A 60,948-nucleotide genomic window follows, 5' to 3' on the forward strand; every position below is an offset into this window, starting at 1 on the left:
GTAAGACAAGAAGATTCGCTGAATACAAAATCAACAGTTCACCACCGGTTGGGCCGCTATGGACGGCAAGACAAAACATAAACCGATCCTGCCAGTCCAATATTGGAAGCATAAGCCCGATGTCGAAACAAGGTTCCGGAAAAATAATTAATGTTCGAGACATGAATCAGTCCTGTGATCTTCGCTTCGGGCGCTTTTATTTCCATTTAGATCTTGCGAGATTTTTCTGGCACAAATCGAAGAATTCATGTAAAATTGCGAATATATATTCGGCAAACGTCCAACGCATTTCCCTCGCAAGCGCCCCGAAATACTCAAACTACATGCAAAAATTGGACTTATTTTGCACGCACAAAATTCAGGGCGGATCGGAATGTTGATGGGCTTTCCGTGCCTTTTTCGCTGTCAATGACCGAGACCTTGGAGCCGACGCCGGCCGGAATTCTGCGCAGCTCCAAGATCCCCATTTGCGAGACAATCTTTCCGGCGAGTGAAAATCAAAAACTCTGCCGCTGCAATTGGTGCATTTTATTCTTCGCCTGTTCCCGTTCGGATTCCAACAATCTGCATGCCATATCCTATACCGGCGCAAGAAATATACCTCCGCTATAGTGCTGATACCAATGAAGCATACCGAAATCCAAAACAGAACGGAGCACACGGCCCAACGGCTGGTTCCGACTTGGCGACGCGACTAAAATAAATTTAACACATCCGGATATCCTCGCTACCCTGCCCGTTGCATATATGCGTGACGTTCGGTGCCGTCTGGCGATGCGGTCGGAATAGCATTTGGCATTTTGCACAGAACTTTCCCGTCACCCAGGAACGGTGACGTCATTCCTCACGACCGGGGTTGGGAGGATTTTTGTGTCTGAAATGAACGGAAAACTCCAAAACCCATCGCACGCGGTGTCACTTGTTCCAGACATTAGTCGGCGGCGATGGCGGCGATGGCGGCACGTGCCAGCTGGCAGTTTCCAACAAGTGAAAGTACGCGATATCTGGCGAAGGAAACACCATGCCCGTTGACTTTGAAATTCAATTCACTAATAGCTGTGATGGGGTTTAAAGTGGATGGTAGAGAAATAAATATGGTGGTGTTGAAATATTTTTTAGGTGTTTTTTTTTGTTATTTTCAAGTTGAATTTAAGAGAAACTCCACGTGGAAGCGTCATGTAAAATTTTCAGAAATTTTAATCAACATTTATTTTTTTAAATATAAAAGATTTAAATTTTATTTGAGTATATACATATATTTATAAATGCTTATTTATAAAAATAAGTATACATACATGATAAAGTAATATTTATCTCTGTTCATATATAAATATACAAAAATAAATATATCATTACTTCTTCTTCCCTTCTTACTCTTTTTCTACCTTTCTCTCTCTCTCTCTCACACATGACGTAGAATAGGGGGGGGGGATTTTTTTGTGAGCACTTTAAATTTCGGCTATTTGCAACCTTATGAACGGAAGAAAACAAATTAGACATTGTTGCGTTCCCAAGCAGGGTATTCGCGAATAGAGAGCAGCACAGCTGTACCGTCTGCGGATGTTGTCGGTGATGCATTTTCCCCCAATGCCCTCTTGAACCGTTGGCGGAAGTTGTTTTTCCACCATCCACCATACGGCTGCAAAACGCCCCAACGCCAAAGGCAGGCGAGCTCGCACGGTTTGGTAGCAGAAAAATTGTTGAAATTCTCCCCTTAAACCTCCATTTCCGTTCAGACAGAAGACATTCCGCACGCGCGTTGTCTGTCGCGGTTGCCGAGCCGGCACTTTGTGCATAATGCGATCGAACCTAGTGTGGAAGAGTTGCGCGACGGTGTCTGTGGTGAGCGCGACGCAGCGCGACCAGCGCCGACAATTTAGCGCCATTCGCCGTGAATTAACATCAATTGCACGTCGGACCTGTCCTCGAGATCATCAAACCGCACGTTCGGGACTAGCGACGGACTTCCCGTCGTGAATGGACGTGTGCGATGCAGATGTTGGTTTTTTGGAATGAACAAATGGCACACGACACGAACGGTACACGCGTGTCTGTACGATTTAATTGTGCCGCCAATGGAAAAGCCGCGCGGGCTGTAGAGTTGCGAGTTGCGTTAATATCGTGAATTGTTCAAAAAGAGCCAGCTCGCTCGCTTCACAGTATCGGAGCATCATAAGCGTTGAACCAGATCCTTTGTGAGTGTATTTTAAGTTTCACTGCCGGTTCAATTAGCCTTACATGCAGTGCAATTATTTCCAATTGCAACAAAATCATGAATTCAACCAGCAAACATCAAGCTTTTATGCGATCTTCATTATGCTTTGACAAAGTGATACATTTTCTGCTTTAGTTTATGAATGATCAAATAAGTCATAACTATTCAATAACGTTTTCCAAAAGAAAGCGCAGCAGAAAAATTGGTCTCGATTAAGGACATTTTCGAAAGATCAAACTGTTGAGGATCAAGCGCTGTATAATATGCTTGTATACCTGAAATAAAGTGCAACCGACGAATACAGTGGAGAAAATATCCTAACGCGAAGCGAAAATCGACCAACATTCTATTCTCTGATGATAAATTATCCCCAGGATTGATGGTGTAGTAGTGCCGCTACAAGCCCGCCTGAATTTAAATCGAGCCAACACTTCTCCCCTCAAGTGACAGGTGATTTAGAACCAGATAAGACTAACATGAACCACACACTCACAAAAAACAGACGACTTTTTTTGGAGAAATATTTAGATTAATAACCAGTTTTTCCCATTGCCCGGTGACGGACCGATAAAATAGCCCCTAATGTTCTCAAGTGCTTTAATCTATCGAAGAATGTAAAATGAAAGTATACCACACACTGTGCGACGTCGACGTCGAGAAATATGTCACCGCAAGGAACGGGAGATGATAAATGACGAAATTGGTGGTAGAAAGAACTGCAACCCAATCGCGGCTCCGATCGATTCAACTCCAATCTGACTTATACTTCGTCGATCGTCGACTGCGTCGTAGGATATTGATGTCATCGTACTATTTCTGGTTAAGTGGTTGTCGCTGAATATCGGTACCGAAAAAGTTCCAGTTTCAGACAGTACCACCTTTGGAGGTCTTTCTCAGCGAATGTTGGACCTCCTATCGTGTCGTCGTCCGTGTCGCTTCTGTAGGTGGGGTGGAACTAGCCACCCTTATTCGGTCCCCACACTGCAACTCTTCAAATTTAAATATGGCAAGCAGCTGTTATATACTCTGTAGGCTAATCTGACACGGTTGAGCATTGAAGCGGAAACCATTTCTAAATTAAAAACACTTTGAGTTAAAGACACTAAAAAGAGCAAATTTCTTTATGCCTGTTTTTCTACAGGGAGAGGGTTTTCATGGCACATGCATGTTGTTCTATTAAATAAAGGAATAGTATTAATTTGATAAGCAGAATGGAACTCTGGGAAAAAGGACACATTTATTGTATCGTGTTATTCTACATCCGACATCCTTAAAGCTATATCAGTTTATGATCGAATTGCTTGCATGGTGTAGCTATTTTTACAATTTTTCCATCTATTAAGAAGAATTCCTCCTGCACGATTGAATAAGACACATGTGATCGTTAGATATGGACGCTAAAAAAACCGCACAAGATTGCGTCTACCGCAGAGTGCATTCCATGTTCCAAGCCCTCGATCTCTTACAATGCATTTACATTGTTTGCCTGCCGTATGCGCTCTGAGAGCATTACATGAAATGAGGAAAAATGTTCGTGCTTCAAATGTTTTTCTTACGTTCTGTTTGAGATGCACAGCTCACCACCCCGGGGAATACCAACAGTATGTCAACAAACTCTCATTTCAACACAGTGCTCACGCGCCCACCCATTTTGGTGGGTGGTGGACTTTTAGAAGAAAAAAAAACAGCGTCTCCCGGCTATCAAGCAACAACACGCGCGTAGACGAAGGAGCTGTAGCGCCAACGCCTGCGAATAGGTGCGCTGCAGTGAGCAAACAGTAGTCAAAACAACAAACTGCCCAGCAAGGTGTGAATAAACACATTTTTCAACTAATTAACACGTTGAAGTTATTCGACAGACAGTTTACACTTTGATTTTTTTTCTCTCCCTCCCCTGTATATGCCTTTGTTCCGATCGACGAATTCATGTTGTTCCTGTTGATCTCTGGGTGGCACTTTCACTAGTCAAAGCAGAGGAGTGCCATCGATATGCGCTGCGTGCTGGAGAGTGATGAGGAGTTGGTGCAGAACTGTGGTTTTGGAATGCACATGCAGCAAGCTGCATTTTTTATTGCTCTTTACGTACAGGTAGCTTTCAACACCCTTGAGCCAAACATATTTTACCGGCCAAATATTATGCTTACCGGTGTTGATCGTTTTTCACTCGACGTTAAATTAAACATTATGTGGTTCATTTAAGATTTGGACTACGACTTGAGATGGACAAAAAGCCGGAGCAACGAAAACAACGTATTATAATTAAGAAAATATATCGTTTAAAATTATGCACAAATTCATAATGAAATTATAAAAAAAGATTGAAATGTTTCAAATCACAGTTAAATAATACAATTTTGTAATCCAAATACATCATTAAATACGTGATAGGAAAAATCCTTGCTTTGGCATAACGTAGGAATGGTTCCATTCAAGAAAATTAGCGCATTTCTTGAAAACACGTGTTTATCTATGGGTAACGTGTTGCTTATTCAAAGGAAAAATGCCGACCCATTGATTTACGATCTTTAGAGCTGAGGAGTAAATTTTTCAAGGGTTTGGTGCGAAGCTGCTCTGCTTACTTCATCATGTTATATTGGCTTGTGGAGTGTTTCTGCTTCATTTCGTTTTATTATTTTTTTTTATTTATTATTCTCCGTAGAAATCAATTCAATTGTTAATGTAATTAACATATAACAAGCAATGACAATAATATGTGGTATATAAATATATTGCAATCATCCATTGGAAATGTATCAATTATAATGTTAAATATTTTATTATACTCTAAAAAGACAAATCTGATTGGCACACGAGATTATCAATTACTCTTCCTTCTAACTTTAAAAATTTTCACTTATTATATATATATATATATATATATATATATATACATATATATATATATATATATATATATATATATATATATATATATATATATATATATATATATATATATATATATATATATATATACATATATATATATATATATATATATATATATATATATATATATATATATATATATATATATATATATATATATATATATATATATATATATATATATATATATATATATATATATATATATATATATATATATATATATATGATGTTCACTATGGTGAGTTGATTATTTGTTGGACAAAAGTTTACTAGCGCATTGTAAATATAATTTTTTTTCCCCAAGTGCACTCCCCCAGAAACGCTCGTAACCATTGTACTGGCTAGTTATGAACCCTTTCACCGTACACAGGCGCGCACGAATCCTAGCACAATCCCATGTTACAACTTCTTCTTGCTCCCTTTGGAAAATCACACCCACTCACAAGGTTTCGACCACCTGAGCTGCTTTTCCAATTTCGGCAGACACCATAAGAATGCGGTGTAATAGAGCATCACAAATCAGTGGTATTTATCTTTACGCTTCGACGATCTTTCCCATAGCAATCGCTATCAGCTGCGGTCAGAAAAATTGTCGTGTTTATTTATTTATCTTCTTATTAGTGGCTCGATATTTATTTTTTAACTCCTCTCTCGAGTGCAGCGACGGCGACCACACCGGGGGTTGAACACGTCACCGTCCAGCATCATACACCGGGATCCAAGGGAAAGCATTGGAAAACAACGATAATTCTATCTGTTCGCAGCAAGTCCACACCTCCGGTGCGAAGAAGAGAACGGAATACACCGATAACATGTACGCAACCTCCAAATGGAGATGCGATCTTCTACCCGATGACTCACAGCGTTAAAAGGTCGATTCGCTGGCACCTACGTCGCGTGCGTGGTCGTAGTGTCTGGCGAAATGTCAAAAATGTGCTTCCACTTCTTTTGTCGCACTCGCCATCGACTCGATCGAGAACCTTAATTGGTAGCTCTACCAAATCGTGTAGTTTTGACCTTCGGCTTCCTTTGCCCGAAAGTCATCGAAACAGAATTAATTAAGCCATTTGGCAAACGTAATCTTGAACCGTCGCTAGTCACGGCGCAGTGCTGCAATGTGTTCTGTGTGTGTGTGTGTATGTGTGCTAAGCCAACGATATACATGATAGAAGAAAATGACCACCTAGCAGGACGTGCTAGTGTATTGTTCAACTAATCCTGAACCATCCGTCCGTCGGGTGTTTTTCCACTGTTTGCATGCTGTTTTGCCGCCCTCGATGCTCACACGTTAATGTGCCATTAGGAAGAAGCGCATATTGGATAAAGATTACCCAGGAACATCTTAATCGTGCATCAAGCCGCGTTTTTATGCAGCATCCCAACCACGGTCGCGGAGGGAGACCACCATCATTAATTTGTTTCTTCTGTGGCCATCAAACCTTCATGAGATCGAGATTTGTGTGCTTCCTTAAACCAACAGTTCGTCCACAATTTTCGAGAGCGCCGAGATGACAAGGCAACCAGAAGACGGCGACGATGGCAAGCGGCAGAAGTCGCGTTGCGGCATTCGTCTGGAAACAGATCCGAACCGCCCCAAAGCGAGTTTGTTTGTCTTTCATTGCTTCTTGGGAGTTCCCCGGTTGCCAGGAACGTTAAGCTGCAAGGAAAGAAGTGCTATCGTTCGAAACAAGCCGTCAAAATCATTGCTCGTTGCAGTGTATCCGCACCATCAGCCACCCGTTGTCACCTGGGGAGCGATCGTTAATGTTCGAGTACACCCACAGTCGTTCAAGAATTTCTTTACGACTTCACGGTTTAGGGTTTATGTTCTCACGCATACCGGGGTTGCTAAGACGTGAATTTATCACAAGATATCAAACGCTGCATCCTACACGGGCAATCAACTATCGCGTAAAGTAGATAAGCTCGCATATGTGTGAGAATTGGTGGATTGAAAAAGTATTTTTTTAAAGTATATTTTAGTGTTTTTTTTTTCATGTTTTTTTTTAAGATTTTTTTATCAAATAATAGCCAGCGGATTGAATTTTTAGTTACATTTTGTCCGCTTAGGATTCTAAAACTTTTATTCACAATATTTCGACATTAAGGATCCTACTTCTAGTTCAATTTTACAACAGTCAGTTCATTCAAATATCTAACAAATTTTTGCAAAACTACTCCAAAACATGTCCATGTGCTACAGCTTGACGATGATAAAGATACAAAAATACAAAAACAAGAGAATGTTAAAGGAGAGAAATAAAATGCTCAATATTATATGTTTCAAAACTAGCGCTACATTAAGCTACATTTGTATAACTTACTCCATCTTTATATGGCCTAATTTGTAACTGATGTTATTTTATATATTCTCTAGCTCCAATTTGTTATAGTAATTGAGCATAATATTTAATAACTAATATTGATTATTCAAAAAACCATGTGCAGCATGGGTGGGGAAAAAATCTCTTCGTAATTATTAGTTTTGTCAGATTAGGGAATTACCCAATGAAGCTTTCATTTTGAGTCATTTTGAGTAATACTCTTTATAGAGATCACTCACTTTTCACAATATTTTATAGCTATAATACACTGTTGGCATGGTTGGTTTATAGAAAAATAATTGAACTGGAATTCATACGTGAAAAATTTTATATTGGTACATTTTCAGTAGTTGTGAAGATTAGTTTGGGAAAACATCTCTCATAAATTGAGACAAATCGGATTTTACAATCCTCAATATCCGGTGTAGTTCTTTGCTACTTTTCAACTCTGGAATGATTATCCTTCGAATAACTGGCCACCGATGGAATGTGGTTGATTGATGAGAGAAAAATGAAATTGATTTTCAACTCACACTGACAATACGTTAACAGGAAGAGATTTTCTTTCCGAACAGTAGATGAGATTATATGATTTGGAATAATGACTTAGGCTTATTTAACTCCATCTGGTCGATTTGTTTTATTGTAGATTTTCAATTGCGACCTAGTTTACATCAGTTGTCTTCCTGCTCACAATCTTTGACAATAATCAGCTTAATCTCATCACGGTAACGGAACCACAACATGATTTTATGTCACAATAAATATCTGTCCGATTTCAGGCCGCATGCGGCTGGATTTAAAAGCTAATGTGCGTTGCTCCTAAATGGAGGCATTGGACCGATTTCGATCTGGAGCATTGAAAACGTTAATCGTCGCGTATTGTTGTTTCGGAAGATACAAACTAACTGCTTCACGAGCTTAAACCTAAACGCCGGCATCATTGAAAAACGTGTTTTCTAAGAGGAGACTGGCTAAATTTAATCAACAACACGTAAAATTGTGCTTTGGTAAAATTGGCCTCAACTCATATTTTATAGTTTACAAACTAAGTTAAGATATCCTATCAATTTATAAATAAAATAATTTCAATGCAACTTGTATTAATTGTTTACTATTTAAATTTGTATACATACGAATAGTGAAATATCGCTGGAAAATTTTCAAATATTTGTAGATCAGTTTCAATTCAATTAGAATTTCAAATCAATTTCAAATATATGTAATTACCTAATATTGAAATATTTCACTTATAATAAAAATTGCGACTGCCTTAAGGCATAATGCTTAAAACCTTGAATAAAATGATCGCTAGTCAGTAACTTTCTAACAGTTACTTAAAGTTAGTTAGTTAGTTAGCTAGTCTAACAGATAGTAACATTGGGATATGTTACTTTGATAGCCACTATCTATTTACGTTGAACATTATCAGTAAAACCCTTGTTATTTTTTTTTATATCTCACACACAGGTTTGTAACAAGCCTATGGGTGGCAATGAAATTCTGTAAAAAAAACTCTATAAATCGCGAAAACTAAGAGGGGAAAACGATCAAAAATCAGTCATCTTCAACGATACAACCAAAAATGGTGCAATCAGAGAGAGGCAATCGCGAAACGCGTGGCAAATTTTCGCGTGTGCCTTGTCCATTAAAATCGAATCAGCACGGCCTAACTTTTACGAAATCTGATGGGTTTCCACTAGTTGGGTTGAGCAAAATACAGCTGAACAGCAAGGCGCCAGTTTTAGCTCTTTAATTAATTACAACGCCGATTGCACCCGTAACAATGCATCGCGGACCGTAAACCACATCAAACGAATCATCACATAAGCGTGTTCGGAGATTGACCAATTTCGATTTCACCACAACCCCAAACGACCGTTGAAAGTGCGTTCGACGAGTTTGATTTTCGATTTCTCCTCCTTTCGCTCTCGGTGCGTTACTGATTCGGGTGCGATCAGCAATCGAATAATGCGTGAAATTGAAAATTAGACAAATTGGTAGCCAGTAGGAAGTAAGAGTTATCTCCCACAAACAAACCTGTTCTTGGATTAACATTCAAGCATTGGGACGAGACAACAGTACAAGTGATTAATCTTGAACAATACCATATTTGAGTGAACGACTCTCTTGCCGCCAGATATGTCTTCGTGTCACCGTAAAATGCCAACAAATTGATGCTTCAAGATCATTCTAACCATGTCGCCATACTGCTAAACTCAACATTCTGTTTCACCTAGCCACTCTCGAGTTAACCTTGACAAACCTTAATCAACGGGCGGTCAAATACCCCGTGGCCTTTGACTAACTGCTGTAAACAACTACAGCGAATGCAGATCGGGCAATCTGCCACTGTGCCACCGTGTTACCTGATCGAATAAGTAGTCTGATAAATCATTCCACGTTTATCCAAGACTGTAAGCACTAGTAGTAGAGAATTGAAATTTGAAGCGGTTCTCTAAAAGGGTATGAATCAAGATTTTCCCACGTTCTCGGAGGGTTCTGGAATTGGCAGAACAGCCTAACGGAATTTATTCGGAATTTGTTTTAGTTTGCTAAGGACATTATCATGATTAGCGTGGAATTTACAGTGGAAAAACAACGTGCGATAATGAGATGCTAAACTTGTTTAAATAAAGCAGTTCTTTTTTGAATAGGTAGACAGAGCCTCGATAAATGAGACAACACATATCAAGTATTGATAGAAGGGTCTAACCTGTCAGTATTATTGTACAAAACAATCGGAAATTGGTATTTTTATACTTTTTTTCAAACAAAATAAACACTATTTACTTGGCCAGAACTATAAAACACATACTCAACATATGATTAAAACGCATACAGAACGCAATATATGTTCAACAACTCAACGTCAAAACCAAATTTAAGGAAATGTGTTTTGGCAGTAAGACAATTTGTTGAACAATGTTCTACGAGCAATGTAAAGTACGAGCTTTAGAACTGTCCTAACTCTCCTCTGTAAACTATGCACCCCATGAATTTAGCGAAACAAAAACATAGCTGCTTCATGCCAATGCTATTATCAAATACTGCTCTGATTTAAAAACACAAGCACGTGTTTAAAACCCAACGGATACATGCTTTTCAATTTTTTCAATTCAATTTCTCTATTCTAACATATTTTATCATCGTCTTGTCAAGGGCTTTCTATGGCATGAAAGCTATTATATCATATTGAAAGTAATCTTGTACTAAATAATAACTCATTTATACTACCAACAGTTTATAAAAAAAACCGCAATATAAAAAATTAAAGGTATTGTAGTGGAAAATTTTTAATACGCTACTAATTCAATGCATGACTTTTTTTTCTTTCATAGCTCTCTACCAATTCACAAATAAAAAATACCGACACAAAAAAAAACATCTTTAACTTACCGTTAAAACATGAAACTGCATTCAACAGTTTCCAACGGTTCGATCGACACCGACTTGTTCTTTACAAAACACATCTTGTGATATATTACTGAACAGTGCGAGTTCCAACAAGCTTGAACGTGTCACGGCACCATATAGATCCGGAATCAACCCTTGGCTGTAACACAAAAAACAACAATAGAGTTCATTAAGCAGCCACGAGGACAAAAACGATTTGCAATTCAGTATCTAATCAAATCATGCAAACGATCTGTTTTCGCTTGATTGGCATTACGGTTTGTGCTATGTTTTATTCCTTGTTTTTCTTAATATTTTCATAGTAAAATAGAACATTTTTTCGGAAGGGAAGTGATGGCAAGACGATAGATTGCAGATCAATAGATCAATAAGTATTTTTGACCTTTATTTTCAATTGGAACACTTTCTTGCTAAACGCTTGTCGAGCGGAAATTCCATCACTCAATGAAAAGAAAAAAGAGAAACTTATGTGTTTAACTTCAATCAAACATGGAATCACTTTCACTATCTATCTTGAACAAATATTATATTTCGTTAGGCATGATTGTATTTAAGCAATTCAACCTTTTTTTTACCTTTTTGAGTGTTTGAAAATCCACAATTCAATTCAATAAGAACATTTTGTGAAAATGCCATGTGTTTTAGTAGAATTTCATTTTGTCGAACGGGACATGTTAAAAAGATATGTAGTAATATTAATATTGTTCAACGTTTTTATCTTGTGTACGTAATTTATCCATTATTCAAAAAAATTTCGTAGCAAAGAAACTTATCTATTACCAATGTTCACGCAATATTTTTTCCGTGACGGAATCAGATTGATGTGTACCTTTTACATCAGTCAACGATCGCATGTAAATCACACGTTTTTAAAATAACAATGGTCGTTTAAATAAAAGATTTTTAATAATATTTTACATAATTTATTGTAACCATGTCATTATCTGTACCAGCCCGCATTATCATTGTAGTAAGTTGTATTTCTCCTTTGAATTAGGCTTTTATTATATTTTCTTGCAGGTTGATTACTTCGAACTGCATCATATATGTTTTATTTTCGTGTTGTCGTCATGTCATCCATAATACACAACGACTTATTTTTCGCAATATTTTTTCTCATCTCAAATGCTCTACACTACACTAAAGCTAAGTTAATCATGATCACTAAGCTGGATGTAAATCACAGATTTTATTGTGTCTTGGCATTCTGATTTGATAACGTGTAACACTTTCAGAACTACAACTATATATAAAAATATATGCGCGTAACATATGCATTCATTTCTAACAAAATCTTAGACTTCACTCCTTTCTTTTTTTTCTAAAGTATAACATCAACTGTATTTTATAAAAAAATTACATATCACATATTATTTTATATCATATCAGACAAGTCCGGATGTTTTTGGTCAAGCTCCTCGGGAAAAATATCCATTGCAATTATGTTGACTCTCTCTCTCTCTCTCTCTCTCTCTCTCTCTCTCTCTCTCTCTTTCTCTCTCTATCACTCTCCCTTTCACTCTCTCTTTCTCCCTCTCTCTCTCTATCCCTCTCTCTTTCTCTCTCTCTATCCCTTTCTCTATCTCTCTCTCTCTCTCAATCCGTTTCCAGGAAGCTATGTTGACTATCCTGGAATTAATAATCGGAGTTCGAAAGTTCTAACAAACTTTCTTTTCATTGTACAAATGTTGAATTCATCACATTTCAAAACCTACACAGTACTAACTTTAGAACAAATAACGATTTTTCTTCGGTTGCGATGATGTTCAACACATTGAAAGCTATGCTTAGATTTGCCATTATCTGTAACGATAGTCAAAATAACAAAAATTAGATGTGCAGATAATATAATTGAATAAAAGCAGTAATAAAATTGATACTCCAAATTAATCACTAAAATCCAATTCCTTAACACTCATTCGCTGTATTATAAATGAAAAATTTGCTTCGTCGATTCTATTGTCTAGTTTTTTCCGATAATTTTTTAAAATATTTTGAATGCACTACTTGTCTGCAAAACAAGATGAAACGGCTAATCGTCCGTCGAAACTAGAGTTTCAATAAACTAAGAACTTTGGCCAGCTAACTCGTTTCCCACCAATGCCGTTTAAAGAACTTAATACAAAATCACAGCAGCGGGACCCTATCAAATCGATTTTTGCTAAAGAAACAAAATAAATAAGCCCACACCATGCAGCGAAATTGCATTGGCTTCCGAGAATTGCAACAAGCATAACATGCATTGTAATGTTTCACCTAATTCAACAAAAACGTGTACCCAGTACATTTACCTTTAGTAATTTAATTTTGTAAGAGCTCAATACGGTTGTTTTAGATACTAGTCGCTCAGCGTTTAAAACTGTTAGAATTACTGCTACACCTACCCTTCAAGAAGTTCAAATTCTCATAAATTGAGGATTGAATCATAAACTATTAACCACGTTCAGTATAGCAACGTGGTACAGTAAAAGAGCAGTGCAGTCTAAATATTATGCGAAGTTTTTTAAAGAAAACATTATTTGGATGAAACAAACTAAGTTTAAAATTAAAATTATCTTAAGAATTTTTTGCAGTCATTCAATTTCAGTCACCCATTTTGAGATATTATTTCAGTCTCATATGCCAATTAACTTTATTTGTAATTTTTGTAATAGCATATACATAGCGAAGATGATTAGAATGTACACGCACATTAGCGCATTAACCCCAAAAGCTAATTGAAGCAAGGATATCATTAATTTCATATCAATTAAATTGTCGGCGTGTCAAAACGCATTGCCAAAGTTTTATTAAATAACATGTTTGGATACAAACTAACAGAAAAGCGACCAGAACAAAATTGATGCCCATAGAATAAAGAAACGAAAGTTTCCAAATAAAATTCCTAGCTAAAAATATATTAGAGCAATGGTTCTCTTTGAGTAATTATTTTATATTTTTTCAATCGTTAATCAAGAATTGTTAATCAAGTAGTATGAATTACAATAATTTAATTAATGAATCATAAATTCGAATCGATGAATAAATTATGAACATTTAAAAGTTGTTCATTAGATTTAAGAAAGATAAAGTTCTTACTTTAATCTCCCAAAAAAAACTAAAATCTAAATGATCAAATAGAATTTAGAACGTGCGATGCCATAGACAACAGGTAAAAAAAAATTAACCACTACATAACTGTAGTGCCTCCGAGTGCCAGTATAATCTCGTGGGAAATGTGCTATAACGAGGACTGAAACAAATTATCGCTCAATTAATTATCGTCCATAGGCGAGTGTGTCTCGATGGGATACAAAATTCACGAAATAGACCCAAAATGTGTCGGTTAGGATTCACAACTTTTCCTTCAAACCAGGCAATCAGACATGCAACTAAGGCTAAAATCAAAAATTTTTGACGATACATAATAACCATGCCAATTCTCACGATATTTACAGATTATTTTATACATGTTCTCGTTTATCAATGCAAAAAATTTAAGAAACTTAATATCTTTAAGCTAATCAATACTTGCTACAACCTGTTAAAATTTTTTTTCATAGCTGCATCTTAATATAATGAGCAATTTTCATTAGCTATTCATCGTTTTCAACTCGCTGAAAAGAAAAGTGACCTTAGAAAGAAAAACTTTTTCCAGTTATATACACTCGACAACAGTCCTTGACCCAAGAACCCTCTCTAAAAATATGTAGGCTATTCTTAATTGATTTCTTGCACGATACTATCGCGCAAACTCATGAAGTATTCCATCAGTACGGTGTAATCTTTCAAGAGTGGTTTGGTGTACTCTATCCTGCCACGAGACCATTTCGGTGCTATGTTTGAGTATTTTGAATAATTTATGGGAAAAAGTACTGATAACAAAATCAAAGAAAAATATCTTTCCCCCATTCCTACACCACTGTGCACAGTTGTATAAAACTAAAATTCGAGCCTAATATTTATTCACACCATTCTTTGGTTACATTCATCCTGATCCTCTTTCCTCATAACACCTGGAGTACATTTATAGTATATTTTCATCATTCATTTTCCCTTAATAAGCAGTGAAAGAAGCAAAGAACAGCTCCAAAGGGCAGCTGGGTGGAAAATCAGGTTATTCTCTACACCGCCAATCCTTGTGTGGCTGCGTGCGCCAAACATAAACATTCCAACAGCTCCTTCGGCACGCTTATTGCCGCTTTCTTACATCATCATTACCTCCACCAACCATCATCATCATCAGCGTGATCGAAGCAGTCATAGTGTTTCTCGTTCTTTCAGTCACAAAACTGGTTCGTTTAAGAAGTGAGAATCACCTGGTGGGTTCGCGATTCACGGTCGCGTGCAGCACATGCAGATGCAACCCGATGGCATCTGGTAATAATTTTTGCTTCTCCGTTCGAAACGCACTTATTTCAATGATAGCATGGTACATTGCTTTAGTAACATGATGAAACCATATAATCTTGAAAAACATTGTAGGATGATGTTACATCGGTTGAAAATTGGCAGTAAAACAATTGCTCATAGTTATTAAAAAACTGGCAGATGGAAATTTAGCAGAAATGCCTAAGAAATTGAAGAGCTCAACGTCAAACGGGTTATACACAAATAGAGAAAATTTTAAGTGTTCGGAAAAATGAACTAGTGAACACAGGGATGCAATGTTATGAGAGACTTTCAACGTAACTACCAATAAATACACTTCATTTCCCGAAAAGTTACAACCATTTCTCGAATGCGATCAGAAGCTTCAACCCAAGCGCGAAAAGGACGCAAGCAAATGCAAAGTATTAGTCTCTTAATTATACGACTATCGTTCCGTCCCCACTACTACCGCAATCTTATTCGTTTGGGCTTATAATCATGAAATTTGCTGAAGGACTATCCAAAGCAGAAGTTCGCGATCTAAGTTCTACGGGAATTCACGCCAAATCTGCCCGCTATGTATAATAGGTCAAGGATGAGTTGGAACGCTTTAACTAAACTATAGTATAACATAACGATTTCTGTGATTAAAAAGAAAATATAGGTTGAGGTTATATGTCACCTAAAGTAGAGAGATCAAATGGTACAAACATTCCAGAAAATTCGATGACAGTGATTTTTATAATATGCCTAAATAGATTACGTATAGTTCTAAGATTTGATAAGTTGTAAAATGGAATGAAACAATTAGTAACACCCAGATCAAATTACTATCCAGCTCGTTATGAACAAAAACTGTACATACTTATATGAAGAAAATATTTCACACCCTAAAAACTGTCGAAACGTTTCTCACGGAGAGTTGACTAATCATTAAGGCACCAAAATTATACTCGGAATGCTTTTACCCTGTAAAAAACGTTATAGAACATCTTTTCCAAAACTTATCCCCCTTACAAATATAAATATTTATGATTGTTTGTTGTCTGTAACCATCAGCATTGCGATTTGTCTAATCGACTGCAAGGAAGTAGTAAACTTTAATTATTTACCATATTTACGACGTGCGATCTTCACAAATCTGTTCTGCGTTTATTGTCACACAACAACAAATTGAAGAAAGCTAATTTTCGTTAACGTGAAAGTATACAACATTTTCGACCTAAGTACAGTACTATAAATTCGTTTGGTGCTCATGATTGCAATACTCTTTACTGTAGATAGGTATATGAACAATACCAAGGTAATCTATACGACAAAATAGCCAAAATTCTGATCATGGGACACGATTACATAAACAATGTGTAGTTTCATGACTCATGTCCATCGCATAAAACGCATTCCGAAAATAAAGGACATACATAAAACGACTGCGGTCTCGCAGCATTTGCAGTGAACCGTACAACGAAACACCCCCGCGTACGCCTTTTTGCGAAATACGGCTGATTTCATGCCATTTCCGAAGACCAGATTCCCCTTCTCAAGGGCGGAAGTGGTATCCGAGCCTTCACAAAAACAAATGAAACTTTCCAGACAGACAGACATCTTTCCAGATAAACAGACGGAGCCATCCCTTCCCTCGAATAAAGAAAATACCCCCATTATTTATCCGCTTGCTTGCAGAAAGACTTTACTTACAGAACATTGTAACGGAATGGGAGCTGTCGCAGCGAAATATATCCCTTACGAGATAACTAATGGCGTTGGTCACCGGGCAGAACAACTTCCTTCCGTAGTCGATGTTGATGAGTTGCCAAGAGTTTATGGGCTGCGCTTCCTGTGACAAACATTCGCGTTGTTCTTCCGTTGTTCGTGTTGAAAAGCTTCGAAGTACTTTGGACTACCTACAAGTTATTATATTTGTTTCAAACAAGTGCTTCATACGAAATTGCATTTGCATATTCATTTGCCACAAACACCAGTACAGGTACTGAATGAAGAAAATAAGCAAATCCGAAATATTACCATAAGAAACACGCCAGCCCCCTTCCAAGAGTTTCATCTATTTTATTACATCACCATTCGCTCCCAGGAGCGCCCGGTTGAATGTCCTTCTTAAACGCACGCTATGGGAGTGCAATTACAGTAAACTGTGTTGAAGTTTTTGCCCTCTTGAAATTATTATTTAGAACGCAAGCAAGAAACGCACATTTCAGGGTAGAAAGTAATGCAATTGATTTCAATAACCGAATCATCTCGTAATTGAATTAATGTTAAAAGCAAATTTTGACCAATAATGCTAATACTAGAATCTCTTTGGCAACGGTACGATGCATGGATTCGACTACCACGTGTTTCCTTTCTCGATTTGTCGTATTTCCTCCCTAATGCTGGCACACACGAATTACTTTCTGCTGTCGCTATAGCTACCGGGGCAATTACTTTCCCACACACGCATACAACTGTGCATGCGTTTCTTCGCCCTAGCACAACACACTCTTTAGTCAAACGAAGAATTATCATTCCAGAGAAAAACACGGTAATGAAAAAACAATCGTTTCGCAGGACCTTGCGTCCACGTGCTTCTTTTCATCCGGCTCAGACGTACGGAACAACACACACTAGCAAACTTTCAAACGCCGCCAACGTTTCGCTTACCGCACGTAGAAACTCTGCGCTCGTCTGGAATGTCTGGTCTTTTGCACGGTGACCGACGGATCTTTGCCTAGCTTCACTTGATCGAAATCGAATTTCTTCGTAAAGCGCACACGCCACTCGTTGCCGGCAGGATCGCTTGGATGATTGGCAGACTGAGGAAGTACGTGCAAGCTGGCCGTGTTCGAGCTCAAGCATGCGATCGTCTCGACGCACCCGCTTCCGTCGATGTTTGGCGATGTCTGGAAAAAAACTGTCGAATTTGTTTGCACCAAGTCAGGAGCGAACTTCGAGCGTCAGACGGCAGGCATTTCGAGAGAGAGCGCGCAGTGAGCTGAGAGAGCTGAAAACCTGCACCAGCGAGAGAAGCTAGACTGAAGAGTTCATCCAAAGGGAGTTCATTCCGGTTGGCTCGTCCAGCTGGTTCCGAAGGGGAATCATTTTGGATGCTAACTGTGTGTTCACGCGTCATCTGGTTCCGCGGATGTTATGCTCCGGTATGAGCTGCCATGTGCCTTATGCGGAGAATCGCTCCGGACATCATAGGGCGCAACATAACTCCACCCACCGCAGATTGTCTTTGGCGGGAAAATCACGATCGAGTAATCGCTCTGATTTGAAAATCCTTGCAATTCCTATTTTCCACTGCCTGCATTTTGATTTTTTCTATGGTTTGTTTATTTGGTTTTATATTTTCTAAAAAAAACTCAAAAATTCTACAATCAAAATGCTTATGCTATAATCACAATTTGTTTAAAAATTCTATTTTTCTCAAAAAGTTTATTGTTTTATTTTATCTTACTATCTTCATAATTTTGTTTTTTATTTTACAGCAGTTTAAACTGATATTTTATTCTTCTGCAATTAAAAATAAAATCAAACACAAAAATTCAACAAAACAAAATCGATTGAAAACATGAAACAAAAATAAAATCGACTTAATAGTTGAATTATTATTATTATTATTATTTATCAATCGATTTTATTTTTGTTCTAAGTTTTCAATCTATTCTTTAGTTGTAGTAGAGATTGAAAATATTTTATCATACAATCTGATTGAAGTATGAATATATAAATAAAACTATAAAAGTTCGATAGAATATGTAACGAAGAGTTTTTGAATCTATGAAATCAAATCAGTTGTGTAAAATTTTCCGTGTTCTCTTGGATGTTGAAATGGTAAGACCAATCTATATAAAAAGGGGTTTTTTTACGTTGTTTTAGAGAATTTCACCAAATTGCTATCACTAGACGTTGTAGTTTTGCACGAAATTTAAATGTTGTTCCATTCTAATTTTCTGTTTCTCTATAAATTCTTCGCCTGCATTTTAACATAAACTTATTTTACCTTCAACGTATTTTATAAGAAAGACTTTATCATCATTTTTCTAACAACTATTAAGTTACAGTATGTGTTCGTACAACTTTCTATCGATTTTATGATTATACATGGAAATTTTGATATTTTCTCTGCCATCTGTTTCGATCAGAAGCTGTTTTCGATCTAATGCAGCTAAGTTGAAACATGTATGCGTTTCAGTTACTTTATAACGTTTAAACTCTACCGAAACTGATTGTAACTGATCCAAAATCAAACTAAATGTCTATTAAAACTATGTGACTCAAGACTAAGCAGTTGGCGGCAAAAACAGGTTCACTTCAAATACCAAATTGTACGGAATTATAGTATGAACACATCCAGTTTCTTCTTTTTTTCTTCATGTCCTAATCGCGCTCTAAACTGCGCACGCACCAAGTGTTTCAACCATTTGTCAAGTATAAACGGAAGCTTTAACTGCTTTATTCCAAAGTGCTGTTATTGGTACCACAAAAACATAACGACTCGACACAGCTGTAATGTGAGGAAGGCAGATTGAGAGTATCTTGTCTACACGTTTCTCAAGTGGCGAGGCTCTTTGACGTGGTCTATACTTACATCGTTCAGCCTCCATCGATGAGGTTAGAGGTAGCAACACGTTTAGTTATAGCAAAGGGTGTTGATAAAAGCCATGTGCAGTAAAAATACAATAGGAAGCATCGTTCCAGCATATCTGAATGAAGCCCCAAACTTAAGGCCGCAGTTGCAATTTAATTACCTTATGAAAACTTCTAACCTTATGAAAATAACCGGTTGAATAGTTGTGTCAAGTCATTGGAATGTTTACTACATTAAATTAAATTGTAAAATTGTAGAAAAAAAAATCGATTGTATCAGTCAATTTGGATTAGAAAAATCAAATAACGTTGTTACTTAGAACTTGGAAATACAAGTTTTTTTGTTTGAAAAAGCTGAGATAAGTTAGCTCATGATTCTAACTATTATTACAAGCCTTTTATTATATTATTTGAAGCGTGTATTTCAACGATAAAAACAATCATTCCTTTCTCAACAAATGATTGGATTGAAACGCACGCAACTTTTCAATTTAACAGATTTTATTTCTAATTTTATAAAAATAGAACTAGGCTAATGTAAAAATAAAGCTAAAGGATAAAGCTAATGAAATGATGTTTATGGATAATATTTAACTTTAAACGTATTTCTACATACTTGTTGATAATAATTTAAATACTCCAGTATTTTAAATCTCAAGAAAATTGTACAAGCCTAACCATATACATCATTTTTAACTCACATTGAAAGGCATGATTTCGAATCAAAGGGTTTGAAGGGTTTTCGTACCACAAGATTCAGCATCTATTGCCAGTTAATCGGTACGTCGAAAAGTATTGTGAATTGAATATTGTTACAGTACAAATAAAAAATTAAATTACAATACAAATGAAACAATAAAAATAAAGGCTGATTTCACTAAATTTGTCTCCAAAAACAGTTAAACTCGACCACTAGTTAGAGGTTCGTATGGAAGATATTTATAAATTCGAGATGCACACCGTTATTTGTTACAAGAGGGAAAATTATCTTAGTCAAATTCAGATCGCTTGATTGCACAAACCAGAAAAGTCTTGCATTTGCTTATTAAGCACAAGACCATTTGAAGATGTTTAAAAAAAATATTCTGATACGCTTCAGAAGAAAACGTTACATAGCACCTTTGGTGGTTTACATATCGTTGGCAATCATTTGAATGCGACACCGCTCTATTTGCTTTGTCATAACATTCTATTTGCCGATAATTTCTGTCCAAACGAAGAACATAAAAACAATGGCTCGTGTTGGACGCGAACTAATGTTGCATCTTCTGCATTTTTGGCGCATTCAACATTACCATGCGGTATTCTAAACCAACTGAAGGATAGTGTGGATCGATGCCAAACAATACCTTTTGGCACCACAGCGATACACCTACGATCCAAGGCTAGAATAGTGATTTGCAAACGTCTATCCATTTTTCATAAGAGTAGTATTTAAAAATAATATACATTTCTGACATATCAGCTAAATTGATACAAATCAAATTCAATTTAAATTGGTATAATTAATGTCTCGATTGCTCTTTGATATTACTTTCCGATAAATTATACCGACAGACTAAATAATTTAACCAAGTTTAAACATAACCAGCTATAACGAAAATATAATATATCAGTTCAATTTCCATGTATAATTATGGGTGTGTATGTTTTCTAAATAAACTAAGTAAACATTTTTTAATTGAAATAAATCCAACTTTTTATCACGAATGTTATCTTAATTGTAAAATAACAACAGTAACTTCCTCTAAGACATAGCTCATGTATTTTAGAATCAATACTTTATACTGAACATGTGCACATAATCGCAACTAAAAACTAAGTTGAAAAACATAAATAAGACACTGTTTTCAGATTTTTTTAATTTACCTTTTTGAGTCATCAAATTTATTTAGTTAATCACAAATAGTAAATACAGAATTAAAAACCAGCATTTATTTTATGTAACAGTTTGCTCTTAGAAATAGTTTATTGATATTATTGACTCTAAGTGTTTATCTACCGGTTTGCTCCGTGTCCTGAAGGGTATGCAGTCGTTCAGAATCTCCTATGACCAGCAAGGCCAGTTTAATGTTAGCTTTGGTTTCTATGCTTTTCTGACGTATGATATCTGCCTGGTTCGACAATATTTTAATCTTCAAGTCTACGAATCGCAGTGCTTCATCAATGGTGAACTCTACATAGACTTTCAACCCTACATCCACTAGTAGATTATTGGTCTTAATAGCGCGGGCTTTCATGAACATATTACCACCAATGTTGACCTGCGTTTTGAATTCTTTATCTTGACCTTCATTTTCATGTTGTAAAATCGTACTGATCATACTCTTCAACTGCATGTATTCCATGATTTCGGAATTCATCTTGTTAAGCTCCGATTCATATATCTGCAAATCGTGCATAAGATGTTCATTGACAAAATTTTCCACGTTATCCGTTGACATGCGATGTGTGACCATTTTGTATAGTCTATTTGCGCTAAAATCATAAAGAAACATGAGCTTAAAAATTAGGTTAAAAAAGTTATAGCAAGTGCAGCTTACCAAATTCACCAGATCAAATGGAATAAAGCGTCGTTTAAATTCCTGTCGTAAATTATAAAATAATATAAACTGATTAAAATGACTGCGATTGAAAATATCTATATTATAAATTCAAAAGTAAACCACTTTCTTGTGTTTGCATTAAACATACAAAAGTTGTTAACAAATAAACACAATATTTGAGATAACACTAAGCTTTGATTTGAATAGCTCGGTTTTTTCATTATTCGGATTTTATTGCTAGACTAAAGCTCTTGAAGCTTTGTTAGGTAATGTATTTGAAAAACTATTCATGAAGTAATCAATAAATAGAATTATTTGTTCCAAAACTAGGAAAATTTGAACCTTATGACACTTCGCTTAACTTTTTACGAAGCAAACCACAATTCTATTTGTTTTATTCGTGCTTTTCACAAATTTTCTTTTCGAGATGAATTTTCTTTGCTATATTGTAAACTTGTAAGTTTTGTTATGATCCGTAACAGCGTTAATTTAAAGAAAATACGTACTATAACTGACCAACTATACTTGCTATCACGCAAGTGAATGTAAATAAACAAAACACACGAGAAGCATCATGAATGACATTTGCCACAAGTATTTCAAACTGTGCAGTGCAAACGTCAAACTTGCGATCACCACGTTTATGAGAATTTTTTAGAATAGAAAGATAAAAATATGTCGAATAAGTGTTGATTTGATTTTTAAAGGCTTGATATATAATCAATTTTTCAGCATTTTACGTAAGCCCTGGTTACTGCTATGTGTTGACAAATTATTTCGTTATGAAAAGCTTGTGAATTATTTCCTTGTACATAACTAGAATACTCCCTTACGTCAAATTTAAATTTGAAATAATTCATTAAAATAGATCTAGCACTGGCTCTGAACATATTTAAACATTTGAAAATGTAAAAATAAATTGTAGTTAAAACTAACTGTGCGGAAAAGCATGAAAAGCCACGTTAACTTACAAAAATATTGTAAGGAATTTATTCACGTCTTATTTTCCCGAATTATTCGATAATTTTCTCAATCATGGTGAAATTATTTTGTTAAGCTGTTGAATCAAACGCTAGATGCATTTCTGATGCAGTTTCTGTACTCACATGCGTTTTGGCATAATATTTGTGGCAGAACAATCATTAATAATGGTTGAACCATTACTATGACGAGATACATAGGCCATACATTAATCTTATTGCTATTAAACAAATTAAGTTTCCCAGATTTTTGCATATTTTTTGCTTATGCTGGTTGAATCATTTAATGCATTGGACGACCCAATTTGTTCACCTATATCTGTTCATACAACTAATATGAACAGAAAAGGCGTAATGAGCCAGAATTCAGTTAAAAATAGACTAAATAACACTTTTAGAGATGACCTTTTTAACATACATTCTTTTACTTGCACTGTTAAAGAAGACCCTTTTAACATACATTCTTTTACATTTTATTAATTTTTCGTTGTTGTAATAATGAAGTAAGCACATACAGAAAAAAAAATTACCGCCAAACAACGCCAGCTAGTATAGGCTAAAAAACATTCCACTAATCCAACACAATTAGAAGTTTCAAACACATTAAAATTGTATGTTTAGGAATCCGCAAACTGACGCAGCGCATCTGTTAAAGGAATCAAATTTCGACATATCCATTTGCGGTTGACCATTAGTTGCTCCTCGATGTCCGATGCACTTGATGAGGCATAAGTAGAAACAGTAGACATCAATAGTTTCGCCTCCTCCGGATCAATGACAAATCGAGCCAAGTCAAGTAGAATTTTTCGAATAGCGGTGTCATGAATCGTGTTTCTAAAATATTAAATACAAAACAACGGTTATTCTCTATTCTTGCTCCGCAATAAGTAGTCTCATACCTGTGATGTACTGAAAGCTCCGATTCAAGCGTTGTTAAGACATCATTGAGTGACACCTTGGATGCTACAATCAAACGATGCAATGCCTTTTGGCGATCGAGATCATTAAGCTCAAATATATGCTTGGCATACGATCGCAAAAGTGTAGCATTCTTTCCCATGCAACCAAAGGATTTGGTTACATATTGCTTGATGAAAGGATCTGCGTTCGTGTTGTTGTTGATGAACACTTTTTCCACATACGCTTGTCGTAGATCGGCGTCACTCTGCTTCAGTCCGATGTACACCAAACCAGAGTTTATCATAGCGGGATGGGATCGTTTACTATAAAGAAAATTTCTTACGGAAAGTTGGGCAACCGTCAAACATGCTTTGTTGGCACTGCATGCCAATTCAATCGCAATAGTACGTAGTTCCTCAGCCAAAACAAACTCTCTCGATCGCTGCTGATATCCGTAATGCTTGAGCAAAGGGGAAGCTATTTTTACAACGAATGAATTCAATAGCTGTGTGGCATTTTCATCAGAACGAAGCATAGCTTGCAGGTAACGAATATGTGTATGTGCCACCATCCAGGGCTCGTAATCAACTTCTCGGCGCAAGTACGACATCAACTGGAACACCATTTTATAATCGCCTCCTTTGGAATGCGCTATAGCTAATGAATCATCGATCAGGCGAGCACGTGCAGCAGGTTCAATAGCAGTCGTATTTGTCTCCAGCTGCTTAACCAAACTTCGCATCATATTTTCCGGATATTCAATACGATAATAGCCAGCTGCGTGAGGATTAAACAATACAATTTCGTCTGCAGAGGCAGGGATTGTATAAGACGTGTTTGATGTATTTGGATGCATCCAAAACGCCGGTAATATCTCATACTTTGTGTTGTTTGTAGTAGCGAATGAAATCGGTATCCACCAGGAAGCGTGCGATGGTTCTTTCTGAAGCTCATGGAAGAAGCGCTGTTGAGTGAAAACGTATTCGTTGCCTTCACGATGTATGGTTACTAATGGAACTCCTGCTTGATGGGACCAGGATTCGAAAATTTCGTTCATCGACAAGCCTTTTGGCAGGACACCATCTTGCTTAGCAGCTTTTTCAAGGCTATCGTATAGATTCGATTCTTCCACAACGCCATTATCTTTGCTGTAATTTGGAACAAAATATTTACACAGTGATAACAACGTGACCAAGCTCTTCATATCACCCACTTTTCTTTGAGATAGTAATGTAGACCCTTCCGAAATGTACTTTCGCCCAGCACATATTGCATCATACGAATAACGCTGGCAGACTTTTTGTATGCAACATCATCAAATAATTTAGCAATGTCCTGTGGAGTTTCCGCGTAGTACGTCATAGGACGCACATTTGCTGAACCGTCCCCACTGATCGCTGCTTGCAGTACATTAGTAATCAGTTGTCGACGAAGAGGCATCTCGGAACTTTTCTGAAAAAGATAAAACGACTTAAAAATAAAATCACTCATCACGTTTCTACAAAAGCAATGCTGGACATGGTACATACGACATCCCCTAAATAGTACGAAAAAAAGGTTGCAAATCCTTCATTTAGCCAAAGATAGCTCCACCATTTTGGGGCCAGCATATTACCGAAGAACTGGTGTGTTAGCTCATGAGCGATAATATTGGCCACTCGCAATTGCTGTCGCTGGTTCTGTGTTTCCGAGTCGAACAAAAACGCACTTTCCCTGTACATAATCAACCCCCAGTTCTCCATTGCTCCGGCAGTGAAATCAGATGATTTGATAGCCACGCTGTCAATTTTTTGCATGCTATAACGCACTCCAAAATACTCTTCCATGACTCGAATCAATCGTTTGGAGTTATCGACAGAATACGATAACTGTTTAGCTGATGTAGGGGACGCCCACGAGCTAATTGTTAACTGTGGTTGAGTTAAAACATCTCGCTCCGAAACAAAATCTGACACAAGCCAGGCTACCAGATAAGATTGCATTCGCGGCGTTCTGGAGAATGTGAACAGCTTTCTCCCATCGCATAAAACCTTTACGCGACGAACTGGCGCATTAGAAAGAACATGATAGTCTGGATCACAGCTGATCAAAATATCGTACGTAGTTTTTATTCCCGGTTCGTCATAGCATGGAAACGAAGATCTTGCATCACATGCTTCAAAGTCTGTTAGACCAAGGTATCTTAAAGGAGAGAAGATTGATTTTAAAATAGAAAAAAAAAACAGTAAAGAAACTAACGAAATAGATTCCGATATGCCTTACCGTGTCACACCTTGATCGTTCTCGTAGGACGATTTATAAAATCCTGCACGATCGTCACGATCAATGTTGTTAGTGAAATCAATCTCAAGAGTATGTAATCCGCTGTTCGGTGTAAGCATTTTTACCACGGTTATCACTAAAAACTCTTTCTCGGCATCAAGCTTGTAATTTATAATTTTTTCCGCGATCCCTTCACAATTGCGAAGTTGAAGTCTCGATATCACATTACGGACACTGTGTAGCACTATCTGATTGGTCGGTTCGACTACGTTAATTGAAATCTGCACGTTTCCAGTGTACTCGAAGGTGTTTCGATGAAAATTAGTATCCAACCGCAAGGTGTAGTGCGTTGGAACGGTATGGTTTGGCAGGCGGAAGCTGGTAAATGTACTTTCGGAAACAACGCTGAATACAAACAGCAATAGCCCTGGCAAAATAGTGCACAAGTGCAGTGAATTCTTCATCATAAGATAGGCAGCAGCTAACTGGTAACGTTCAAGCTTTTCCAGTAGCGTATTTATTTTAAGTTTGCATGCTTTTGACGTTGCTTTATCAGCAAATACAGCGAAAAAGAATCACCTACACGGTACGTTGAAAGGTTAAGTATTCATTACCCTTACGCTGTAAATTATTTTTAGTTTGTTTCAAAATAAGTACTAAAATGTATGCATAAGACTATTCAAAAAGACAATAAACGAAACCAAAACTAAACTGTTATGCTTAGCATAAAATGCGTAATTTGTAAAAATATCAAACACGATAAAATGGGGCAAAGAAGCAAAGTATTATAATAATGTAGTAGCAACAATGAAGAAATGTAATAAAAAACATATAAAGTATTTTTCAAATAACAAAAGTTTTTTGCGTTTGAAATAATTAAAATTTAAAATGCCTTTAAAATTCAAAATGCCTTTAAAATCAAAAATGCCTTTAAAATCAAAAATACTGCGATCGAATGTTGGTAGCATTTTATTCAATCCCTTTAAAGTCTACGAATAAATATAAAAGAGTTTATTTTGTGATTTTCAAAAGAGTTTTTTTTTCTTTTTTCCAGTTTATTATTTTTCTAATATGAAGTTACTGCGTATAGTTGCTTAAATTACTCATAGATTGTTCATTGGAACTGCTGAAAAAGTTGTATTAGCTGAAACATAATCAAAAATAAAGAAAAGTAAGTTACAATTTATAAAGCAAAATAAAACAAAAGATATCAGTATCAGTACCAACCCAAGAGACGAACATTCGCTTCACTAGTATCTACTATATTGTGCTTGACTTTTAGCTTAACAATTCTATAATATTGCTCATCGATTGATCTTATGTTTGTACACAGTTAATTAAAGTTTCAAAAACATGTGAATTGAGTACTTATTTTTACTATATTAATTTGTAGCTATGCTAATGTTACTTATTGGTTAAAAACCGAAAGACCTTAAAATCTTTCAAAATACGAAAATATGACAAGCAACATAATCGTAAGGAGAATCGTTTAAAAAATAAATTAAAGTTCAATCTTGAATTATTAGGTTAATATACGAATTTAAAGAAGAAAATTTTACGCAGTGCTTAAATATAATTGTTTATACTCACTTCAAAATATTGATCAAGATCAGCCAATTTGTTATTGTAATTAGCCAGAATATTGAGAAAAGCTGGATCGGTGCCAATGCTGGAGGACAATCAATATAGATTTGTAAAGGTTAATTAAAAAAAATTTAACTTTGATTTTGTAAAATGTACCTTTGTAAAATTTGCTGCGTGTTACGCCCCAACCAATCACCGAATGCTTTGTATCCTATCGCAGATTTCTGATAAACCGCTGGTAGACCAATTCGCCACTCTCCTGGTAAGTAAACACTTTGGTTGCCGATAAGGGAAATCAAAAAGGTGTCCAAAAATTCGGCATCTTCTGAACAGGCTAGTGTTTCTATAATTGCTATCCGTTCGGAGGGATCACTGATTGTTACCAACCGAAGTGAAAGAGACTGCAACTGTTCAGAAGAAGCCGTGATGGCTCCAGCACAGTAAACGCTCTCCTTCAAGTAGGGCGGTAGTGGCGCCGTGCCAGTTAAGTCATTTAACATCCTTGTCAATGCTTCCGAGCGACAGGTGCTCACTCCCATTCGACAACTCCAATCAATGATGCTGCTGCGGAACCGTTGGTCTTCGTGAGCATCAGAGGGAGATGACTCAAAACCCAACTTGTTGAATACACTCATAATTTGCGATGCCACAAAACGCTGGAGGAAAATTGAATTACATATTAGTTAGCTTCACTATAGCTGCAAAACAAGTCGTTGAATAAGTTACCGAAAATGAATCAAATGCTGAAGGGTCTGCCACAAAAACGGCTCGTAATAAACCCAAATTATCATTGGCTAACGTAACACTCCACGGGATGAAATCTGTCTCCATGTTGGCATACTGCAGCAGGTTGATCAGAATACCGGAGTCAATCCGATCGCTCAGATACATTTTAAAGCAATCGTCGATCAACTGCCCACGAGAAGCGGCCGGAATAATCGTTGGCTCGGTCGATAACTGCGCAATTATTCGTTGCCAAAGCGTGGCATCATAATTGACTCGATAGTACCCGGTTTGATGTGGGTTAACTAATACGAAACCATCGTCTGATAGGGAATTCTGCACGATAGACGCCTGCGATGTGCCCTGTGGTAACCAAAACTGATTTGATTCGGTTAGACCCTCGGAATGGACCTGATATGTCACCGGAATCCACCAGGTCTTGTTGGAAGCGTTTTGCGTGACTGGATATAGAAAATGTTCTTGCATGAAGGTTAGTTCCTCGTCTACGAGCTTCACCGTAACCAACGGGTAGCCAGACTGATAGATCCAAGGCTTCATTACTGTCGCTACGTCAAGACTGAGTGGCAAAACTGCATCTTCCCTCGCCGCGTTCTGTAGGCTCATGAAGAGATCATCCGGTGTGACAGATCTGCCTTTACTGATGAGAATATAATGTTGTATCCGTTAGTGTTAGAATATGCATAGTAAAATGCATGCATTACTTGTTATTTATGTAGTACCGCACTCCTTTCAGAAACGTTTGCTCGCCAAGGGCGTAATGAAACATTCGCAATACACTACCACCCTTCTGATACGTTATGATATCAAACATCTGCTCGATATTAGCGCGGTTTTCCACATCGTATGAAATGGGTCTTGTGTTAATATCGCAGTCTACCAAGAGCGCTGCTTGAAGTGCTTCAACCGTAAAGCTTTCCTGAAATCGAATTTCTGGCGCGATCTAGAAAGCATAAATGAACCATTGTTACTGAATTGCTTGCAATACTAGAATATTGTTTTGTTGTTTTTGATCACAATACGCTACCACACTGCCTATGTAGTACTCGTAGAATGTAGCGAATCCTTCGCTTAACGACAAATCCGACCACCAATGGGGCGTTAGCGTATTTCCAAGGAACTGATGCACAAACTCGTGCACGATGGTTGCGATAACATTTTCTTTATCTCTATTCGTGTTCGTTGCCTCGTCATAGATCAGATACGGCTCGGCATAGATGACTAAGCCCCAGTTTTCCATCGCACTGAAGTAGGCCCGCGGAACTGCGAGCTGATCCAACTTGGGTAGCTGGTACGTTTGATTAAAGTGCTGCTCTACGGCTCGTATAACGTCGGCACCGAGTTGTAAGCCATAACTTTGTGCACTTTCCGAAACATTCGAGATAGTAATGAATTCCATGTTAATGTTGGACGGTGGCGCTCTTAATGAAATCCGTTTGCTAGCGAAGTCAGTAAGGATCACAAATGCTACCAGGTATGTCGGCATGCTTGGCGTTTGTTGGAAGCGAGTTCGCTTCAAATCATTGCTCCTAATGACGTAAGTAAGTAACAAAGGTAAGTATGGAGTTTGTTATTCACAGATGGTAGCTAAAACGTATTCACTTTTCTGGCAGTAGCACCATTCAGTGATCAACAAAGTACACATTTCAGTTATCAACTTACATGATGGTAGTTGATGCAATGGGCATGTTTGAGTAAACTTTAGTTCCGATCCCACTGTTTATGATAATAGTAAAAGTAGCCCTAAATCTTGGCTCGTCGTAGCACGGAAAAGCTGTACGTGCATCTACCGGCTGAAATTGCGACACAGCAGCATATCGCGATCCTTCATCCGTCTGGTAGGACATCCAATGAAAACCATTGACACCTTCTTGCAACACATTATCAAACAATATCGACAATTGATAGACACCTTGCTGCAACTCGCTTTCCATCCAGATTGTAAGTGTTTCATACTGCAGGTTTTCCTCGATGGAAGCAATCGGAATACTCAGCTGATTGGAATTTCTGACGCTTACTTGCGTTAGCGTGTTCCTAAGCGAATGAAGCACAATCGATCGTGTCACTTGCTGCACTCGGATCCTTAGTGTAACCGATCCACTATAACTTAGTTCCTGTGTGTGTATGTTTGTGGTTAGTTCGAGCTCGTAACTTTCTGGAATGGTGTCATTTGACAGACGATACAGTGACGTTTCCTTTGCAGCTCGTTCCTGACTCAATTCTTCATATTTTGCTAGGTGTAACTTATTACGATCTAACCGATCTGTATGCGGATAACGTCTATACGATGCCTTCGAGGTAGATTGCGCCCAGGACTCAACAGTACAACAACCCCACACCAATACTAAGAAAAACCAAATCTGCTGGAACGACAGCATCTTGGCGAGCGCACGTTAAACAGTTGCAGCGAACTAGGTAACTGAGTTGTCCGTGGCCGTACGAAGGTATTTTATGTGTTATTATCAGTACAAAAAATGGTTGAACGATCCTCGGACTAATCACACTCCACTCCACTGATGTAATGTTGCGTAAAATAAAATGATGGATTATGAAACTGACATATTTTATCTCTACGTAGCACTAAACAATACTTGATAATAAATGAGAGTGAATCGATAACATCAATCTATCCTTACATACAACAGAAGCATGTATGCGTAATCGGGTTTAATCTTAACCGCAAATATCCGTATTCATTTTGAAATGTGGTGGTACATCAAGAGCCATTTAATACAATTATTGTTTAGGATTTGTTTTCCATGACGAATAAAAAATCGTACACTTATGATCTGCATTACGGATCATGATATTTGATCGCCGATGAAGTAAGTCCTCATAGCTTTTCCGAACGGTGCGGCCGTAGATGTGTTGATTAGATGAACTACGTAAAGGCGTTCCATGAGGACAAAGCAATACGAATGTACAAAGGAAAGTCATCTTTTTCATCTTCTTCATTGACAGAGTCTAGTTAGTCGATTTAGTTCTTTATTCACGCTTTATTATTTGCTACTCCTAGTCTTTCAGACCTGGTGTATACACTCATCGCTACGGATTGTATGAAGCACTGGCAAAGCTATTGTCGAAGGTTAGAGATATTTTCTCTGTAAAATCCATTCATCAACAAATTGATAACTATTCCGTATCATCAGCCAAGTAGTTGTGCAGTAATAGCAACGACTACTACTGCTATCGATACAGTGATCGTTGCTGCACCACCATCGTCATCATCTTCTGTTGTTGGTTCGGGTTGTGCTGTCGTCACAGTAGTGGTTATAGTAGTTTCTTGTGGTGTGGTAGTAACCACGACAGTACTGGTAGTCGGTTCGTCCGTGGTAGTAGATGGAGTATCAGTGGTAGTAGTTGGCGCATCAGTACTCACGGTGGTGGCATCAGTTGTAGTGGGGCTAGCAGTAGACGTAGTAGTAGTAATGACAGGTGTAGTAGAGGTAGAAGCAACAGTGGTAGTGGTAGATGCTACAGTCGTAGTAGTAGATGCTACGGTCGTAGTAGTCGATGTTGACATTGTGACTGTCGATGTTGGCTCCGTTACGGTGGAAATTTCCTTCTCAAATTCGCCGAAAAAGTTCGACAAGATTATTCCCTCAAATCCATCCACCCAAATGAGGTTGGTTTGAGCTGAGTTTCGCAGATTCGTAGCAGTCTGCGCATTTACCCTGCTTCCAAGTGCAGTGATAAGCATGTTAAGCTGCAAGAAAAGAATTAAAAACGAATAATCAAATGAGTTGTATTTCTCGTTTGCGACACTTGAGAACTTTTCTTCGATGTTTTACCTGATTCAATTCAACCTCATTGTTCGTACGAGAAGCAATGGCTGACAAAGCTGAGTTGAGCGTGGACGTGGAAAGCATACTAACGAACTCGCTCACATACGACGGCTCCATCAGGAACTCAATCAATGCATCAACACCAGTACGACTTCCTGAGTACACAGCTTGAACCACGCGTCGTCGCTCGTCCGCTTTGTAATTGATTTCCACATTGCCGAGAGATGTCATCAAGAACGACTTCAGGAACTCCTTGTTCTGCGAACAGCCCAGGGAATCGATCAGCATCGTTCGTTCGGCAAGATTTTTCGAGTCCATCATTTTGCGGTACAGGTATTGGAACTCGACTTGGCTAGCCTGTCGCATACCATAGCAGTACGTCACAGAGGCAATATCTGGATGAACGGCGGGACCCGTGCCCGTAGCTTCTGCGGTCAGCAGAGCCTTTGTCTTCGTCAGACAATCTGTGTATCCAGTCATGCAGGCCCATGTAGAGATCGTCTGCTTGAGATACTTATGTAACAAAGTTTCGTCCGTAGCTACCGAGTCGATCACCAGTGTTCCATACACGTTCTCAATCAGTGCGTCCACGAATACTAAGAAGTCGTTGTATGCTGGCGTTCCACGGAGACGATTGTTGAAATAAGTCAGGGCCACGTTTGCCGCAGTCCATGGAGCGTACTCCAGCTCGTTACGCAGATATGTCATAAGACGCAACGCCACACGCATGTCAAGTCGACCAGACCGTGCCAACCAGTATGCATCATCGATCAATTGTGCTCGGTTAAGCCGATGTACACTAGCCCAGTTCTCGATCAGTGCATTAGTGATCAGCTCCCAGTTCTGATCGTCATAATTCACACGGTAGTATCCCACCTGCTTCTTGTTGAAAATGATCCACTGGTTAGCCGGCACGGTTGTTTCAATGCGAGATGCTTTGGTGGCCAACCATTCCACGTTATCAAAATCGTTGAAGTCGGCTCGGGCCTGATGGGCGTAGTTGTACGGGATCATCCAGATGTTGCTGTTAGGAACCTTGCGATCGGAATAGAATCGCTCCTGTGAAATGATCACATTACCGGTATCGTACGATCGTCGTACGGTCAACACCGGATAGCCGGCTTCTGTGGTCCAGGTGCGCATAATCTGTCCTACGGTTACTCCTGCGGGCAGAACACCCTTGCCTTCGATCGCGCTCTGCAGACCGGTATAGAGATCCTCATCAGTCGCTCCTTGCAAGGCGCGAGCATTCAGATATGTCCGCAAACCAGCCGTCCAATTTTCATTACCCAACACTTCCCGCATCATGTTCAACACACTGCCAGCTGAAAATCGATAAATCCATGATCAGTAACCAATGATCCATGATCAGTAACCAACGATCCATGATCAGTTACTAACGGAACCAAAACCGCAGAACTTGCTTACATTTTGGGTAGGCAACTCGATCAAACAGCGCAGAGATCTCGCCAGGTGTAGCTGCATTCCAATTCATCGGACGAGTGCTTGCCTGCCCATCCGGTACCATGGCAGATTGTATCACTTGGGTGTTGAACAACTCCCAGTATTCCTCTCCTGGATAAGCAAGGTCGGTAGCATAGTATTCGTACAGAGTGGCGAAACCTTCGTTCAGCCAGATGAATTCCCACCATTGGGGACTCACCAAATCTCCAAACCACTGGTGTCCATACTCATGGGAAATAGTGGTCGCTATGTTGGTTTTTGTGCGATAAGTACTGACGGCAGGATCAAACAATAGTAATTGTTCCCTGCAATAACAGAATAACTTTAAATGCAACAAAAATCTGAAGCTATTGTACGTTCATCTATAATCTACCCGTTCGGTTTAATCACATATAGTCTTAATCTCATATGATAAGGTTATCAGTATTGCTACAGTCACGATGATTCAATCCATCATTTGCAAAAAAAGCAACAAACCATTTATCATGACATAATCTAATGTCATGTACTGCTTACCTATACGTAACCAGACCCCAGTTTTCCATGGCGCCGGCTGCAAAATCAGGCACCGAGATTTGATCCATCTTTGGCATGTATGAACCGTATGCGATGCCAAGATGGGCGTCGAGAGCATCTAGGATTTTTCTACTCGCTTCCAAAGCGAATTCTGCTTCACTAATTGCATTCGGTCGGACATACACGCTATGCGTTCCAGATATGCGGAACAAAAAGTCCGACACAACGAAAGCCAACAGATAGGACGACATCATCGGCGTTTCTTGGAAAATAGTAGTGCGCATGTTATCCTCCGTATTTTCCTGTCTATCCACAGGCATATTCGAAATGGCGCTGTACGTAGGACTGTGCGTGATCGATACGGTGAACGTTGCCTTCAGCGCTGGTTCGTCATAGCAAGGGAATGCCATGCGAGCACTCGTCGACTCGAACTGTGTCGTTGCCAAGTACCTATATATGGAAGCAATTGAAGAAGATCATTTTTGGGGTCATTCTTGGAAAACTCAAAATAGTGATCATGATCGCACACAATTTCCACTGACCTTCGCTCCCCATTATCGGCCACATAAGAAGACACGTAAAATCCATCATCATTCGTTGCGAGACGTCCCTGGAACACTACCTCGAGTAGGTACCAACCAGGCTGCAGGACACTTGGGCTCGTGAACGTGATATGTTCATAGGTAGTATCCGTGCTGTACTGAGCGTCTCCGATCAGCACCGGAGCACCAGCAACACCATTCGGCAAAGAAGAGATTTGGGCCGATGAAATCAACAACCCACGGTTATGCAACACCAATCGATCCGTGGCTTCCAACACCTGCAACTGGATTCTGACCGAACCATCAAACGTACGCTCGTTCCGGTGAATCTCCGTGCGCAAATGAATGTCATAATGGAGCGGAATGGACGTTTGTGGAAGGCGATATCGTTCATCCACATCCTGAGCAGGAACCACTCCGATCACATCGCTAGCAACATTTTCACTATGCGTAGGCACCAAGGACTCTTCTTCGTAAATTCCACTGCTTTTGAATGGTGGTCGTTCAGCTTGGGCTAGTAGGTTTCCTCCACTGAGCAGACAACACAGTCCCAACAACACAACGATCAACGAACGCATCATGTTTGTTTCCGCGGCACGGATACCTTCTCCGGTGACCGTAATGGGGCACTGGATTGCCAATTTAATAGCCCAAATGCTTTAATACCAGTCGTGAAACCTTACGGTCCTTGCAATTCTCTTTATCTTGCTATCTAGATTTCTTGAAATCGTAAATTGCCATGGCAGAACCCAACCATTTCTATACTCAGATTTATTTTGCTATTTTGCTATGGGTTCGTGCACATCAATCGATTGATGCTTGTATGTTGGTAATAAAAACTCGAATCAATTGTGCTGATTGGAGTTGATAATAAATATCACTGAGGCTTTTATTTCCAGCTATAGGTGGATTATATAAACACAAAATAAAACAATATGCTATGATCTAATCCAAACCGATCAAGATTAGATGCGGTCTTTCATGATGGATTATAAATGAGATATAGTTTACAAACGCACAAGAACAAAACAATGCTTGTAGATTAAGAATCCTTATCGATGCTTTTAAAAATTTGCCAAAATTTGCGTGTATATGTTATGAATGGGAAGATCGTGCTTAGGGTAACGAACTTTAGATTTGTGCTGGATTTCGTAGCCTTAAAGTTTTTGAAATTCTTTTTTCCGCTATTTTAAGTTATGCTGTCTTACATCTGTTAGGTTTACTGTATGCGTGAAACTAACTATTCGTATGAAGAGAATTTCTTTTACAATGAACTTTAATGAGTCTCGATTTGACTACGTTGTTATACTAAACAGCTTAATTGACAAAAAAAGATCGGGTCTTCAAAGTAGATTACCGTTACACTCATTTGCATTTTCTCAGTATGTTCAATTTGAATATTGAAATTTGATCAGAGCCGGTTAACTTGAATATATTTTATTTCTGACGGATCCCAACTCTTAGCGCATCTGGCTTACATTATGCAATCGAGCTACAGACAAAAAAGTCAGGATCAAACGCCTGTTACTATTAATTAAACCTACTATTACTACAAATAGACGAAACCATCTTCGGAATTACTTCTTGCTCATTAAATTTAACCTTTTTAACCTTTAGAATAGTTGCTTACTACTTTATCCATTGTTATAAGTTTATTAGAAGCATGTGCAGTTAGTTTTAAAGCAATCACAAACCACAAAATCACCGTCGAACCATAAAAGCATATCAGTACGGCAAGGACCTATTTGTCTAGGCTCTTCTTAGACATCTTTCGCAGATGCATCAATTTTTGCAATATCTAACGACATTTAATTGCAAGAGCAAAATCTAATGTCCAACGTGAGGACCTAAACAAGGCAGCAGACAATAATCTTTTGGTCAAGAGAATGAGGATGCAGCAGACTTAATCAGATGATCTCAGGAGCTTTAGTTAGGGGGCTAAGAACCATCATAGAGACTTTTCTTTCACAACACATGCTTGTGACGTAGCAATCTTTTCTAAATTTTCTAAAATTCGTGATTAGAATGCAACAAATATAAACTTCAAACATAAACTTCATTCAAATATTTTTTGGGCGAAAATCCATTGAATGACATTGCATTCTTCGATGTCCTAGCATCGGTAAAAGAACGCAGCTAAATAATAGCATGATCCACGATCCATGTCTTTAAACTTGTTAACTGTTAACTTCAGACCATCAATATGTTCGGGGTAGCAAAACTACTCTACATGTTGGTATGGGGAATGTCAATTAGTATACATAAAGGATGTAGGAATGGTGTTTGAACTCTGTGGCTAACAATTAATCTTGAATGTTTGGGTGAACAGTTAGCTACAGGGTTTAAAAGCTTGACAAGGTATGTTCACAGGGCAGCAGTATCTCGGCTGTAATTTTATTTCAAATACTCGTATTCCCATATATGACGGCTCCATTCTCCGTAATGCCATAGACAAATTTAATTTGATTAGTAATCATGGATATGATATTCATTTATAGATTATTTACATTTTGAGCATACACCTTACTTGTTGGGATTCTATTTATTTACTGGAGGTAGTATACTAACAATGTTTTGCAGTTAATCATACATTGTATCCAGAAAGAATGTACAAAGCTCTTGGACTCGTTTTCAATGGAATGTGTCACCAGAATTAATATCCCAGTAGATGAGCAGCGATCGAGACCAAAAGCACAGCGAACGATGCAGTGATCGTTGATGCACCTCCATCGTCATCTTCGGTCGTTGTTTGAACCTGTGTCGTAGTAATGGAGCTAGTAGTTGTGGTACTTTGAGTGTTAGGGGCAACTGTTGTAGTAGGCATCGTAGTAGTTGTTGTCGTGATGGATTCAGTGGTCGTTTCCGCAGTGATATCTGTTACAAACTCATTTAAAATGTTGGACAGCATCAATCCCTCAAATCCATTCACCCAATCAAGGTTTGTTTGAGCCGAGCTTCGCAGATTCGTTGCAGTCTGCGCATTTACCCTGCTTCCTAGTGCAGTGATAAGCATGTTAAGCTGCAAGAAAAGAATTAAAAACGAATAATCCAATGAGTTGTATTTCTCGTTTGCGGCACTTGAGAACTTTTCTTCGATGTTTTACCTGATTCAATTCAACCTCATTGTTCGTACGAGAAGCAATGGCTGACAAAGCTGAGTTGAGCGTGGACGTCGAGAGCATACTAACGAACTCGCTCACATACGACGGCTCCATCAGGAACTCAATCAATGCATCAACACCAGTACGACTTCCTGAGTACACAGCTTGAACCACGCGTCGTCGCTCGTCCGCTTTGTAATTGATTTCCACATTGCCGAGAGATGTCATCAAGAACGACTTCAGGAACTCCTTGTTCTGCGAACAGCCCAGGGAATCGATCAGCATCGTTCGTTCGGCAAGATTTTTCGAGTCCATCATTTTGCGGTACAGGTATTGGAACTCGACTTGGCTAGCCTGTCGCATACCATAGCAGTACGTCACAGAGGCAATATCTGGATGAACGGCGGGACCCGTGCCCGTAGCTTCTGCGGTGAGCAGTGCCTTTGTCTTCGCCAGACAATCTGTGTATCCAGTCATGCAGGCCCATGTAGAGATCGTCTGCTTGAGATACTTATGTAACAAAGTTTCGTCCGTAGCCACCGAGTCGATCACCAGCGTTCCATACACGTTCTCAATCAGTGCGTCCACGAATACTAGGAAATCGCGGTATGCTGGCGTTCCACGGAGACGATTGTTGAAATAAGTCAGGGCCACGTTTGCGGCAGTCCATGGAGCGTACTCCAGCTCGTTACGCAGATATGTCATAAGACGCAACGCCACACGCATGTCAAGTCGACCAGATCGTGCCAACCAGTATGCATCATCGATCAATTGAGCTCGGTTAAGCCGATGTACACTAGCCCAGTTCTCGATCAGTGCATTAGTGATGAGCTCCCAGTTCTGATCGTCGTAATTCACACGGTAGTATCCCACCTGCTTCTTGTTGAAAATGATCCACTGGTTAGCCGGCACGGTTGTTTCAATGCGAGCTGCTTTGGTGGCCAACCATTGTACGTTATCGAAATCGTTGAAGTCGGCTCGGGCCTGATGGGCGTAGTTGTACGGGATCATCCAGATGTTGCTGTTGGGAACCTTGCGATCGGAATAGAATCGCTCCTGTGAAATGATCACGTTACCGGTATCGTACGATCGTCGTACGGTCAACACCGGATAGCCGGCTTCTGTGGTCCAGGTGCGCATGATCTGTCCTACGGTTACTCCTGCGGGAAGAACACCCTTGCCTTCGATCGCGCTCTGCAGACCGGTATAGAGATCCTCATCAGTCGCTCCTTGCAAGGCGCGAGCATTCAGATATGTCCGCAAACCAGCCGTCCAATTTTCATTACCCAACACTTCCCTCATCATGTTCAACACGCTGCCAGCTGAAAATCGATAAATCCATGATCAGTAACCAATGATCCATGATCAGTAAACCAACGATCCCTGATCAGTAGCTAACGGAACCAAAACCGCAGAACTTGCTTACATTTTGGGTAGGCAACTCGATCAAACAGCGCAGAGATCTCTCCAGGTGTAGCTGCATTCCAATTCATCGGACGAGTGCTTGCCTGCCCATCCGGTACCATGGCAGATTGTATCACTTGGGTGTTGAACAACTCCCAGTACTCCTCTCCTGGATAAGCAAGGTCGGTAGCATAGTATTCGTACAGAGTGGCGAAACCTTCGTTCAGCCAGATGAATTCCCACCATTGGGGACTCACCAAATCTCCAAACCACTGGTGAGCATACTCATGCGCAATAGTAGTTGCAACGTTGATTTTCGTGCGATAAGTACTAACAGCGGCATTGAATAACAAATATTGTTCTCTATAATAAAAAAGAGAATTGGAAAATGATAACGCTGTGCAGTTCTTGAACGTTGATATATAGACGTTTTGTTCACTTTAATCCCATATTGCCTTATCGACGATAACACTGTAACGAGGTTGTTAACGTCATGCTTCGGTTTATCGTCAACACAATCCATTTGTACAATGGAATTGATAAAGAGTAAGGACATAAATGTCATGTGCTGCCGATATCATGTGCTGCTTACCTATACGTAACCAGACCCCAGTTTTCCATGGCGCCGGCTGCAAAATCAGGCACCGCGATTTGATCCATCTTTGGCATGTATGAACCGTATGCGATGCCAAGATGGGCGTCGAGAGCATCTAGGATTTTTCTACTCGCTTCCAAAGCGAATTCTGCTTCACTAAATGCATTCGTTCGGACATACACACGATGCGTTCCAGATATGCGGAACAAAAAGTCCGACACAACGAAAGCCAACAGATAGGACGACATCATCGGCGTTTCTTGGAAAATAGTAGTGCGCATGTTATCCTCCGTATTTTCCTGTCTATCCACAGGCATATTCGAAATGGCGCTGTACGTAGGACTGTGCGTGATCGATACGGTGAACGTTGCCTTCAGCGCTGGTTCGTCATAGCAAGGGAATGCCATGCGAGCACTCGTCGACTCGAACTGTGTCGTTGCCAAGTACCTATATATGGAAGCAATTGAAGAAGATCATTTTTGGGGTCATTCTTGGAAAACTCTAAATCGCGATCACGATTGCACAAAATTTCCACTGACCTTCGCTCCCCATTATCGGCCACATAAGAAGACACGTAAAATCCATCATCATTCGTTGCGAGACGTCCCTGGAACACTACCTCGAGTAGATACCAACCAGGCTGCAGGACACTTGGGCTCGTGAACGTGATATGTTCATAGGTAGTATCCGTGCTGTACTGAGCGTCTCCGATTAGCACCGGAGTACCAGCAACACCATTCGGCAAAGAAGAGATTTGGGCCGATGAAATCAACAACCCACGGTTATGCAACACCAATCGATCCGTGGCTTCCAACACCTGCAACTGGATTCTGACCGAACCATCAAACGTACGCTCGTTCCGGTGAATCTCCGTGCGCAAATGAATGTCATAATGAAGCGGAATGGACGTTTGTGGAAGGCGATATCGTTCATCCACATCCTGAGCAGGAACCACTCCGATCACATCGCTAGCAACATTTTCACTATGCGTAGGCACCAAGGACTCTTCTTCGTAAATTCCACTGCTTTTGAATGGTGGTCGTTCAGCTTGGGCTAGTAGGTTTCCTCCACTGAGCAGACAATACAGTCCCAACAACACAACTATCAACGAACGCATCATGTTTGTTTCCGCGGCACGGATACCTTCTCCGGTGACCGTAATGGGGCACTGGATAGCCAATTTAATAGCCCAATTGCTTTAATACTAGTCTTTAAGCCTTGTAATCTACAACTTTGTTAACTTTTATCATCTGCTTTATCTCCTTTTATGACTTACGTGTATTACATACCACCCCTACTATAGTATGCTTTTTATTGTCGATAAGATAATCAGTTACAATTATATTTTATTGTCTGCAAAGAGTGGTGTATATCCGTCTTTAGCCAAAATCAACCATTCGAAAGTATTGTCAGTATGAGATAACTAGTGACCAAAGCTGGAACCTGGTTTTACTTATTTTCACACATGTATTTGGATTGTCTAGACACCAAAAATAGTTTTAAATTTATTTTTTAGTGATGAATTTGTCGAAATAATTCAATGTACTTAAATGGCTGTACTCATTTTGGTATTAATATCATTATCATTTATTTAAGGACGGCCAGGCCGTATTTAGGTAGACTCATTTTGGTAGTATAAAATAGAAAATTATTTCAATACTTATGGCAATTGAAAAGTAACATTTATTATCAATCGAAACATAACTTGTCGATTCAAGTTATTAAGTATATCCGGCAACCGATATTCCACGAATACGAATGTATAGATTACGAAGAATACGAATGTATAGATTATCTCGATTATTGTCGTTATTATCCAAACATCCCGTATCAGTTCAAACAATAGCTATTAACTAAAGCGGATCCTCGTGATATCAATGAAAAAACCTACGTTATTGTCTAACCAACGAATATATGTTCGTAAAACAACGCTTTTGCTAGTGATTAAATATATATCTATCACCAAACTGTCAAAGTATAAAGTACAATCAATGAAACATAATAATATCTCAATTTTACTTAATGTTCAAGCATACACTACTGGAATTTTATCTTGTGCACAATTCAACAGGTCGCCGTTTATTCTAGACGTACGATTCGCAAAGGTAGGAGTATGCAATATCTTCATCGAAGCAATCATTATTGTGCCATTCGCCAGACGAATGCAAACTGATGCAGCTATCATCATTTACGTTTAATGACGACGGTGCTGTTAGTACCGGCAGATCGCTAGTTATCCACGTAAGATTTGCATCAGCATTGCCCAAACTAGTAGCTGCGATCCAGTAATCTGAGTTATATGGTGCTGTAACAAAGTAAAGTATTTAAGGAATTATATAAATTATTTTTATAGATTGACTCTGGCAAATCTTCAATATTAAAAATTGAGAACGAAAGTCCATTAATTAATTCAGGATAAAGAAAAAATAGGAAAAAAAGATGGGAAAAAGTGAAATATGTTTTCAAGAAATTCAAAAATAATTTAATATTAAAATTTTTAAACTTATAGTATGAATTGCCCACTTAACCCTCCCAATAACACATTTTTAAGCATCAACACTAAAACTTTGTTAGTGCACTATGTAATCTTGACAAGCTTGAAAGTTGTATTACCGAATATAATTATCAACATCGATACTAAATGCAACACAGTACATTGATTACAGCCACTAATTACACTGATTGCAGAAATATTTGAAAATAAAAGAAAAAAGGAGTATTTGTCCACGCACTTATAAAATTATTCAAGTAAAATCCTATATTGGTAGGTCAGCCTTAAAAAATCAGACAGTAATGAACGAAGCTAACGGAAGCTAACTAAAATTAGTCAACAGGGATCATAACGAGGAAGACGATCGGTGTTAGATGGTATGATCTAGATCCGCAATGAAACAAAATCACTTACCTGTCAAAGCTTCCAGCTTTCTTTGATCTTCTTCGCTCTCGATCGTTGCCAAGGATTTTCCAGCATCAATGCACCTGCGCCAGGCATAAAAAAAGGAACCCACACCACCAGTACCGATAAAGTAACGTTTCTTCCTAACAGCAAAATATGCAGGCTCCAAGAAGCGCCCCTGCCGTGCATCAGCAGCTGACGAAATAGAGAATGAACAATTAACTACTATCATCACTAAACACCGGGCTCACATTTACCGAATTCTGCACTTATCTCCGCCAAGAAATTCTCTAGTTCTGGTTGGCTTTTTGCAGTCCTTTCCATCGACAGCGCGAATGACAAACCAATGCACGCTCCCAGCATAACAGCAACGAAGGGTTTCCCATGATGCATGTTGACTTAGAACGTGAGTGTGTTTCGATTACGGTTACACTGGAAAGGAGCTGCAGTGATGCACCTTCTTATATAAGCGCAAAGGGGCACAAAAATGAAAAGCGGCCAGAACTGGTTCTGATTTTTTTACAGCCTCTTACTTTCGGCTGACTATAGAGAATTTCAGTAAGAATTCCGTTCAGAAAGCATCAGACATTTTAAGGAATCAATTAGATTTTGAATTAAGTTGTTGGGAAAATTGGATTGCAACGTAAAATCGCATATGGTTTTTAGTGCCGCAGTCATGTTACACACATAATTGCTATGAACAGTTCATGAAAAACTGTTTTTAAGACGTTTAGATATTTTTTTAAAGTAACGAGGAATTTATTCTTTCAATATTAGTACTAATGAAGGATATATCTTGTCCACTCATTTCAAAGCTAGATGTAGAAATTAATCCTTCCTAAATATTAAAATTTGTTATTCGATTCGTTTGATCGGTCTACAAGATATTTTTATGCATTAGTTTTGAAGCTATTTATTTTTCCAATCATCAAATAATTCATCTATTCAATATTAAAGCTCGAAAAAAAAAAAAAAATATTGCTGAATAGCTCTTTCGTATTTTTTTGGTCGTTTTTTCGATAGCAATGACGCAATCTTTGAAGTTGCATTATTTTGGACTTTTCGTTCCTAATACACTTTTTTTTAGAAAACAGCATTTTGTGTGGTTTTCATTGTTCACCAGGCAAAAAATCGAAATTCAAAGCGCTTCCACGTGGATCTGCAAACGAATCAGCAAATTGAAACTCGTTTTTGGTGTCATTATTTGGCACAGCCTAACTGTTCTTTTGCAAAAAGAAAAGCAAACTTTAATGCAGGTCAATGTACGGTTTCGTTCTTGGTCGTTTTGAATTTGTGAAAACTGAAGTATTCCCACATTGATATCTTGCTCTCTGTGAGAGTACCGTAGTCGTAAAAGGGTTTGGCGAAGAACGTGGAAGAGATATCGAGACTATAAAGAAAAGTGCAGATGCCGGGTTTGCTTTCATTTCGGGTTTAATCGCGGAAGCTGACGATCGTTCGTTCCTTGTGTGCATCAATTGTGTGTAGATTTGATTTCTGTGCCATCCGTAGACGTTCTAGGGCTTTTTAGCAAAATGCTACAGCATCGATCACTGATTGCTTGTCTCGCGAAAACGATTTTGATTCTAACTTTTGTGGCAAGTTCTCCAACTAACATAAACAAAACGGACACCCGAATCCGATCAACAAGATCAAGGATAAGTGGTAAGATCGAGCACAAGCAGCAAATGTGTGAGAATATGATAATTAAAAGACATTTGTTTTGTGCAGAGCTGAACAATTTCCCTGTTAATGGATTACCATCGCTCACGTACACTCCGAAGATCTACACGTTTTATGATGAGTGGGTTACATTTTTCGCTGCGTGGGACAAATGTCGAAATATGGGAAAACGTTTGGCTACCATCGAAAGCTATAGGGACCACGTGGCATTTCGAGAGGCATATCGTATGTATTGAAACATTTTACAGTTTCTGAAGCTCTTATTGCTTGCAGAGATTTTGTAGAACATATTCAACATATTTTTTTTCTACATGAACACATTAACCAGTGCCATATGGCGATTCCGATGTAATTACCTGGATAGCAGCTACTAATTTGGGAGCCAGGTCGAACGAGTATCAAAAGTTCTACTGGATCACAAATGACCGCCCGGTCGGTTATATCAGCGGATTTCAAAACTGGATCGACGGAATTGCGCCAAACATATCAGATATGTGCGCAGCAGCGTTTCTTGGCAGCGCCGTATGGCTTTATGGGTCCTGTGAAAATACTGCATCTTACGCATGCGAAGAATCTCAGCACACTTAAGCTTATAATTTCCCAAGGTAGCAGTATATCGAGATTAGTGCGTTGGTATAAAAACCGTACTACTTACACAAACCATCTCAATACAAGAGATCGATTATACCTTGTCTTTTATACCATATATAAAAAAATACGCTTGACGACATGCAACGTAGTCAGATTGACGATTACTGTAGTTTATTAGTGGCAAATAGAAATTACATCCACAATACAATACACCACGTACGCCTATTTTTATTATGATGAACAATGTGGACGAATGCATAGTTTTACGAGGTGAATCTTCGATAATTTACATCACGACTAAAAGCCCATATGGTAACAAAAAGGTAGCTCATAAATACATAAACCAAATCGTGGAGCAAATCAGAAAATTTCAACACATATATTAGCAATGCCACATTTTTGGACAGGCTAGTTGGTTCAAATAATAGAATTAATTAAAAAATATATCCATAGACAAAATAAAAATAAAAAAAAGGACATAGACAAAATAAAAAAAATTTAAAAAAAAAATACACAGACGGTAATAAATATAGTTAATCGTCTTTTTTTTATGAAATATAATAATATGGAAGTGTTTATTGTATTATTTATTTCATTTTTACTTTTATTTTCAATATATATTCTAACCATTTCACAGGTAGTTTTACACGTCTTTTTTAAAACACACGTTTGAAAATATTCACCCAAAGGGAAACGCAGACGTACACAAATCACAACAATTTAAATGTAGATCCACTTGATATAACTTGATAATCGGAAACTAATATTTGTGAACTTATCGATACTTTTATATTTATAGCATTTTTCATTCCTTATTACTTAGGTATTGTAGGTTTTTTCATCTCCGAATATCTAAGTACCTCCGAATATCTGTAGTTCTGCGGTAACCAAGGAAAAAGTCCTTGATATGATCAAAAACATCTATAATTTCTTTTAAGTTCGTTTTTATGCTCTGTCTAACTTCTATTTGTTCGGAAAAACGGAATATCTCTTCGGAAAACATAAAAACTGTTTTTATTATATATCTGGACCTCAAATGTTTATTAAAATATTTATAAATATTTTTTAATTTAGCGTTAATTGAAGCGTTGTTAATCCGATGATACTCAAGATCTTATTAATTAAGAATTAAATAACCGAGATGTTTACTTCTTTGTCTGCGTTGGTTACTCATGAAATGAATTTTTTAACACAAATGTGCTTCTTTTTGTTTGATGTGCAAAAGGTATTTCAAAAGTAACATTACATAAAATAAACTGTGTTTCTGTACAATATGTATGAAACAAATTTTTTTTTAATTTAGTCCTCCACTACAGCAGTTTCAATATAGCTCTCTCAAAGTTTCCTTATGTGTATACTAATAACATAACAATACAACTATTTTCTTCATCCATCCAGCTAGACAATCCATCTTAAGCACGACAATAATTTAAATATTTCGGTGCATACAAACACCTATAACAAGAATATTTCCGATATGCACGATATCAGCACAGCTATAAAGTAGTCAATATCCCGTCATATCCCAAATAGATAATGCATTTCGAAAGGTATTTTAATTCTCATCGCCTCATTCATATTCCATGGTTCTATTCGATGCGTTTGCTTCACAGAATTGTTTCTTGCCGATATCCTATCGCATTGTTTTATCTAAGATAACGAACTAGCTTTCCAATGATATTGTCAACAATTTTTGAGGTTTTCTGAATATATTAATGGAATGAAGAGGATAATTATTTTTTCAGATTTCTCATCCCGCGTAAAATACGACATTTTAACTCGACACAATCGTCAACCTTCAAACAGACCTGCAGTTCATAATCAAATATTGATAGTATGAAAGATTTATTGCAGAGAATATTGAAGTGTATAATAGAAGAGAAAAGAAAAATGCTGATAGGGTGAATAAGCATAAGAAACCATGGTATCAAATCAGCTATCGTTTCTTTTCATCTACTGGTGGGCGTTTATGTAGGTGGTTTAAGTGGTGAAGGAGGGTAAAAGTATGTATATTTATTTTTCTTTATTTGGCAACCTATTACCAGTGCAACTCAGTTTACTGCTATTTTAATAGATTTATAAGCTCTATGACTTGCTTTCGATTGCTGTGCATGTAAGCCTTTGTTTCCCACAGCATGTTAATCAACGGCTCGTCTATCTTTTCGTCCATAGCAATGTCCACAGACAATTGAGGGTTGAAGCGGAAGTACGGCGTGCCTATCATACTACACCATGCCCTGGCTCGGTCAACCACTCGACCATCTGATGCTGTCGCTTGATCCACCAGCAGTATACCTATAGTTAAAAAGTTATCGTTTAATGACAAATCTGTTTTCAGCTAAAACGTTCAATTTTAATCGTCAAATTTAACTTTTATGTAATGTTATAATGTTTAATGTTAAAATTTATTTCCAATAGATGTTTTAAACTTGATTACACTAGCATACTTTGCAGTATTGAATGTCAAATTCAATCATCATACTTACTCATGGTAGAAATACCGTACGCCATTCTAGCCGTATCCCATATACTCTCTGGCCGAAACACATCGATCTCTTTCAAATCCACTACTGGTGTCAATCCTGTGCCTAGCGAAACTACAACTGAAACCTGACGTAAAAAAGGACATCAATTTTACCGCACATTTTACTGAACTTAAATATATTCTTACCGGGACTGCCTCAGACCCTCGACCAACATACTGGAGGGCAGCATTTAGTTCATGGATTTCCGTGATTGCGTCTAGCGTTGGATTATTCGCAATCAGTCCTCCATCCAAAAAGCGACCAAACGCACGGAAGTATGATGGGGCGGCACCAGTAGCTCTTGCGGCACGCCAAACTAGCTGCTCATTGGGTGGCGGCGGAGGATGTCCACGATTATTCGAAGGTGTTACGATACCCATAATGTCACTTGCACACTCGTAGTTACGGAAGAGATGCAAATTAACCGGTTTTCTATCAGCCATCACTCCTGTCACCATCAAACGGGGATGTTTTATATCGGACATGACTGTGAATTCTCCCAACTGTTCCTTCAACACCGACTCGAGAGGGTCACTTGGATAAGGACGCAAACCGACGAACGCTTGGTCTTTCATACGCAAATATAGGCACATGCACTGTTTCATTGTTTTTCCACATCCCAGTGCAAGTCCCAAAATACCGCCAGTGCTAGTGCCCGCAATCCAATCGAACAGATGTACAATAGGTGCTTGGGCTAGGTTCTCTATTTCTAGCAGCATTTGCGCCAAAACCAATCCCCTAATACCACCGCCGTCGAGACACAGTAAGCGACCTCGTCCTTTATACGCTTGATTACTAGATCCATCCGCACTCGGTCGCTGTTGATCTCCCACTGTGCGATGACCATTAGAGGACTCCGCAGTAGGTGTATTGGAACAACTGCCACCAGCAGCCTCGTCAGTCAGCATTGGTTCGTCGCCGACATCAAAATCTCCCAGTAGATTCCCTCCCGTCTTATGCGAGGAAGACGTTGACGTAGGTGAAGTAGGCTTGGAAGCGGCTTCTACTTTATTCATGAACATGGACAACAGTGCATCCATCATGCTTGCTCCTTTTCGTTCTTGACTGACGTCAATTGTTTTAACCTCGCTTCTTTCACGCTCTTCGGGAATTACTCCACGAATAGTGTTGGATATCATGCTTGGCACACTGTTGCGGTGTGATTTGCTGGTTAATGCCAGCACCTCTCGAATGTGCTCACGCTGTTCGGACGTTTCCGGCTGTGCCGGAGGGATACCATTGTATGTCCCGGCTGCCGCACAACCTGGCGGACATTTGGTTCCTTTTTCTGTGCATCGTTTGGCACCCACTGAGTGCAAGATGTAGAGAGTCATTGCATCCTTTGTGCCATTATCATCCTTACCAACCATATGCCGAGGTGTTTTACCATCCTTGTTTGGTTTGTTAAAATCAGCTCCAAACACTATCAGACACTGTACAATAGGAATCAGCTTCTTTTCCACTGCAATATGCAAGGGTGTATTTCCTGAGCTATCAACGACATCAATTTCAGCCTCGTGTGCCAGTAGTGCGACGACACACTCCAAGCGATCTCGTGCGACCTGAAAGGAACATAACACAGTCAAATAGACATATTTGTTGTTCATTCAAATCGTCTGCAGGTGTCATGTGAAAGATTTTCTAACAGTAACCAAACTCCCTACCATAATATGCAGCGGCGTCTGTCCGTTAAAGTTGACTAAATTCACGTCGCAGCCACGTTCAATCAACGAGTTCAATACCTCTCGACTTGAACACCAATGCAACGGCGTCCCACCATGTTTCATATCCTGCGTTAACAGTTTATTCGGGTGACTAACAAGAAAATCCGCAACATTGCCTAACAAAGAATCATTAGTATCAATCAGAAATGTGTATATACATGCAGAAAAATGAAGATATGTGCAAATATACTATAACAAAGCAATTTATGAACAGCGAGCAAAAAAGAGAAATTTATAATAAATAAACTTAATAACTATTAAAAAGCACCAGGAAAACCGCGATTGGATGAACCAGTGAACTGCAAACTGAAATTACTCTTTCGTTCAATCATAAACTTGCCATCAGAGCAGGCTTTTATGTAAAGCAGAAAATGTAGAACAAAGAATAGAACAAAACATTCACAATTAATTCATTCGCTAGTGCTAGTGTTGATTATAATGGCAATCTGTAAGTCAATAAATCGAAAAACTTACTAGATGGAATGGTTTTAGTGTACGATGTACCGGCACCGCGAGCCATTTTATTAGTGTCCGCTCCTGCTAGCAATAAAGCCTTCACACAATCCGGTTTGTCCGCCAGGCAAGCTAGATGAAGCGGTGTATAACCATCTATGTTGCAATGGTTAAGATTCGAAATACTTTTTACAGTTATAAGCTGCAATGTACAAATGTTAAAATATTGTTCAACAGTACTAGACCTCAGAGTACCTACATTTATCATTTCCTTGGTTGTACTAGCTGCATAATGAAACACGGAATTACTATTTTTATCCAAATGTTCCAAATTGCACTGATTTGATTGTATCAACGCTTTTACAAATTCAGTATTATTTGCTTTAACAGCAACCTGCCAAAAATGATGCTCGATAAGTACAGCATTTAGAAAAAAAAATTATATTTTATATTCAAACTCACGTGCAATGGTGTCATCATTTCGGAATATTCGGCATAGTCCAGAAAATCAACGATACTTGGATTCGATATATAATCCGTTAAGTTAAAAAAAGCAACGACGTGTGCCAACGACCAGGAAGGATTTTCGACCAGTACATCACATAACTTTTGCAGGCCATTAATATTGTACATCTGAAATGAGAAAATTCGATTAAAAATCCCGGCAACGAATAGGCACTAGTCGGATAGAGAAAATAACTGTAATTACCTCGCGAACAATTTTAACTAGCTCCGGTAATCTTTGATGGAAAGCTTCGAATTTTTCTTCGGCGGTCACTAGCGTTGTTGCACGATACAAACTAAACAACATTTCAGTACGTCATCAATCAGTTTTAAAATTTTTAGAATTAAACTAGACAAAACCGATATTTACCTGTACGATGTGTTGATTGTTTCTGAGTGGGGCCGCTCCAAAATGATTTCGTACACCATTTTCTTATCCGCGGCATTCGGGTTCGGAGCAAACAATCGCATCGATTCATTTCGTTGTAGAACTTGTAGATTAATGTAGGACTCATTTTTCACCTCTTGCACCTTATTAGGTGGTGCATCTCCGCCTAACAATCGTTGAATCACTGCAATACCAGCAGTTGCATACCAGCCAAAGAAATATTGTTACAATTATTATCAAATATCACTATATTAGCAAACAGATTCACTAAATAAGCAACAATATAACGAATATAGCAATAAGGGACGAAGCAACCGGTCACAGTTGTACACAAAACGAAATCAAGGGTTCTGGTTCCAAGCCTACTGTATTGAACATGAATCATCGCCACATGGTACATGGTCTCTACATTTCTTCTTCAATATCAAGTGACTCGCTTTGTTTCTTTTACAATTATGAGCACATTGTGGGATAATATTGTTTAAACCGAGTTTTAAAATCAAATTTGTAAGAATTTATAATGTAGTAAACTTAAATAATGAGTAATATATCAATAATTATGATCTTCTACAATTAGATTAGCCAATTGAACCAATTTAACTTGATACTACGACCGTATGTAATATATATATCAACCATTAAGCATGACGCGCGTTGAGGCAGAACATTCCACGAGAGACAAAATATTGTTAGATATACCAAGCACGGGCGATTGAATTTACGTTCCACAGATGATCTTTAAGTGTCGTTTTACCAAGCTAATGATTACACATGACATTGGGACGAATCTTTTCCTTATATCGTAAAGCCGAAGTCTATAGCTTTATTTTACTCAAAGCAAACATAAGTTGAAAATATACCTTGCATAAAATCCCTCTCTACAGTTGGAGGATTTTTCCATAGTCCTAAGAGCAAACGAAAACCAAAAATTGTTTTGTATTGCATTATTTTGCGTGTTGCTAGCCATTGTATCGTAATAATACCCCATTCACCCCCAGCACAATTCTAGTCTGACATCTCTCGCCCTTCGTACCATGTAAACAGTACTACTACGATCGATATACCAAATTAGAAAAAGTAAGATTTGGCTTCCAGCACAGGAGTGGTTCTCTTGATGACAATTTTCAGTACAGTTTTGTGCACATATTCTCTTTGTTCTAATATAAAAACGGCATTGCATTAGGTATTCTTGTAAAATGAGAAACAATTTCACTGCATACATGTTTTGAAAATATAATTATCTCTTAAATCACGATATATTACACATACTAAAAGTCCTATTTATACATTTCTCTAAACACTCTTTAGAATCTTTCACAAACCTGTGCAATTATAAAAACAATGTGTCGACCTCTGAAGAGATATGTTAAACAAAAGGACCCCAAAAATGATCAATTTACACTTACGGCACAGTTGATGAAACCTGAAACACCGTATTTTTCATCTGTGTACTCACCGTTCAACATTTCTCCAGTTCAAAGAATTTCGTTAGATATTTGTTGTTTTCCTGGTATATCTGATTAGAGCAGCTTGGTTGATTACGTAGTTCAATTTGCTTCACATGAATTCTTCTCGAATCGAAAACAGTTTGACCTTTGGAACTGTATCATCCGTCCTGCGACTGTTTAGTCGTTCCCGAGTTTTGTATTTGGTATGACTAATAGATTGATTTGTCCGTTTTTTTTGCGTCCGTGCGGTACGAGCCGTGATTGCACTTTGCGACAGCTGACAACTGAGCAGATTTGCGCGAATGAATGCCGAGGTGGCGGTAGATTGAAAAAGTTGTGGGATTGTTTTGAAGCAAATTTTAATGCCTTTTTTGAAATAAAAATTTTTTTAAACAGGAAAAAATCTGGAGATCACTTGAAATACGCAGAACAAATCGTTTATGAGTTTAATTCCATAATATTAGAAGAAATGAACCACTCATGATATACTTTCCACCTGCAGATTTAGCTATTGTCAAACGTTACGTCAAACTCGCTGTTTGTAAACAATAGCATAAAAGACAAAGAACAAAAAAAAGGTAGCAAACCATGATGAAAATATTTTTTATAATCCTGGTCGAAAACTTAGGTTTAAACATATATAAATCTAAGCACATGGAGACTTAGAGAAACGAATGAAATAATTTTGTTAAAGAAGATTTTCATATATGTATACACAGTCTAGGAAATCGACTAAGGAAAGTGATGGTCAATATAAATTCAAATAAATAATTTACAAAATAAAATTAAATTTTTTCGTCTCAAATTGACTCGTTATGAGATACTTCAAGAGTAAGATTTGAATCGATTGATTATAATTACAAATATATTAGATATCAGGAAAAACAGTTAGCATTGCAACTAATTGGAAAACAAGATTCAATCACAAGGCTCTCATACTACTTCATTATCTACGAAATAGATCGTTTTTAATTTGTTTTTACACAATCTACAGCATTTGAAATTTCAAAATTAATTGCGTGCTATGTTTTACTCTTTGTTCATTGCACCTGTTTGAACTCAACGTTGCAATTTCTTATGATGCAACTCGGTCAAATGAAATCGTCGTTGCATACAAGCGCTCGATGCAACGACAACTTGTGGAGTCATAGAGGAAGAGTTGAGTTGGCCTGTGCGCAGTACCTAAAAGGAAGTCAATACCTTCCCCATTCCAAGCTCTTCATAAAATGCACTCATTTTGTGTTCTTTGACAATAGAAAGGAATATTATAATTTAAATGGAACCATGTTGATGAGCTCGAAAAAAAATTTTATCTTTTCTTTTTTATGTTGTGGCTCCATTTGACAAAAAAATTTACTTAAACAAAATCTGTTTCTCGTTATGTGCGTTTTAACAATACCACTCGTATTTTTTACGTAACAATCAGCTCTACTTTGCAACAGAAAATTTAAAAGAAAGGCAATGTCTGCAACCATTGCAGTAGCCCTGATGAAAGAACGAAAACCATTTGAGTCCACGTGCGTAGCGGATCACAGTGTAATTCTTAAAGGACATATATAGGTAAAGTTTGTACATATATAGCTTAAGCATTTTTGAGATTTTATGAATGCATCCTTAATCATCTTATTTTGCAATTTTTAATTCAAAGAAGCTAGTATCAAAATAATTAGAATATCATTCGACTCGAAATATCAAGTGGTAAAATTGCTGCCGTACTTGTTTTATTGTACGGAATACGGATTATAGTTGGCAATATCATGGGGAAAGCTTGAAATCTGTATCACAGCACAATTTCAAAGACCAAACACGTAACACTTGCGTAGGGCAAGCTTTGAAGCCTTGTGCGTGACATGAAAAGCGTGGTACATACCAGTTTCATTACGCACGTGTGTGAAATGAATGATAATTGGGTAGAACGATTAAGTACCTGGTTGTGTTATAATTCCCTTAAAGGATATTTTGTATCATTCGCTCCTATTGAAATTCGATCGAATATATTTTTTTATAGTTAAAGCCAATTAGTAAGTGATAAATTCCTTTTTTATCTATTTTCTACATATTTTACTGCTTATTTCACATGCAATCATAACCATCCATTTAGTCACCTAAAATATGTTGCAATAATCAGCATTTGATTTCATACCTTGTTAGCATTTCAAATCAACCTTTGGAAGAAGTGCAATGGAAATGCAGCAAAAATAGTACATTGACCCGAATTTCATTTACCAGTTTATTGACCAAAGGCGTGGTTAGCGACATTATTGAATAATGAGTCAGTTTCGTACAACCAGTTACATAAACGGATCTTGGCAGAAAAAAAACCCCAATATCAACTTGTTTCCGCGTCAAGGTCGACCATGCACTAACTTGTTCGTGTAGTGGAAAAAATGAAACGCATACGACAATTGTCTTGCACGATTTTAATTTTCTCCTTGCTCGTCACGTTATTTCAGCGTTTAGTTCCAAGATATAGGTCATGCCGGTTTAAGGGTTACGTATTTTTCCCGTAAAGTAGTTTCGAAAAGCCATTGCTTGCAGGACATCACCACGCCTCGGCGCTCGCACCGGTGGTAAAATGTGTTGGTTTATATGAAAGCCTCAACACAGGCTTATGAGAAGTAATTTGTTAGCGGCATTTCACAAAAGAAACCTGATTGATTGATTTTTGACATCATGACTTCTGCTATTTCGAATCGGGAAAACATCCCCATAATGAGGATTTTGACAAAATTATAAATCGTTGATTTTGTTGGCAAAATTTATCTGTTGTACAATTGGTAACAATTTTAAATAATGGTTAGCATGATAATATTTTGTCGCTTGTAAAAATTGTATATAAATTATTATCTAATGCAATTTTTTCTCATCCAGTAATGGAAAATGTGTTGCAACCATGATGTAAACCATGATGTGATGTGTTTTGATTTCGTTACAGAAAATTTATTCGTCAAAACCTCAAACCAAAGTATAATAAATAGATACCCATGTCATAACTGTGAAAACAAAAGATAAAAGTGCTCCATCCTTCATAGAAACAAAATGCTAGCAACAATTCCCACATTTACGAACATTATGTTACAAAAAACCCTTTTCCTTATACACTTGATTATTTTAGGAGACGCTGCATGCAGGTTAAGTGTACCGTTGTAATGTTTGAAAAAATACGTTGAATAAATAACTTGTATGATTTATTTTTCAGCACTTTTTTCTCATATTCCAACATATTCCGTCGGCGTACGATTGTCGCTCTTAAAACGTTCATAAATTTCTTGAACGTTAGGACAAATTATGTTGAGCAATCGACGCGACACGTGTGTCCAAAAGGCGCATAAAACCTCCGTAGCCAACTGTGGCCAGATTAATAGTAATCGACCCACGGCAACCATCGAAACCGATATCCGATATACAGGGCCAGCCCAGCGAAGCCTCTCCCAAATGGTCGCAAAACCTACGCATGGTATAATCATCCTCCCTTTTACCGAGATCATCACCTGAATGACGAAATCGTTCGCTAACATACGCCACACTATACTTCGTGCCCTTACGTCGCATTCGTGGCACCTCTCCACGTGCCACACCCCCACCATCCCCCATCATCCCCTGCATCTCGACGGACAAACCGATGGATACTAACCCCTCGCTGAAATCGCGCATCATTCACAAATATTGACTCTTCACCAAAATTCATTGAAGCCTGCTCGGTTTGTCAAATAATGATTTATTACACACAATCCTTATTAGTATGCGCCATCGCCATAGTACCTACACTAGCCGCGAACACTGGCACGTCTGACCGTATACTCTAAATCGACATCTCGTCGCTCAGCCGCTTGGATCGTTCGGTGAATTCATCTTGCTGCGAGTTTCTGGCTTCTTCGATAACCGTTTTGGGGGCGCATTCCCTTCGCCCGGCCAGCGAGAGCGCCCAGAGCAATATGGGTTCGGTCATCTAAGTGTCTGGGAGAAAATACCGGGGAAGATTTGGGGGGGAAGGGGGAGAAAACGGCCGACGAACCGTTTGATATTTATTTTACCTATTAAAGCTGGTTATCTAACCGGTGTGGTTCACCCGGGATGCCGCTGAGCCTGTGTAGCTGAAATTTAGATAAGTCATCGTAGCTGCGGTAAGTGTGTAATTTAGTAAAATTTGTAAATGCCCACCAAAGGCATTATTAATTTTCCTGTTGGCAGAAAAATGGAAAAATATTCTCTCTTTTTTTTAATACAAGTGAAATGAAAATCCTGTCAAAAATATTTAAAATAAAGCTAATACAAATATTGCAACGATTCGTTTTATTGGCTAGTACTTTAAAGAAATTTTGTGGATTTTTGTCTTTAACGGACGGAAAACCATTTATAAGCAACGTGGTGATTTTTAATGCTACAATCGTAGCATTTTGAATCGCTTATCGCGGACGTACACTAACTGTAAGCATTCTGCGTTTCTTGAACGCTTTAACATCACCAATATTAATTTCCCACGTAGCAACGGTGCAACGAAAGAACACAAAGAAACGCGAGGCAAAGTCAAACAATTATTGCCCACAGGCACAGGAGAAATTTTGTAACCTTGAACCGGCGTACCACCTGACCAATGTCGATCAACTCAACAATTCCTTTAAGCAGGTTGCCAAGTCTACTTGAAACCAGTTCAGCGTACCTCCCGAAGAGCGATGCTCTTTGGCGTATGCTATAATAACACCCTACGTTCGCTAGTAGTGAGCACTTGCAAGTTTACAAAGCGGTGTATTTCTGTTTTATATATAAAAACTAAAAATTAAGAAAAAAAACACAAGATCCTGTTCGCAATACTTTGCTATCACGAAATAGCTTGAGTGTCAATGATCCCGGAAACTAACACCTGATGGGGAAACTTTCTGATGATTAAAATTCTAAAAAGAGAAAGAAAAAAGCAATTCTCATAAAGAAGAAAAGATAACTAAAACGACGTAGGAGAACTTGTTTCTGAAAGGAAGGTTTGCGGATATTGTGATATTAATACTTGAAAGATGTTATTCTGTAATGGAAATGATTCTGGTTGAACTGAGGAGGAACGCAATTACAAGCCGTTCAGATGTAATTGGTGCTATTTTTACAGCTAAGGTTTTGTGATTTCTTTTTTACTTTTTATTAAGACTATTTTTTACGATCCAGTAATCTTTTATATCCCAATACAAATGTAACATTTTCAAATAAAAGCTTTTTATCGAATCTTTGTTCAATACACAATCTGACATTTTACGTTATTTTATCAAAATTGTGTTTGTTTAATTGCTATTTTTATTTTATTTTTTATTCTAAATATTTAATCCGTGAAGTCAATGATCGATTACAATAACAAATAGAAATTAATCACAACTAATTGACATAATAACGTAGAACAAATCATTACAATAAAAATTAAATAGCTATAAAAATAATTATAGTGATACTAATTGTGTCATCATATTCACAATACGTTTCATATAAATATAATATAATTCGTTCAATGCTGAATGATATGTTAAAGAACCCGTCATCATTAAGAGCAGTGTTGCAATTTTATGAAGGTCATCCACTATATGCATCCTAGCAGGAAGCAGGAAGTGCCAAACCGGATCGCAAAATTAATTGAGCTTATGACTGAAGTCATTAAAATATTAAAGAGTGAAAAAATACAATCAAATCATTAGCATTTCCATTCCAACAAAATCTATCTACGGTGTGCTCCCATCTAATGTTTTTGAATCTTCCGAAAAAGACAACCATTCGTTCGTTAAGATCGCTGGCAGCAATAAATTAATTAATCAAGGACTTTTGATTGTTCCGTTAGTCGCTGCTGTGCTGCGTAAGGTTAATAGCTCAGGGAGCGATATTTTGCATCCAACTATGGCGATATTTTTGTCTCCAATCACACGCACCCCTCATGTTTCGTTATGCTCGTAAATGAATTACGAATGAATCCATCAGCATCTATTGAATGATGTGATTTGCGTCACGTTTGCTGGTGTTGAGGATCGAAAGAGGCTTCCCAACCAGATGAAACGCATCTCGGAGAAGACGTATGTCTAACGTAAACACATGGACAACCATTCATTCATTGCATTTATCACGACCCACCACCACCCCACTGCAACATGATATCTATGCTTCTAAAATGGGTGCGGCTATATTTCTAACAAACGCATATACTTCCGATCCGTAACGCAATCGTTACTACCGACGATACGCAATCGTCTCTGCCGACTGCAATGTGTGGTGAACAAATATTAAGAGTAAAAGTATACAGTTATGATCGTGTTATAGAAAGACGAGGCGTGAGAGAAATTATCACTGTGCCAAACAGCTGTGCGTTGTGGTAAAACCTCAATTGAAAGTGAAAATGTTTGTGCCCTACACCAACGAGCGTGTAGTGCATGATCGACCGTTTCACATATCCCTCTAAAGGGTGAGGTAGAACATGAGATATGGCTTCTGTATTCGAAACCGTTTGGTAGCTCAACATACAGTATGCTGCTAAAATTTTGTATGCCAATACAATCAAACTCCAAAAACTACTTCATTTTTAACAATTCTCCATTTTATTTCATTGGTTGAATAAATGAAGAATCTAATGGCTAGTTATTCCTAAATAAAATAAACAAAAATAATTTAAAAATGTGATAATACACAAAAATGTGGTCTTCTGCAATTTAAATTATTCACAAAAAATTAACGCTATCTCATCGATTTTAAATAATAAACAGCCTAAACTATTATATATTGATTGTAGATGCCATATTGCAACTAATCGTATGCGCACCATGTTAGTCATGTATTCTATCCTCGATAGGATACGGTTCTCAATTATATCGTCCACTACATTTTTCATCATTTAAATTTCATCTTAAAACGTAATTCCAATTACATCAAATGAATGGGTTCTTTCATAGTTGACCGACGATCCTTTTCAAGCTAAACAAACTATCGACAAAACGAGCAGCCGACTGTATGCTCGGTTCCTTTTTCTGGCCACATGATAGGTAATTGCAAACCGATGGTTCCATCTTAGGTGCTTCCCTCACCGTTGCTCTCGGTTACAGTTGACCGAGACAGGGACCATATTTTCGTAAGATTTGTTTGCGCTCAACATAACGTCTGCGTGCAAACGACACACCGTGACAAAGCTGTGATCAAACAATTTCTCCCTATAGCGTATATAAAGCCGACGACAATTGACCGTACTGCATCATTCAGTGGTTGGTGTAACGAACGATCATCACAGGTTTCCGTAGAGCGTTAGCAACACTGCCGAGGACACCCGAAAGTGCCGAAAATCTGATCCAAAATGAAGCTGCTAATGGTGGTAGGACATTGCGCGTTTATCGACCAAGAATACCGAAATCAAACCGCAGGATAATAACACCAGCATTTGCTTTCTCCATTAGACGTTTGCGCTGATCGTTGTTGCTGCAGCCCTCGTGTCCGCGCTGCCTGCCGTCAACGATGAATCCGTCCTTGGTGGTGACGTGTATGAGGCGGAAATTGACAGTTTCAATCCTCAGGATCCGCAAGCTTTCCTGAAGCTGAAAAAACTGAAGAAGCTGCTCTTCCTCGGTTAGGATACGCTGCACCGACCAGTAGCAGATTCCCACCGCCAGTGCCAAACCCTCATTCACCACACACCGGTACTCTCTTTACACCATTCTGCATTGCCTCCGGACACCACCGGAAACAAACTTCCGAAGGTTGCGTGATGAGATCGCAAAAACTGAAAAGCAAAGAAAAAAATCCAGCAAGTCATCGTTTGGAGACGACTCAGCAATGGAGCCTTCGGACAGTGCATCAACTTCATCATCTTTTCAGGAGCTGCTTAGCTGATTAATGTTTGAAATTTCTTTTTATTGTTAATGTGTTGTTTTTTTTACTCGCTCGGTAGTGCTTGTGTGCGAAAGATTGTTTCAACTGCTTGCAACTGTTTGTATTATATTCCTGATACACTCATCGATCTGTAGGCAAACATGATTTTATCTAGAGCATCATCCCGTCAAAGACTTCTCAAAGCGCCATATTCAAACGAATTTAGGTTACTGTACCGTTAGTCCAACCGTCATATGGGGAAAATCAAGCCAAATAAAGCACTACTGCGCCGAAAAGTTGTTGTTTTTTTTTATATGCATGATATAGCTTTTGAAACCTTTTTTAGTAATTGAAATTGCTGTTTAATGCCACCCGATGGTTGGTTCATATTTATCAATACCTCAACCCGATGAAACTAAACTAAAATCTAATTTGAAGCTGTTTCACTTATTTGAAACCTTTTACTGGAAGCATATTTGATGAACTATGTATTAATATATTACCATAAATATGTAATTGATATCGTTTCACGCTATTGACTAACGATCGTTCGAATTCTAGTGTTTCATGTTTGAAATAGTTGCACAATCGTAAAACATATGCGCCTACGCCATCTGGCATGTTCAAAGGCTCTCTTACTTCCCGGTCAGTTCTGATGCATTTATTAACAATGAACCGATCAGATAGGAACCAATTTTATCCAGCGTGGT

General features: G+C 38.2%; 9 protein-coding genes across 9 annotated transcripts; 2 read left to right on the forward strand and 7 right to left on the reverse strand.

Moving 5' to 3' along the window:
• Positions 1–21,747: 21,747 nt before the first annotated feature.
• Positions 21,748–22,247, reverse strand: LOC128726517 (protein UXT homolog). The gene has a single exon (XM_053820332.1). It carries the CDS (start codon positions 22,245–22,247, stop codon positions 21,783–21,785), a length of 465 nt encoding a protein of 154 aa, XP_053676307.1. The 3' UTR covers positions 21,748–21,782.
• A 1,684-nt stretch (positions 22,248–23,931) lies between these two features.
• LOC128724416 (glutamyl aminopeptidase-like) lies at positions 23,932–26,940 on the reverse strand. Its single transcript, XM_053818142.1, has 5 exons — positions 26,477–26,940; positions 25,744–26,395; positions 25,428–25,666; positions 24,214–25,362; positions 23,932–24,148 (listed from the first exon to the last, which is right to left on the reverse strand). Exons 1-5 carry the CDS (start codon positions 26,938–26,940, stop codon positions 23,932–23,934), a joined length of 2,721 nt encoding a protein of 906 aa, XP_053674117.1.
• A 650-nt stretch (positions 26,941–27,590) lies between these two features.
• On the reverse strand, positions 27,591–31,179 carry LOC128724417 (aminopeptidase N-like). The gene is made up of 7 exons (XM_053818143.1): positions 30,464–31,179; positions 29,829–30,330; positions 29,506–29,744; positions 28,787–29,441; positions 28,217–28,716; positions 28,067–28,145; positions 27,591–27,620 (listed from the first exon to the last, which is right to left on the reverse strand). The coding sequence occupies exons 1-7, from the start codon at positions 31,177–31,179 to the stop codon at positions 27,591–27,593; spliced, it is 2,721 nt and encodes a 906-aa protein (XP_053674118.1).
• A 767-nt stretch (positions 31,180–31,946) lies between these two features.
• Positions 31,947–35,689, reverse strand: LOC128723495 (aminopeptidase N-like). Its single transcript, XM_053817244.1, has 6 exons — positions 35,109–35,689; positions 34,567–35,016; positions 34,015–34,355; positions 32,593–33,911; positions 32,177–32,507; positions 31,947–32,053 (listed from the first exon to the last, which is right to left on the reverse strand). The coding sequence occupies exons 1-6, from the start codon at positions 35,687–35,689 to the stop codon at positions 31,947–31,949; spliced, it is 3,129 nt and encodes a 1,042-aa protein (XP_053673219.1).
• Positions 35,690–37,761: 2,072 nt separating this feature from the next.
• On the reverse strand, positions 37,762–41,328 carry LOC128724418 (aminopeptidase N-like). The gene is made up of 5 exons (XM_053818144.1): positions 40,748–41,328; positions 40,206–40,655; positions 39,636–39,976; positions 38,213–39,531; positions 37,762–38,127 (listed from the first exon to the last, which is right to left on the reverse strand). Exons 1-5 carry the CDS (start codon positions 41,326–41,328, stop codon positions 37,762–37,764), a joined length of 3,057 nt encoding a protein of 1,018 aa, XP_053674119.1.
• A 689-nt stretch (positions 41,329–42,017) lies between these two features.
• Positions 42,018–43,486, reverse strand: LOC128726541 (protein A16-like). The gene is made up of 3 exons (XM_053820356.1): positions 43,362–43,486; positions 43,114–43,299; positions 42,018–42,513 (listed from the first exon to the last, which is right to left on the reverse strand). Exons 1-3 carry the CDS (start codon positions 43,465–43,467, stop codon positions 42,293–42,295), a joined length of 513 nt encoding a protein of 170 aa, XP_053676331.1. The 5' UTR covers positions 43,468–43,486; the 3' UTR covers positions 42,018–42,292.
• A 1,153-nt stretch (positions 43,487–44,639) lies between these two features.
• Positions 44,640–45,375, forward strand: LOC128724419 (protein A16-like). The gene is made up of 3 exons (XM_053818145.1): positions 44,640–44,769; positions 44,836–45,012; positions 45,116–45,375. The coding sequence occupies exons 1-3, from the start codon at positions 44,640–44,642 to the stop codon at positions 45,373–45,375; spliced, it is 567 nt and encodes a 188-aa protein (XP_053674120.1).
• Positions 45,376–47,081: 1,706 nt separating this feature from the next.
• Positions 47,082–51,917, reverse strand: LOC128724421 (85/88 kDa calcium-independent phospholipase A2). The gene is made up of 11 exons (XM_053818146.1): positions 51,833–51,917; positions 50,955–51,156; positions 50,790–50,880; positions 50,543–50,713; positions 50,340–50,474; positions 50,102–50,282; positions 49,968–49,979; positions 49,568–49,758; positions 48,050–49,465; positions 47,865–47,988; positions 47,082–47,673 (listed from the first exon to the last, which is right to left on the reverse strand). The coding sequence occupies exons 1-11, from the start codon at positions 51,915–51,917 to the stop codon at positions 47,441–47,443; spliced, it is 2,841 nt and encodes a 946-aa protein (XP_053674121.1). The 3' UTR covers positions 47,082–47,440.
• Positions 51,918–59,641: 7,724 nt separating this feature from the next.
• LOC128726451 (uncharacterized) lies at positions 59,642–60,083 on the forward strand. Its single transcript, XM_053820265.1, has 2 exons — positions 59,642–59,744; positions 59,827–60,083. The coding sequence occupies exons 1-2, from the start codon at positions 59,727–59,729 to the stop codon at positions 59,998–60,000; spliced, it is 192 nt and encodes a 63-aa protein (XP_053676240.1). The 5' UTR covers positions 59,642–59,726; the 3' UTR covers positions 60,001–60,083.
• The last annotated feature ends 865 nt before the right edge of the window (positions 60,084–60,948 follow it).

This window comes from Anopheles nili, chromosome 3 (genome assembly GCF_943737925.1).
Source record: "Anopheles nili chromosome 3, idAnoNiliSN_F5_01, whole genome shotgun sequence".
In the NCBI taxonomy this organism is placed as follows: Eukaryota; Metazoa; Arthropoda; class Insecta; order Diptera; family Culicidae; genus Anopheles; species Anopheles nili.

Coding starts and splice junctions, on each gene's coding strand:
- LOC128724416 (XM_053818142.1), bottom strand. CDS start 26,940: ATGAAGAATTCACTGCACTTGTGCACTATTTTGCCAGGGCTATTGCTG. Junction 26,396..26,476: donor AACGATCAAGGTGTGACACG/GTAAGGCATATC, acceptor CTCTCCTTTAAG/ATACCTTGGTCTAACAGACT. Junction 25,667..25,743: donor CGTACTATTTAGGGGATGTC/GTATGTACCATG, acceptor TATCTTTTTCAG/AAAAGTTCCGAGATGCCTCT.
- LOC128723495 (XM_053817244.1), bottom strand. CDS start 35,689: ATGATGCGTTCGTTGATCGTTGTGTTGTTGGGACTGTGTTGTCTGCTC. Junction 35,017..35,108: donor GCCGATAATGGGGAGCGAAG/GTCAGTGGAAAT, acceptor TTCCATATATAG/GTACTTGGCAACGACACAGT. Junction 32,054..32,176: donor AACTGATGCCACCACCGTGA/GTACTGATGCGC, acceptor CTGTGACGACAG/CACAACCCGAACCAACAACA.
- LOC128724421 (XM_053818146.1), bottom strand. CDS start 51,917: ATGCAATACAAAACAATTTTTGGTTTTCGTTTGCTCTTAGGACTATGG. Junction 51,157..51,832: donor AGAGAGGGATTTTATGCAAG/GTATATTTTCAA, acceptor CTGGTATTGCAG/TGATTCAACGATTGTTAGGC. Junction 50,475..50,542: donor AAATGATGACACCATTGCAC/GTGAGTTTGAAT, acceptor CATTTTTGGCAG/GTTGCTGTTAAAGCAAATAA.
- LOC128724417 (XM_053818143.1), bottom strand. CDS start 31,179: ATGCTGTCGTTCCAGCAGATTTGGTTTTTCTTAGTATTGGTGTGGGGT. Junction 28,717..28,786: donor CAGCATTTGATTCATTTTCG/GTAACTTATTCA, acceptor ATTTTCCTCCAG/CGTTTTGTGGCATCGCAAAT. Junction 27,621..28,066: donor ATCTTGATCAATATTTTGAA/GTGAGTATAAAC, acceptor ATTATGTTTCAG/CTAATACAACTTTTTCAGCA.
- LOC128724418 (XM_053818144.1), bottom strand. CDS start 41,328: ATGATGCGTTCGTTGATAGTTGTGTTGTTGGGACTGTATTGTCTGCTC. Junction 39,532..39,635: donor TCGAGTTGCCTACCCAAAAT/GTAAGCAAGTTC, acceptor ATCGATTTTCAG/CTGGCAGCGTGTTGAACATG. Junction 38,128..38,212: donor ATGAGGTTGAATTGAATCAG/GTAAAACATCGA, acceptor CTTTTCTTGCAG/CTTAACATGCTTATCACTGC.
- LOC128724419 (XM_053818145.1), top strand. CDS start 44,640: ATGCTACAGCATCGATCACTGATTGCTTGTCTCGCGAAAACGATTTTG. Junction 44,770..44,835: donor AACAAGATCAAGGATAAGTG/GTAAGATCGAGC, acceptor TGTTTTGTGCAG/AGCTGAACAATTTCCCTGTT. Junction 45,013..45,115: donor GGCATTTCGAGAGGCATATC/GTATGTATTGAA, acceptor CACATTAACCAG/TGCCATATGGCGATTCCGAT.
- LOC128726541 (XM_053820356.1), bottom strand. CDS start 43,467: ATGCTGGGAGCGTGCATTGGTTTGTCATTCGCGCTGTCGATGGAAAGG. Junction 43,300..43,361: donor GGAGATAAGTGCAGAATTCG/GTAAATGTGAGC, acceptor CTATTTCGTCAG/CTGCTGATGCACGGCAGGGG. Junction 42,514..43,113: donor AAAGCTGGAAGCTTTGACAG/GTAAGTGATTTT, acceptor ACTTTGTTACAG/CACCATATAACTCAGATTAC.
- LOC128726517 (XM_053820332.1), bottom strand. CDS start 22,247: ATGGTCACACATCGCATGTCAACGGATAACGTGGAAAATTTTGTCAAT.